Genomic DNA, 71,883 nt, shown 5'->3' on the forward strand with positions numbered 1-71,883 from the left:
TTTGAGTGGGACATAAACAAGACTCGGGATGAAATAGAAGCTTCACGTTTCTTCATCCAGACAGTGAATGTGACGTCAGCCGTTGATGAGAAGAATCTTCTCAATCAGTTAAGAGAGGCAGCCGAGCAGTGCAGCATTCCACTGAAGGTGTATCACCCAGCGTTCATCTACTACGACCAGTACCTGGTGATAGTGCAGAACACTGTTCAGAACGTTGCCGTGGCTGCTGGGGCGATGCTCATTGTCTCCCTTCTGCTCATTCCTAACCCGTTGTGCTGCTTGTGGGTGACTTTTGCTATAGCCTCTGTTATAGCTGGCGTTGCTGGTTTCATGGCATTCTGGAACGTCAATCTCGATTCCATATCCATGATCAACCTGGTTATTTGCATAGGGTTTTCCGTAGATTTTTCTGCTCATATTTCCTATGCCTTTGTTGCGAGTGGAGAGTCATCAGCCAATAAAAGGGCAATTGAAGCTCTGTCCCTGCTAGGTTACCCAGTACTTCAAGGTGCAGTTTCTACGATACTAGGAGTAGTTGTCCTGGCTGCAGCAAACACCTACATCTTTAGGACATTCTTCAAGATCATGTTCCTTGTTATTTTGTTTGGGGCTCTTCATGGTCTTGTTTTTATTCCAGTGTTTTTAACATTTTTTGGAAACTTTGGTGGCTCACCCCACAATACCACATCTAAAAAGTTAGAGCACAGGTTTAGAAATGATAAAGACTGTCCATGAATAAGTTAAACATAACTTTAAACATAACATATTATATATTTACTATATGTAGATTCAAATGCAGTGCCTGTCAGGGAATATAAGACATGAAGAACAGAAAAATAAATACATTAGGTCAACAAAGGTTTCAGAAAAGCCAGACAAGAAAAGTAACAACAAACCACACAGAATGGATTTGCATTTTTTACCTTTGAGTATGTTTGACCAACACCTTAATGCTGTTAATTGTCTTTGTTGTGTGACTTGTTTACTGAATGTATTAAAATTATTACGAACACTGACCACTTCATCAGGTTAATGGACTATGTTACGTGTTTGTCAGGATATGTTCACAGAGGGGAAGAGTAACTCCCACTGGGCTGTATTTCCTCCCTGTTTGCCTTGCTGCTGTAACTCATCCCAGCACTAAGCTGGAAGGCAATTTTTGCCCAAGAGGCTCAAATCTTTACAGCAAGATTACAAAAGGTCAGAACTGTCTCAGACTGCAATAACTCATAAGCCCTTGGGTGGCAAAATCTGCTTAGGTTCCTAATGCATCATGAGAAACCCTTGAGGAAGACAAGCTGACTCCTATTTTCTCTTCAAAGCCTTTTCTTGGTGTCCCATTTTCTAGCTAAGCTTGAACGTCTGGTACCTTTTAAGAAGTTTGTGTGTAGCTTCTGTTGGCTGCAGTTTGCAAAGGAATGTGCTGTAGGTTATTGAACTTGTGTGGACCTCCTGAGTAACCACCCTGGGAGATGCTGTGCCATGGTATGACAGGGCAAGAATTCACTAGAGAGAATCACACCCTGATTTGGGACAAAGTGAAAAAGCAACTCCAGTTTAAGCAGGTCAGTCTGAAAACTGTAAACCCATAAATTCCATTTTGTTCATCAGTGGTGGCCCATCCTGTTATGTGTCAATAGAGCAGAGGAGGTTTCCCTGAACAGGAGCTAAGAATATAGGAGGTGATCTTCTAACATGTGGGGACAAGGCAGTAGGTGAAAATCAATTCATAATTTGTTGCCAAGATCATGAACGACCCATTGGAAATAAAATAATTGATGGTAACCAGTGTTTGTAATTCTGGAAAAATTGGTGTAGAACTTATCAAATCATTCAGTCCAAATCTGCTGCTGTGGAGGGTTTCTTCTGAGAGATTGAGCAAGTGTGACAAAGCCAGGGACTGCCTCTGTTCCCTGTGGATATCTGGCCAGTTTCATGAGACCCAGTAGACAGGGCAGGATCCTTCTCTTTCACAGAGTCATAGAATAGTTAGTTGGAAAGGACGCTTTAAAGGTCATCTGGTCCAATCCCCTTCCAATGAGCAGGGACATCTTCAACATGATCAGGTTGCTCAGAGTCCAATCCAACCTGATCATGAATGTTTCCAGCTCTCTGGGGAAACCTGCTCTAGTGTTTTACCACCCTCATTGTAAAAACATTCCTTGCATTAAGTCAACTGTCTTTTAGTTTAGAATCATTACTGCTTGTCTTATATCAAAGGCTCTGCTAAAATATTTGTCCTGACACTATTCCAGGTCCCCTTCTCTCCAGAGCCGTCTCTTCTTTAGGCTGAACAACCCCATCTCTCTCCATCTGTCTTCATAGGAGAGGTATTCCAGCCCTCTAATCATCTTTGTGGCCTCTTCTAGGCTTACTCCAGCAGGTCCATGTTCTTCCTATGCTGGGGACCCCAGAACTGGGTGCAGTATTCCAGGCAGAGTAGAGGGGCAGAATCACCTCCATTGACCTGGTGGTTGTGATTCTTTTGATGCAAACCTGGATACAGTTGGCTTTCTGGGCTTCAAGCACATATTGCTGGGTCATGTCCAGCCTCTCATCCACCAGTGTACCCTGAAGTTGTTCTCAGCAGGCCTGCTCTCATTCTCTTCATCTCCCAGCCTGTACTGATACCAGGGGTTGCCCCAGCCTGTGTGCAGGACTTTGCACTTGGCCTTGTTGAACTTCATGAGATTCCCATTTCTTGCGGTTGTCCAGGTCCCTCTGAATGTCATACTGACCTTCAGGCATGTCACCTGCACCACTCAGCTCAGTGTCATCTGCAGACTTGCTCAATGCCTTTGTCTATGTCATTGAGGAAGACATTAAATAGCACCGCTCCTTGTATGGACCCCTGAGCGATACCACTTGTCACCGATATCCATTGGGACACTGAGCCACTGACCACTGCCCCTCAGGTGCAACGAATTAACCAGTTCCTCATCCACCTAGCAGTCTACCCATCAAATCCATTGCTCTCTAATTTAGGAAAAAGGATGTTGTGGGGGACCATGTCAAAGGCTTTAGAGAAGCACAGGGACGTCCATAACCCTTCCCATATGCACTGACATCGTCACTCCATCATAGAAGGTCACTAGTTGGTCAGGCAGGACTTGTCCACGGTGAAGCCATGCTGGCTGTCTCAAACCACCTCCCTGTCCTCCACATACCTTAGCATAGCTTAAGATGATCTGTTCCATAATCTCCCCAGACACAGAAGTCAGTAGCTCCCAGGGTCTTCCTCTCTACCCTTTTTGAAGATGGGTTCAGTGTTTCCCTTTTTCCAGTCACCTGGGACTTCACTTGACTGCCACAACTTTTTAAATAGCATAGTGGCTTGGCAACTACATCAACCAGTTTCCTCAGAGCTCTGGGATGCATCTCATCAGGTCCCATGGATACATGTATGCTCAGGTTCCTCAAGTGGTTATGAATCTCTTTTCTTACAGTGGAAGGGACTTTGCTCCCACAGTCCACATCTTACTGTCCACCCACTCAAGAGGTGTGGGAAGAGAGGTTGCATTTCAAGACAGGCAAAAAGGTGGTTGAGTGTAGGTACAAAAATGCTGCTAGCGAGGATTTTCTTGTTATTTTCTAAGCGCGTGAGAGACTTTTCTCTCTCACAGAAGAGGTAGCAGGGAATGTAAACAACCAAGCCACCTGCAACCTTGAAAAGTCTTGTTTATGGTATAGTAGAAAAATATTTTGACAATGGATGTTTTAGGATTTTAGCCAATCACCCCCAAAGGGTGGCTGGTCCTTTGTCCAATTAGACTATGAAGAAAAAAGTCTATAATAGTTTGTAAAATAATTAAATAAATCAATCTTGCTGCACAATTCCAGCCTGCTGGAACGTCTCTCCTCCTCCTCCCTATGGCTGCAGGACACGGTGATATACTGTAGGAACCAGGCCTGCGGTAATATTTGGTGCTGCCCAACGTGATCTGCACTCTCTGATGTGTTCTGCACGCTGCGAGCCAAGCCGAATTCCTCTAGAGGTACGCTGTTCCCTTCCCCCCCGGGACCAGGAGGTCCGACAGGACTGAGAAATGGTGAACAGCGGCTCACAAACCAACACTGCGGTGCTGGTCTGGAGAGGTGTGTTTAGCATATTGCACACCTCCATTCCTGAAAACTCAGTTCGGGAATTATTAGACTGGGCTACTTTAAAAGGGATTTCCATGGACAGAGATAGTGCCCTAAACTTTGCCTTATGGCAGGAACTCAGCTGTGCTGTCCGACACTAGCTCCCGACTGGGAACCCAGCAGCGTTAGAATTATACAAAACCTGGTGCTCGTTATTTATCCTGCTGACAGACCTTGACCGTGATAGCAGGGCTGGATCGCCTATCTCGGTGATGAGTGACAGAGGAATGTCCAAGGGGAGCCCCGTTGACCAGGCTTCCGGGGCAAATGATGGTGGATTCGGAAAAACCCCCCCGGCTCCACAGGCAGAGCCTGCACCGGCTCACCCTGCACAATCGCAGGACTCCGCAGCCCCCAGGGACCCCGCGCCGGCAGAGGCGTGGGGGTCGGGGCAGCAGGAGGGCGCACAGCCTGCCTTGCCGCTCAGCTCGGCAGCGGCCACGGCTTATCCAGGGCCGCAAATTAGTGGTTTAGCAACTTGGACGCCCAGAGCGGCTCCTAGCTCGGTTGTGTATGCACCTGGATCTGACTTAGCCGGCGTAGTGCCAGGCGTGCCTGCCCCGAGACTGCCTGGGTGTGGTCCGCTGCCCTCCTTGGCGCTGGACTGTTCTGCACAGTCGCAGAACCGAGCCATTGACCTTTTAATACAGCATCTGCCTTTGCTGACAGAGTTACCGAACCTGTCCCGAAGGATGGAGGACCTATTCAGCCTGCTACTGCAGCGAATGCCCAAGGCACCCTACCGTGCGGGGCGCACTGTGCCCGCGCCACCCACGCCCCCCCCCCCACCAGCGTCGCCCGCTCCGCCCGCGCCAGCTGCGGGAGACGCGGCTCTGAGCCAAGAAACGGCATGGCCGGCGGCAAAACCGGAAGCAGCGCTGCCATGGGAAAACCCAGAAGCGGCAGCGGCTGCGGAGCAGGGGCGGCGGCGCCGGGCATAGCCGCAGAGAACGGGCCAGTGGCGGCAGCGCTGGGCACGTCCGCAGAGTGTGGGCCAGAGACGGCGGCGCCGGGCGCGGCCGGGGAGCACAAAACAGCCGCAGAGACAGCGGCACCGGGCATGGCCAGGGAGAGCGAAACAGCAGCGGAAGCGGCGACCACGCTGAACACGGCTGCTGTGCAAGAGGCAAGCGCAGCGCTGAGCGCGGCTGCAGCCCCAGAGACAGTGGCAGCAGCTTCAGTACCGGCTCGGCCGGGACCAGCCGAGACAGCATTCCGTAAAGAAACTGCTGTTCAAACTGCAGAGCAGGCAACTGCAGTTTGTACTGTCTGTTCTGGCTCTAGCAAACTTAGCCAAAGTGCCCCTCCCCGTCCATTTCTGTTCACTCCCAGCGTCTCTGAGTTGCCTTTGCCTGATGATTCATCGTCAGGCAGTGAGGTAGATGAGGTTCTGGCCCCAGGTCGTCAGGCGGCTGTAGCCGCGCGGCGAAGAAAAAGGCTGCGCTGGTCTCACCCCTTGACCTTTCAGGACTGCACGGTAATGGTGCGTCCGACACACTACAGTCACTTCTTAGAGTCTGTTAAGATGTGAGCATTGGAGGAGGGTGACTGGAGGTTATTAGAAACCCTTGGAATGCCAAATAGAGCTGAGGATTCTGGGGGTAACCGGGGAGCTGTTACACTCCATCCGCAGGCTGTTGCAGAAGTTCAGGATGGTAGTGCTTCCCCTAAAGGGGAGATACAAGCTTTCCCAGTGTATAAGGCTCTCCCAGATTCAGGGGAGCATGACAAGCATGAGGTAGTTGCTTGGAAAGTTGCCCAGGACCTCCAATCCAAGGTGGCACAATATGGGCTAGGTTCTGCTGAGGTTATGCAGATAATAAGGGTGATAAATACAGATTTGCTTTCTCCATTTGATATCAGACACTGAGGTGAAATTCTATTTCAACCTGTACAATTTACAGTTTTTGAGAAAACCTGGAGAAAGCTGGCCGGCAAGGCTGCATTAGGGAATATGCAGCTCCCTGCTGCTGATCCTAGACAGACAGCAGGAATGGATGCTTTGATGGGGACTGGTCCCTTCTCTGATCCCAGTCTACAGGGTAACTTGTCCTCTAGCGTCCTGCAGCAAGCTCAACAGGTCAGCATGGGTGCCCTGTTGAAAACCATAGAGTTATCTGTGCCCAGAAAGCGATATACTGAAATAGTTCAAGGGAAATCAGAGTCATTCCTCTCCTTTGTAGAGAAAGTCGCTGCTTCTCTCGAGAAGCAGGTTGAGGATGACGGGTTAAGACAGTTGTTGTTAAGGCAGTTAGTGAGAGATAACGCAAATGAAGAGTGCAGAAAAATCATAGATGCCTTACCAGGGGATCCTGAGGTAACAGACATGGTTGAAGCCTGTGCTGAGGTGGGATCTGGGAACCAGAAAAGGTCCGCTTTGGCTGTGTTCCTGCAGCCTGTTCATGCATCTTCTGGTCGTGAACCAAAGCAACCCAAACAGGTGAAGAAATGGAAGCGGCCTAAGCCGAGACAAAAAGAGAACACACCGATCCCCCAGTGCAAGAGGTGTGGCAGGCCAGGGCATTGCTCATACTACTGTAGATCCCAGACTCATGCCGATGGTCGGCCGTTGCTGGTAAACTTCCGCCGGGGTGCAAGGAGGGGGAATTGCTCTCCGATGCCGTCGCTCCCCCAGAGAGTGGCACAGGTACAGGCACAGGCCTACCCAGCCACCCTAGAGACGGCACCCAGGGATCAGACGGCACCCACGGATCAGATGGGTTTGACGTCCACACTGCAGCCACAGTTGTCTTAGACTCTAGCGGTATTTATAAGGTTCCCTTGGATGCATATGGACACTTAGCCCAGGAATCCAGTGCGATGCTGGTGGGAAAACCTGGCGTTGCCCATCAAGGAATCTTAGTGCACTCAGGAGTTATTGATTCTGACTTTAAAGGTCAGATTTGCGCTATGGTCTCCACGCAAAAACCCCCTGTAACTATTCCTGAAAAGACCTGCCTTGCTAAATTAGTGCCTTTTAAGTCTTGTGTCCCCAGGGTAGAACAAACTCACGAAGATAACGGCAGTTGATCTACGGGACTTCCACAGGCCTTCTGGACTGCAGACATCTCTGACCAAAGGCCTCAGATGACATGTACCCTGGTCCTGCCGAATGCCCGTCCACCCTGGATTCAGCTTCGAGGTTTGATTGATACGGGTGCTGATGTAACTGTCATCTCCTTCTCTGCGTGGCCTCCCTCATGGCCTTTAGCCCCGGTGGGATCGGCCATCGCAGGATTAGGAGGAACCACACAGAGCTATTTAAGTGAACGGCCTGTGATGGTGAAGGACTCAGAGGGGCACACAGCTACAATTAGGCCTTATGTTGCTACCACTTCCCGTAACCTTTGGGGACGGGATGTGTTGGCAGCTTGGGGCGTACGGATCGGGACAAGTTTTTAGGAGGGGTCACTGTGTGTAAGGGCGCATAGTATCCTACACTGCTTTTGCGGTGGCTGACTAACACACCAATCTTTGAGCCGCAGTGGCCCCTACCAAAAGAGAAGTTAGACGCCTTTCATCAGCTGGTTCAGGAACAGTTACAACAGGGGCACCTTGAACCTTCTACTAGCCCCTGGAACACTTCTGTTTTCGTAATTAAGAAGAAATCAGGGAAATGGAGATTATTGCAGGACCTCCAGAAAGTTAATGCAGTAGTGGAAGGTATGGGGGCATTGCAGCCTGGCATGCCCTCTCCCACCATGATTCCTACGGGGTGGGACATCCTGATAATTGATTTAAAGGATTGTTTTTTCACAATTCCTTTGCATCCTGATGACAAACCAAAATTTGCCTTTACTGTGCCTGCCATTAACAATGCTGAACCTGCTAAGAGATACCAATGGAAGGTCCTCCCTCAAGGGATGAGGAACAGCCCAATTATCTGTCAGTGGTATGTCGCCCAAGCTTTAGCCGGAGTCTGCAAGCAGTTTCCTGATGCACGCTGCTACCATTATATGGATGATATCCTGGTGGCAGCGTCCACCCGGGACGAGCTGCTGAGAATACAGCCTCAGCTGCTCGCTGCTCTGCATGCCTATGGATTAGACGTGGCTCCGGAGAAAGTTCAACAGCATCCTCCTTGGAAATATTTAGGAGTGAAAATTTTGGACCAAACTATCCAACGCCAAGAGGTGCAATTCCCGGATTCAATTAAAACCTTGAATGATGCTCAGAAGCTGTTGGGTGTCATCAGTTGGTTACGACCTTATTTAGGTCTAACTGCAAAGCAACTTTCCCCACTTTTTAATACATTAAAAGGGGATCCTGGTCTGAATTCACCTCAGGAGTTGACTCTGGAGGCGCGACAAGTGCTGCAGGAGGTCCAACGGGCTGTTTCTGCTCGTCAGGTTTATCGAGTGGATCCCTCCATTGCTATCACTGTTTTCATTACTATTCCAGACATCCATCCTACAGGTATCATTGGCCAGTGGAATGCTCAATGGCCTGATCCTTTGCATATCCTAGAATGGGTCTTTTTGCCTCCCCAGCCGAAAAGGACTGTGACCACAGTGTTTGAATTGGTCACTTCTCTGATAATCAAATACCGTCAACGGTGTTTGCAACTGATGGCTGCAGATCCTGCAGTAATTGTCATTCCGATCTCAAAGGAATACTTTGAGTGAAGCCTCATCCATAGTGCTCCTTTGCAAAGCGCGCTGCAAAACTTTTCAGGGCAGATCACTTACCATCTGCCCAGCCATAAATTACTGCAGTTGGCAAAATCGACCGTGCTTTCCTTGTGGCCAAGAAATAGCCGAGTACCGGTGCAAGGACCCACCGTCTTTACGGATGGTTCACGGAAAACTGGGAAAGCCATTGTTACCTGGAAGGAGGGATCGGAATGGCAGGTGCTGAAGGAACACGAGTCAGGCTCTGCTCAGTTAGTTGAATTAAGGGCTGTTACCATGGCTTTTCAGTGATTCTCACAGGAACCTTTGAATTTGGTTACTGACTCTGCTTATGTAGCAGATATCACCCAACGCTTAGATTGTTCCCTTCTGAAGGAGGTGAACAATGCAGCTCTGTTTTCGCTGTTGCAAACCTTGTGGTCTGCAATTCAGGCTCAAGTGCATCCCTATTACATTCTGCACATTCGAAGCCACACCAATTTACCAGGGTTTCTAACAGAAGGCAATGCCAGGGCTGACATGCTGGCCAACCCTGCGTGGGTAGGGCCTCAGCCTGATAAAATTGCACAAGCCAAGGCATCGCACGATTTCTTCCATCAAAGTGCACATACCCTGTGAAGCAGTTTCATTTAATGCCAGCCGAGGTGCGTGACATTATCAGCGCTTGTGCTGACTGTCACGGACTCACTGTGCCTTTGCCAGCAGGGGTAAACCCCAGAGGGCTAAAAGCCTTGCAGATTTGGCAAACAGATGTAACTAACATCCCTGAATTTGGTCGGCTGAAATATGTGCACATGTCTATTGACACTTTCTCCTCGGCTATGTGGGCTACTGCTCACACTGGAGAGAAGGGCCGTGATGTCATTGCCCATTGGAAATTGGCTTTCTCAGTCCTGGGCATTCCAGCTTCTGTGAAAACCGATAATGGTCCTGCCTACGCCTTGGAGAAGACGCGGCAGTTTTTACACCTATGGGGTGTAGACCATACCTTTGGTATCCCACATTCTCCTACTGGCCAAGCCATTGTTGAACGCGCTCATGGTACCTTGAAGCATGTTTTGGACAAACAGAAAAGGGGAATGCATGGAGAACCCCCACAGAGCCGACTAGCAAAAGCTTTGTATACAATTAATCACCTTACAGTACCACAAAATTCAAATAATCCTGTTATTCTGAATCATTTTCTCTCATTGCAGTCTGCAGGCGAGAGACAACTGCCCCGGGCAAAAGTCTGGGTGCAGAATTTACTCACTAACCAGTGGGAAGGCCCTCATGAGCTTATCGTTTGGGGTCGTGGGTATGCTTGCGTTTCCACAGATACTGGGATACGGTGGCTACCTTCAAAATGCGTTCGCCCTGACCTACGGCACCAGAGGCAGAACAGGCAACCTCCAAATGATAACCAGAACGCCAACCATCCAAATGGTGACCAGAATGTAGATCATCAGCCTAATGACTCTTCTGATGATGACCAGGATGTCAACCATTAGGCAGATGGTCCTTCTACAAGCAGAGACTGGGATGGTCCTTCCACAAGCAGAGACTGAACTTTAAATTTCTTGTTATGGAGTCAGATAGTTAAAGCCTTAAGGACATATTTAGAATTAATAACTGATGTAGATTTCTATTTAGGATTAATAATAGAGTTGTTATCTTATAAAACAAAAAGGGGGAATTGTAGGTACAAAAATGCTGCTAGCGAGGATTTTCTTGTTATTTTCTAAGTCCGTGAGAGACTTTTCTCTCTCACAGAAGAGGTAGCAGGGAATGTAAACAACCAAGCCACCTGCAACCTTGAAAAGTCTTGTTTATGGTATAGTAGAAAAATATTTTGACAATGGATGTTTTAGGATTTTAGCCAATCACCCTCAAGGGGTGGCTGGTCCTTTGTCCAATTAGACAATGAAGAAAAAAGTCTATAAAAGAGTTTGTAAAATAATTAAATAAATCAATCTTGCTGCACAATTCCAGCCTGCTGGATCTTCTCTCCTCCTCCTCCCTATGGCTGCGGGACACGGTGGTATACCGTAGGAACCAGGCCTGCGGTAATAGTTGAGTACCTTAGCCTTCTCCTTATCCTTTGTGACCAGTTTGCCAGCCTTGGTTAACAAGGCAGGTACACTTTCTTTGACCTTCCTTCTCTGGCTAACATACCTGTAGAAGAGCTTCTTGTTATTCTTTGAGTCCCCTGCCAAGTTCATATGCCTTGACATTCCTAAATTCACGACCAGACTGCATGTCTATACTCTTCCCAGGATACGTGGCACTGCTTCCACTGTCTATGCACTTGCTTTTTGCCCTTTATTTTGACCAGCAGGTCCCAACTCAACTATGCCAGTCTCTTGCCTTCCTTGCCTGATTTCTTGCACCGAGGGATCACTAGCTTGTTGGGGAATAGAATTATTGGGATCAATAAAAGAACTGTGCAAGCAATTGGGCTGGAGGTTTTTGGGCTTGTGTGTGTGAGAGTCATTTTCTGTGGGAAAGTCCCTGTGTGAAAGTAAACTGTTTCGGCCTGAGAAAATACTGAGAGTAAAGAACTTGCAGGTGTGATATCCGGGAGTGATCCGGGAGGCAAGCACAAAATTCTTTTGATCATAACAAGACTATGGAAAACTGCCAATGTAGTCCAATTATGTAGAAATAGAAATGTGTCTTGATAAGCTTTAAGCCACTTAGGAGCTAACAAGCTGGTATACTGTATAAGTGCCTTTAGACTGCTAATAAAACGGAGTTCATTTATCAACCATATTGGTTTGGATTTCTGTTTCTCGCTCCCCCCACCGGGGATCTGGGCTCCAAGCCCGTGCAGCTTCCAATACTAGCTCTTGCATTTGTGACAGGCATCCTTAAGGATCTGCCAGACCTGTTCTGTTCCCTTGTCCCTGAGCACAGTTTCCCAGGGGGTCCTATTGACTAGCTTCTTGAAGAGCTGGAAGCTTGCTTTCCTAAAGTTCAAGTTTCTGACTTTACTCTTTGCCTGACCAACAACCCTCAGGACTGCCAATTCCACCAATGCATGATCACTGCAGCCCAGGTTGCTTTCAATCTTGATGTCCCCAGTTAGCTCATTTGTGTTGGTGACCATCAGATCTAGTAATGCATCCCTTTTGGTAGGGCTATCCATTACCTGGCTCAAGAAGTTATCCTCAATGCATTCTAGGAGTCTCCTGGGTTGCCTACAGCTCACCATGCTACTTTTCCATCAGATGTCAGGGTGGTTGAAGTCCCACAGCAGGAAGAGCCTGTGAGCACAATGCTTCCTGTAGCTGGAGCAGGAAGGTTTTTTCCACAGACTCCCCTTGAGCAGGTGGCCTGTACTAGACACCAGCTACGAGGTTCCCTTTGTCACCTTCATCTCTTATTTACCCACAGACTTTCAACCTGCTCATGGTTGTTCTTCAGAGAGAGCTCTTCACACTCAATCCACCTCTCGATGTTGAGCACAACCGCTTCACCCCTTCTTCCTCTTCTGTCCCTTCTGAACAACCTGTAGTCATTGATAGCTGCGCTCTAGTCATGGGATTTGTCCCGCCAAGTTTCAGTAATGGCAACTAGGTCACTGCTTTATAACAGCAAGTGGCTTCCAGCTCCTCCTGGCTATTACCCATACTGCATGCAATAGTCTAAAGGCACTTCAGCTGGGATGTTGGCCATGTTGCCTTCTTAAAGGAACACCTCTTAATTCCTTTGAGATACTTTCCTGGTGGCATCTACTACTTCAGGAGCCCTTGGCTCATCTCCATAAGACTTCAAGTGTGGTCAGCACAAATCAGAGCCACTGGCAGAGGGTCCTGACGAGCACTCCGTCCCTCAGACCTTGGCTTGTCAAAGGGCAAGCCTGACATCATTGCCCTCCGCCACCAAGTCTGGTTCAAAGCTCCATCCGCGAACTCCCAACGGGGAACGCGGCGGGGATGGTTCCCGGCCCGGCGCCGCCCTCTGCTGGCCGCGCACTGGCACTGCCGCCGTGGTGCACCCGGGACGTTCCCGCAAAAGTGTATCCCTGAGGGCAGGGGCTGCGCCGGAAAGAGCATTCCTGGCCAGGGGATGGGCCTGAGGGGCTCCGGGGAGAGGGGAGGGAATGGAGGGGTTATGGGGACAACACACGAGTGAAAGAGAACACGGAGAGTAGAAGGAACACCGTGACTCCTGGCAATGCAGCTGAGACACCCGCTCACAAATCTTCCCGGGCAAGTGGGCTGGAAGTTGGAGATGGCCTTAGCTGTGTTTAACATGGCTCACAGTACAAGCTGCTCTACTCATCCATCTCTCTCCCTCTGTCTCACAGACCTGCCCTTCTTTTGCATTATGAACATTTCCTTCTGTGAAGTTTGTCCTTTCCAAAGGGGAGTCAGCCAAGTACATTTTAGATAACCAGCATATTAAATATTCAGATGCAAAGCAGGTGTTAAGAATTTGTCTTTCCTTGCATGAGAGTCCATACCCATGCAAGAATTAAAATCTTGCTGTGCCACAGGGAATATGTGAATTCTGGGACTTCCAGAGTAATTTTCCTTAGGGTTTCTGGATAGTTTTACTGAGGGTAGCTCAGCAGAAAATAGCTCACCAGCTGGTATCCAGAAGAACAGCAGAAGCCTATGGAATTTCTCAGAGTGAGGGAATTGTCACAGGTAGAAGGGAAGATGTGCATGGTTAAACTCATCACATTATGCTCCTTTTGCATTCAGTGAAGAGAGAAAAGTTTTCATTTAAGGCCCTCTGCCTAATTGGACTTTATGTGTGCGTAGTTGCTGTAGAAGTTGTTACCTCTCCCATAAACTGAAGGGAATCTGGAAACCTGGTTCAGATGCAGATACCTGTGTTCTTGGTCAAAAAAGCCCATCAGGCCCAGGCAAAGTTTACTCATGGGTAAGGCTAATGAGAGGGGTGTGGAGGCTTTCTCAAATTGGCCTGTAGAAGCCCCGAAGTTCTTGGGCTTCTTTATTACTTGTGACCAAGTAGTGAATTAAGCTGCATGACTAAATATGTTGTATTTGAGGAGTTTGTCTTTGCCTTCTGCAGCACTCTGATCAGCTCCCAGGAGAAAGGAGAAACACCTGAGGAGAGCTGGGGGACAGGGTGAGATTGAGGGCACTCATGGGGCCAGGATTGAAGACTTTGAGAATTCGAAGACTTTGAGGGTTCAAAGACTTTCAGCCACTGCAGTACTGCAGGGACCTACTGTGGTCAGTGGAAACAAGGCACTGCACCCAGCCCTGGAGACGAGGCAGGATGGGCAGAGTCTTCTGAGCTCAGAATTTGTTTAGCCTGTCCTGATAGATATTGTCCACCGACACTGTGAACAGGATATAGCTTTTCAGGAGAGCAGACATGATTTTTAGGCCTGTCTGAAGTTTTCCTCCAACTCAAACTATTCTATACATTTCCTGAAAAGTCCTTAAAAGTTTCCCTCCACTTTGGACATAGGAGATGTAAAAAGATACATAAATTTTTAAATTCAATCCACTCTGTGATTAGTAAACACTTCCAAAACAAGCATAAGCATTTCCCCTCTAAAGAACAAATACTTTACAATTCAGCTAGTGTACCATTCTTGCTCTGTTTCATTTCTCTTTGGAATCCCAGGGATGTTAACAGTGAGTCTCTAGGACAATGTTATTTGTGGATAATTTGGTGAGTAGATGTGGAAGTACCTCTCTTAGATATCATTTGCGGAGAAGGTTTAACACTAAATTTAACTTGCACCATAGGATTTAATACTACTAGCACACCCTGTAGGAAAAGATTAATCTAAAATTCTGATTTCTGCTTGATCAAAGGCACTTATAACTTCTGCAAGGTTATTCTAAAATGCTGATTCCTGATTGATCAAAGGCATTTATAACTTCTTCTGTGTAATACAAACTACACTCTTCACTGTAGATTTACCTAGAATGATTTGGCCTCACCTGAAGAGACTAACTGAAGAGAATCTGTGTTCAAAGCAGTAGACAAGACTGTCATCTCCTAATGAATTTCAGGTGGTATATAAAGTCACAGGTAGTGAGTGACAGCATGCAATATAGCAAACTATATTCTGTGTTTGACTTCAATGCAGAGTTTTTGCTGTTATGTTCACAACGTAAGAAAATGCCTTCTTACAAGTACGAAAATTATATAATAAGATTTAAAATTGAATACAATGCTCTGGTTTTAATCATAATACATTTTAAAGTACTCTGGAACTTCTAGAATTGGATCCCTATTGCATAAGTATCATTAAACTTTTCCATCTGTGGGCTCTGCTTTCAAAAGTGTGAGGTAGGTCTCACTGGAAGAAAACATAGGCACATGTTAGGACTAGGAAAATTTAAGCTAGGGGAGTGAGGGAGGGACAAAAACAATAAAATAAGACAAAGATACACTTTAGGTTTTGCTTTTTAAACTCTTCTACTATTCTTGTTTATTTCAGCTTTCATAAGATGGTTAATAGTGAAAAAATCCAGTTGCTTTACTATATGCTTTGCAACTGGTACATTTTTAATAGTTTTGAAAACATTGGGAAAAAATTAAGTTTCATTTTTTGAGAAGAAACCTTGAAATTCACAACATCTAAAGGACTTTCAAAAAGATGTGGGTATTTATACACATTGGATAATCAAATTACTTGATAATTTGTTGGAAGCCGCGCGGGACGAGGAGCCCGGATTCCCGGCAGGGGGAGCGAGAAAGAGAATCCAAAACCAATATGGTTGATAAATGAACTCCGTTTTATTAGCAGTCTAAAGGCACTTATACAGTATACCAGCTTGTTAGCTTCTAAGTGGCTTAAAGCTTATCAAGACACATTTCTATTTCTACATAATTGGACCTACATTGGCAAGTTTCCACAGTCTTGTTATGATCAAAAGAATTTTGTGCTCACCTCCCTTGTTTCACTCCCAGACAGCACAGCTGCAAGTTCTTTACTCTCAGTTTTTTCTCAGGCTGTTGGTTTTCCTTCACACAGGGACTTTCCCATGGAAAGTCTCTCTCACACACACAAGCCTAAAAACTTCCAGCCCTATTGCTTGCACAGTTCTTTTATTGATCCCAGTTCTTTTATTGATCCCAATAATTCTATTCCCCAACAATAACTGAGTTAATATTAAAAAAAGAAAAATACATAAAAATACAATAATGCCAAAATAATCTTATGTTTCTTTACATGTATATTCATCATGTAGAGGTGCAAACAGTAATAAGCCAAACAACTGACTGAAATTAACACAACTAGCAGAATAATGACAGAGGAACCTGGTATGGGTTTTCTGGATCAGTGCAGAAGAGGACATTCAGCATCACCAGAAGTTCTGCAATGACACATTCTGAGATGCTAGAAAGGGTCTGAGTAATGTCAATGTTACACAATTCCTGACCAGGAAGATTCCTATAGCCAGCTCTCATTTTCTGCACTTTCAACCGCAGCATTCTTCTTTTCAACTGTTCCATTTGCATTGCTTGTTTCTTCCAAAACTACCACTAAACTTGACAGGGTTGTGTGAGGATCAAGCAGTTTCACAAGAGGTATGTCCACCTTTCTCTCTTGAAAGACACGGTTCTGAATTGTCATAGCTAACATAGAGTCTATGCCCAAAGATGAAAGCGGTGTATTCATGGTTAGTTCATCTGCGTTCACTCCTGTGAGGTCGCTCACCAGTGAGGTGATGTAGTCCTCAGATTTGAGAAAGGCAGTCTCTGGGACTTCAGTTTCCTCTGAGGTTCCAATCTTGTTCCTGAAATCTTCTGACATAAGTGATACAAAGCGACTTTTGAGTGAAATAATTCGAGTGAAAACATGATGATACAAAGCTTGAAAGTTCAATTTGACGACAGCTTGCTGCGGGTTGTTTATAAGTAAGGTCTTCCTGAGATACTCATGAATTTCATGCACTTGCAGAATGTCTATGCCCTTGGATCCCAGGATGCTCTGAATGTGGCTTTGATTGAGCAGAATGCCAAGGTTCAAAGCACCCCAGTTAATGGCCTGGCCTGAAAGCCCACAGTTCCTCCGGTAGAGGCAGAAGAGATCCAGGAAAGAGTTTGCAGCTGCGTAGTTTGTCTGCGTGGCATTGCCCAGAAAGGAAGTAACAGAGGAGTAGCACACAAAGTAGTCCAGCTCCTGGCCTCTGGTAGCCCAGTGAAGATTTAGGGTCCCTGCTACCTTTGGGCTCAGCACTTTGTGAAAGTCAGCCAGCCTCAGGACTTCAAGGTGGCCATCGTGCAAAGCAACAGCACTTTGGAATACACCTTTGATCGGACTCCCCACAAAGGTGTTGGCAATGGACTGGAAAGCCTTCTCAACATCACCGGTCAAAGTCACGTCACAATGCACAGACACTACTCTGCTCCCTTTGTACTGCTGCTGCAAAGCCCTCACCTCTTCTTGCTTCTCGCTGCTGGGAATTCTCCTGGAGAGTATTGCAATACACCCTCCTCCATTCTCGGCTATGAATTTCACCGTTTCAAAGCCAAGTCCAGTGAGCCCCCCGACTACTACATAAACAGCGTTCTGCTTAAACAGCTGCCTCTGGGGCTCGTACAACGGGATATCTGAAAGCACACTGATGTCCTTCTGCCTTCTCAGGACAGCAAGGGGAACAGAAGTGCAGGTAAAATAGGACATCACAGAGTTTAGCCCTCCAAAGTTCTCCGTCTGCTGAAAAACAGAACCCGAGAGATGTCTAAACTGCTTCATATCCATGGAACTGACCCAGGCATGTACAGTCTTGTGCAATTCCTTTAGAGGTGCTTTCCGGAAAAGGCTGGAAACGACAAGGACATGAAAGCTGATGTTTTCATGATCAATTTCACTGACATTCTGGATACATTCGGACTGTTGATTGCCACACACGATCACCACATCTTTAAGAAAGTACATGTGGGCCAGATCCTCCAAAGACAGTCTGTTCACTGGAGGAAGAAGAACAAGGGCATTGCACGGGTTGATATACTGGAATACATTAGGAGCGGGCTTTGCAAGGACTGTCCTCCAACCCATTTCTTCTGCTGCTGCAGAAAGAACGTGGCACAAAACCGATGATGGCTCTGTAGTTATAATACCCAAAGTTCTGCCATGTTTCCCCTTGGGTAACCTCTGAGTGAAAATTTCCCATGCAATGATGAAGTATGACACACAAGGAACACTCTGGAGGAAGGGGAATTTCTTTGCCTTGAAACAAACTGTTGCTGGAATCTGAACTCTGGATGACGCAGCAGTGGGATAACATGAAACCACATGATCTCCCACTTTCACTTTCCTCACATCAATGCCTGTTGCAGTGACTGTGCCACTGAAATCAAGAGCTAAAAGTCTGTGTCTGTCTCCCGCTTGTGAGTTCCAATACAGTGTATTACCAAAATTGCAGCTAGAAACACTAATGGGAAAATAATCTTCTGAGTGGAGACAAATTTTATCCACTTGAATTTCAACACTCTCTTTGTCCAGCTGAGTAGCAGCACCGGTGGATAATTCCCCAGACAAGTCTTTTGCTGCGTACGCATCAGAAGTGTACAAAGTGAATGTTTGTGATTTCTGGAGAGATCTTACGGGTTGGATGTAATCTGCATCTACAAAAGGTGTGCGTCTGATTTCGGACACATAAATCCTTCCCTGGCTGATGCAAACTTCTGGATAGTCCCCACCTTTGTATTTGACAAGAACATCTGCTAACACTGAGATGTCCAGGGAAGTGGAAGAGCCGAGGTCAATCAACTGAAATGTGATTTCTGGAACTTCAACAATACAAGTTCTGGTCATGCCATATAACGCAAACCCACAGTTAACGTGGTCCACATATCTCTCCGTTGTTCTGTAGGTGATCACTCTGATGGAACAGCGGGATGTCTTCTCTCTTAGTGCCACCACTACCTGGCGATAGGCTTCACAGCACTTTGCCAACTGATCTACCGCTTCCCTTGGGGAGTCTTCATTTACCTTTTGAATTCCCCACAGGAAGAGGATTTCATCATAAGCCTCAACCTCTGCTCTCATTTTATTCTGTCTCTGGCCTTCCACGAGGCACTCCCAGTCTTCATACATAACATATCTCGAAGCAGGATGCAAGTACTTTTTGAGCTGCTCAGCTATCCCAAATTTGTCTGCAAACACAACGACTCTGGGCTTAAACCCCAGATGTCCAATTGTCTGTGAAAGAGAGACTTCTTTCCACTTGTTTTCAAACAGGAATTCATTGTCTCTGGAAGACGCTTCCTTCACAAAAGTGATGGCAACACGCTTGAGCTCAGCCAAAACAGAGCCATGTTTGTCCACAAAGCATCCACAGACCTCAAGGCAGTTTCCAGTGGACTTGCTCATTCTCATATATATCATCATTTCTTCCTCCAGTGGGTGGAGCACCACCAGGCTGCCTATCCCTGAGGGAAAGCCTGCTCTGGACGGGAATGTCCTTGAGGTCAAGACAGCGGTCATCTGCAGAAAACAGTCGAGCAGCACTGGGTGGATACAGTAGCTGTACATGTCTCTGACAGTCTCCTCATTCACCTTAATGCTGGTTATAGCTTCCTTTAGCTCCTGGCAATAATGCACATCACTGAGCTGCCTGAATATGGAGCCATACTGAAAGCCAGCCTGAGACAGTGCTTCATAAACCTCCTCTCTGCTAATCACTGACCTGCATCTTCGATAGATGGCTGGGAAGCAGATGCTGCTTTCTTCCACCACAGTTTCAGGCTGCTTTGCCACTTGGCCAGCAGCATAAACCGCGCTGGAGGAAGAGAGAACCTCAAAGGTTGTCATGGCTTTTTGCGGACTCAGCTTGATACTCAGCACTTGGGAACTCTGTGTGAGAACACACGGTGCAGAAAAACTGATACTCAGCTGGCAAGTGCTCAGAGGCACTTTAGGCCTTGAGTTGCTCATCACAGAGGCCAGACCAAGCTCCACATAGAGAGCACCAGGGACTAAGGCCACCCCATTGTTCTTGTGCTCATATAAGTATGGCGTTGTGTCCTGGGACACCAGGCAGCCAAACTCCACATTGTCACTGTTTATGCCATAAATCAAAGGATGACTGGCGCTGACACCTCTTTGGTTTGCTTGCTGATGGATATCCAGACAGGCCATGAGTTTTTGGCGATCAAACTGATATCGTGGAATGGCCGCTGGAACACTTTGATACCCGTTATAAAAGTGCTGCCAGTTGGGATTACACCCCAGTTCAAACAGATTTCCTACCAGAGTGAAGAGCGTCTGATATTCTACATCCGTTTGCAAAGAGGACATCACCTTTGTGCCTTTTCCTAGAGTTTCCTTTATGCTTCGCTGCAATGCTCGGTGAGGACTTATTTCCACAAACACCACGTTTTCCCTGCCTCTGGCTGCACTTTGGATGGCTTGTGTGAAAGCAACAGGCTCACGTGTATGCCGCGCCCAGAATCTGCCCTGAATAAAGTCGTTTTCAGATGCAGCCACGCCAGTCAGCGTTGAAATCACTTCAATCTCCCCCTTCTGCTTTTCTAAAGGCTCTATTTTTTCTTCCAGCTCCCCGAGTATCATATCCATGCTGGGGCTGTGGTATGCAACTGGAACATTTAAAACATGAAGAAAGATGTTTCTCTGTCTGAAAGCTTCAGCTAAGTCTCTCTGGACAGCTTCCACAGTGTCTACACTCCCAGACAAGGTGCAGGAAACGGGGCTGTTGAAAGCAGCAATGCACACCTTTCCCAAATAGGGATGCAGGCGTTCAGCAATCTCTTCAACAGGGATGTTTCCAACCACCAACATTCTGCCACTGGCAGTCTTTGCCTGCAGCCTGCTCCGGTGATAAATGACTTTGACTGCATCTGCCAGGGAAAGGTACCCTGCAATATGTGCAGCAGCAACTTCCCCCACTGAGTGGCCAACAGCAGCAATGGGCGTAATACCCCAGTGCTTCAGGAGGGAAGCTACAGCAACCTGCAGGGCAAACAGCAAGGGCTGGGAAAGCTCTGGATTCAGCAAGTCCTTTGAGCTACGATTTCTCCCTGGCAGGAGACTGATGGCAGCGTGCTGCTGAAAAAGGTCTTCTATCTCCTTACACTTGTCTCTGAACACTGGCTCTGAGCTCAGCAGTGCCTCACTGAACTCCTGCAGAGTGACACCATTGCCACAGAACACAAACACCAGCTGTGGTTCCACCTTGGACATGGCAGGTTCAGTGCTCGCCGCCAACTTAAGCTCTTGCTGCAAGTGTTGGAGGGAATTTGTGACAAACGCTTTTCGGTACCTGTAGCTGGCATGGCTTCTTCTGCAGGCAGATGTATAGGCCAGGCTTGGGAGAGTTACAGAGCTCCTTGTGCTCAGCTGCTCAGCTGTATCTGCCATTGCCATCTGGAGGGACCTACGGGACGCTGCTGACAGCAGAACTAATTCCAGGGGCTTCTTAAAGGCAGGAAGAGCCTCTGGCTGCTTCACCTGCCTGACCACAACATGAGCATTGGTTCCTCCAAATCCAAAGCAGTTGATGCCAGCTACTCTTCCGTACTCACTGGATTCTTCCCAGGGCTCTACAGCTGTGGCCACGGCAAGGTTTAATTTCTCTGTATCAATGCTGCTCATCTCCTTTGAGTAATGCAAGGATGGAACAATCTTTCCATGATGCATCATCAGGAGCACTTTGATCAACCCGGCTGCTCCAGCAGCCGATTCCGTGTGCCCAATATTTCCTTTCACGGAACCGATTTTCAGAATGGAAACTCGGGAAGACCTGTTCTTGCTAATGACACTACCCAGGCTTTCAGCTTCAGTCGGATCTCCAGCAGCAGTTCCGGTGCCATGGGCTTCAATGTACTGCACAACTGAGGGATCAACACGACTTTCATAAATGCTGCGCAGTAACTTCTCTTGCTCTATTTGAGACGGTCTCGTGATCGGAGTCATGGACCTGCCGTTCTGATTGACCGCACTGATGTTTATCACACCCCAGATTTTGCTGTAGTCTTCCTTTGCCTGTTCCATGAAAAGTTAAATTTCTTTAATAAACTCGTGCTTTCTCTGTAGAGGAGACAACAAAACACCACAACAAAGCCAAGAGCACACAGAATATGATGCTAACTTTTAAATGTGGGATCCTTTTCCTATGCTAGGGGAAGTGCATGAATGCTTAAGAAATGCTTCATTAATCTTAAGCTTGAATTGGAAAAACTTCTCTGGAAAAGTCATTATTAGAGCTGAAGACACAACATCCAGGCAAGCAACCAGTCTTATTTCAGGCTGCTTCACAAGCAGCCTTACCTTTTTCAGTGGTTTGAGGAAAACAACCCCACAGCCTTCTCCCCTTCCATAGCCATCTGCCTTCTTAGAGAAGGGTTTGCTTATGCCCTCCGGAGAGATCATTTTTGCTTTACTGAGAGATACAAAGGTGCGGGGATCGATGATGCAGTTCACCCCACCACAGATTGCTGCCTCACAGTCTCCTGGAGTCAAACAGAAACATATGCATGTTGAGATGGCCCAGGTGATAGACAGAAACAGGAGCAATCCTGATTCCATTGTCCAGCATCTCTTCAGTCCCATTACCTGATTTAATGGCTCGCAAGGCGTAGTGCAGAGCAAAAAGAAAAGATGAACACGCAGTGTCAACAGTCAGGGACGGTCCAGTCAGATTAAATGTGAAAGAGACCCTGTTGGCAGCAATGCTCATTGCTGTTCCAGTACCATCATAATGATTTATTTCATTCACTGCTCTGCTGGTTATGATTTCATAGTCTCGATTCATGAGACCTGGAAAACATCAGATTTGTGTCAAGTTAACCCAAGCCAACAACAGGCACGTACAGCTCGAAACCTGACGGCGTGTTTCGGTTTTCGGCGTTAAGACAAAACCACGTGGCATCAGTGCTCCTATGGTGAAGCTTTGCTCCAACACAAGTCAAAGGCAAAACTCACAGCAATTTCCCCTGGACTCAACTTACACAAACATACCTAACACTTGGAATTCCTACCTGCCCTGGAAACAACAGGCCTTTCCTGATGGCTTAGCTCACTGTGAGATGCAGCTACGGTCTCTGTAGCCTGCCGAGACCCCTGTAACTCAGTTTGCAACTGCGTGGTTTAGTTCAGCTATGAGAATATTTATCAACAACTTACACATAGCATAGCTCGGATATAAATGTACAAGACATTAGCTTCAGTTCCTCAGATGTACCAAGTTAAAGGTCACAGCACAAACTACATCCAATACTTTGTATTTAGCATCAATTTTCACACTGTGAGCCAGTAAGAAATAGAAAAGAAGTAGGGGGCCTCTGAGAGCAGTTGTGTCCTTTTTCTGGGAACACTATGCTTGGAATACCGTGGATCCCCAAGTCCACATGTGGAAAATGCAGTACCTGTATTCAGAGAGCAAGGAATAGTGCCCTCAGTGGAAGAAGAGCACCTCTCAGACTAAAAGGCAATCTAAAGCATTTCCCCTATAGGTACATCAGCCAAACTACTCCAGAAAACTCCTCCTTAAAGAGACACAGATTACACCAGCAATAATGTGCTGTTCCTCTAGTATTGTCTTTTAAATGTCTTTCAACAGCCCTCGGTATCATCTCCTCAGTAACTTTTCTGGTACTGACAAAAGCAGTTGGACAAGTGCACCCCTGTACCATTCTAATGTCCACAGGAGGATTTCTGCTGCTTTGAAAGGATATTAACCCCCACAACACCTTAACCAAGATTAGACTGGAAAACAGAATGCTGGGCAAAAAGGGTAGGCCTGTGTAGAAGCCCAGAAGATAAGGGGCTAATGTGTACATGTCAAACACTGGCTGCCAGATACCCATGGAGCCAACCAAGGATTGTCAGTAATAACCAAGAATTGTTGAAAGAACAAGAGGAGAAGGGCACCATGGGGAAGTAGGGCAGCACTTTTCTGGGATAAACATTCCTTGTTCTGCTCCAGAGACACAACCACAGAATCAAATAGGTTGGAAAAGACCACTAAGGTCATTGAGTCCACCATATGGTCAAACCCCACCCTGTCAACTGGACCATGGCACTAAATGCCACATCCAGTCTTTCCTCTAACACCTCCAGGGACACTGACTCCACCACCTCCCTGGGCAGCCGATTCCCATGTCCAGTCACCCTTTCTGTGAAGAATTTCTCCCTAATGTCCAACCTGAACCAATCTGGTACAGCCTGAGGCCATGTCCTCTCATCCTGTGGCTAGTTGCCTGGGAGGAGAGGTTGATCCCCACATCACTACACCCTCCTTTCAGGCAGTTGTAGAGAGAGATAAAATCACCCCTGAGACTCCTCTTCTCAGGCTAAACACCTCCAGCTCCCTCAGCTGCTCCTCATTGGACTTATGCTCCAGGCCCTTCCCAGCTCTGCTGCACTTCTCTGGACTTACGCCAGCACCTCAATGTCCTTCCTGAATTGAGGGGCCCAAAGGGGACACAGGACTTGAGTTGTGGCCTCACCAGTGCCACATACAGGGGAAGAATCACTGCCCTGCTCCTGTGGTCACACTATTGCTGATATAGGCCAGGATGCCACTGGCCTTCTTGGCCACCTGGGATCACACTGGCTCATGTTCAGCTGCTGTCCACCAGCACCCCCAGGCCCTTTTCTGCTGGGCCACTTTCAGACCACTCTGTCCCCATCAAGGAACGAAAGACAGCATCATCACAGAAGCGAGAATGAAGCGTTGACCCAAGGTCAATCTGGGCAGGGGAAGGGTCAAGAGCACTCAAGACCCAAGACCTTCAAAGCCTCTGATGCATTTCCAGAAAAGTCTGAAAGAAGGGACTGGACATGACAACTAATTTGCATAGAAAGAGAGAAACATGCCTTCAGGGCAGGGAAACCTATCTATAGAAAGGTATCCCCATCTAGGCCAGGGGGTGCCCCCAGGACACTGGACATGTCATTGGCCAGACTGATGCTGGAATCAGGAGTGGTTATGTCTTTTTCACTCCTTTTCTCTTTCTCTCTCCCTTTCTTTATCTCTTCCTTTCCTGTTTTTCTACCACCCTACCTCTTTAGCCACAACCCGCTGCTGTGTGCTGATATAGCAGGTCAGTGACCAACATTCCAATTTCCATGCCAAGTGTGTAATTTATTAATAAAACTTTTCCTGCAGACCTCATCATTTACAAATCTTGGGTGTTCCCTTCCCCTTAAGGGTGAAACGTCACAGCCTGGCTTGGGAGTATCTTTCCCAAGAACGGCTGGGTTGGGGAGGCAGTTTTAACTCTTTCCTGCTTCACTTCAGTGTCTGAACACAGGAAGAAGAGCACCAAAAAGAGACACAGGAATTCTACCATGAACTCCCAGAGTCACCTGGTAATTCTTACCAAAAGTAACCAGTAGTGCCATAGCACAGTAGCCTCAGATCTCCAGCCTAGATCCAGCCTAAATCCAGCCTAGATAACATGGAAAGGTTATGAAGGAGTGCTCCAATCTTTGTGAGGTTCAAACACACTTCCTTTGCTGTGAAAGTTTCATCTTACCAATAAAAACACCTGTTCTGGTGCCACTGACACATTCTACAGGAACTCCTGCATCCTCCAGGGCTTTGTATGTGCACTCTATCAGTAACTTCTGCTGTGGGTCCATGCGTTCAGCTTCCATATTCTTAATCCCAAAGAGGTGGTTGTCAAATGAATTAAATCTGAAATGCACAGACCAGAATATGATATGACATATGTATAGAAGATGCTTTTACTTCTAAACTCCCAGTAAGCACTTTTTGCAATGAAAAGCAGAGCAGTAAGTGGTGTTTAGGCCACAGGTCCCATTTATGAAATTCAAAGGAAAATGTTTATAAACCAAAGATGTTTCATGTCCCACCACAAAATATGTCATTTTATCAATGATTCTGCATTTCAGAGGTAAGAGCCTGCTCCTACCCATTTTTAGTCTTACAGTTACTGCACTAGTACCAACTGGATTCCTCAGATCATGAAATGTGCAGAATGAGACTCCCTCTGCTGTAATGTGGTCATGGCCAACAAGTTATAAACAAATATTGTTTCCTACATCATTTTAAGCCAATACAGACCAATGCTTCACAATTTAAAACCAAAAGATAGAGGATCAGCTCAGGTGTTTTCAAGGCATACCCACGCCTCTCCAACAATATATTCAAAATACTTTCAGTGGGTGTATGTGTGTGTTTGTCTTTAAAAGCACCTTCAAAATTGGCCCATGCTTACAAAAGACCAAGTCCAAGTTCAATCTTGTGTCCCAAGATCAGGTTTGTATGGCCTTCTATCATCTCTTGATTTCAGAGCAGGATTCAAGAGCTAACATGGGACTAAGCACTAAATTAATTCTGGGTCCTGTGATTCAACCTTGCCAAGTATCAAGCTCAGGAGACAATAACATTTCTTCTGTGCATGTCAACTTCTCCTTTGAATGAAGCTCTACAGCTTGAGGATTTAAGGTGAATGTGGAATTCAAATAACAGACACTTATGCTGACCTTAATCTGTAATCTGCTATTCTTCACACTGGTCACAGCCCCTGAACAGCTGTACCCATATCTAAGTACCACAAAAACCAGAGGTGCGGCAGGGTAACACACTCACTCATCGAGAAGAGCAGCTCGTGTTGTACATATTTTTCCTGGCTTGTTATCATCTGGATCATACCATTCCTTGGCATTAAATCTCTCGGGGGGGATTTCTACCGTGCAGTTTTTGCCTTCCTCCAGGACTTTCCAGAAATTGTCAATTCCATCTCCTGTTGTACAGAGTTTTTAAAACAGATTAAATTATGCACTCCCCCTCCCCGTGCAGGCTCAGAAATGCACAATCAGCTGCAAGGACCTCCCACGTGTCAATCCAGGCTGCTCAAGAAGACTTGCCACAGAAAGAAGTGATCAGTCTTTGGTGAGAGGAAAATGAAAAAGCATGACTGATCTCCTCACTGCTTGTCTAAAAGCAAAGGAACCCCACAAAATCCTTAACCACCTTCTCTCCCCATTTCCCTACCACATCACTGCATCTACTCTACATACTGTAATAAAGCAAGAAGCTTTCTTGTAGGAAAACCCAAGCAGTTTATGGTACAGGCAAAGCTGATGGTAATGTCCAGCCCCTGGTCTGTCCTGTCCCTAGGCATGCAGAGTCCTGTAACAATGCACAATCACCCAGCCAGTGAACACGCAGAAAGTTCAAATCACCCCAGACCCAGCCAGCTCGTTTGTATCAGTTTCGTGTGCAGCTCAATGCCCTGCCCACAGCCAGCACTGCACCTTCTTCTGTCTGTCTGTCTGTCTGTCTGTCAGCAGACAGATTCAAACCAATTCGTTTCCACCACAGCGCCACCTTTCAAAAAGATCCCACAAGCAGCAAAGCAACAGATTCTGCTAGGGATAAAACATGGTGTTTTCCTTCATTTCAACATTAATAAAAGACTCTGCTTTTCAATGTCCACTCAGAGCCTGCTTTGCTTTTACCCCCGACTCACCTCCGGGAAAGTTGCATCCTATTCCAACAATAGCAACTTCCTCTGCAGTCTCAATCTCCATCTCCTGGGCTGCACAAGACAGGAGTCAGTGTCAGTCCAGTCAAACAATTATGCATTTACCTTTACATAAATACTCAGTTAAAAGGTGAACTTCCCACACACTTGTTCAAAACTTGATTAATCTTGAATCATCTACTGTTGGTTGTGATGACAAACAACACTTCCCACAAGTGACTAGAGCTGGACTATATTTTTCCTCTTGTCTCTACTTTTAGAGGAAAATCCCCATTTAGTTCCCCAAACTCTCTCATGCACAGACACTTCCTTTTTACTGTTTAACCTCTGCTAACAAAAGGTGAATCTTTTCAACAAATTAGATGGCAAAGACAAGAATTCCCTTTGGGATCAAATTAAATACCCCAGTATAGAACTGACAGATGATTTCTTTTTCCTTGATTCTGGGAAAGGAACTTGTCAGATGAGAATCAGTTCAATTGAACTAATTAGAATTCGCTAGGATGCCCACCTCTAAGCCCTGCAGTCCTAGACTTCATTCAACCCACAAAGAGGAGAAGATTCCTCTAGAAAAGTTTTGTGGGGGATTCTTGGCAGTGAGGACAGATTCTCATCTGTGCCAGCTGTAGACAACTTTGGAGGAAAATATCTTCTGATAGAAGTCCAGTTACAACCACCCCTGCCCCATCAGGTTTGGGAAAAAAAAAATTTCCTCAGAGGAAAATGAAAGAAAAAACTATTTATTTAACAGACACAGAGCACAATGGGAAAAGAATAATGCTAAATAATAAAACCTCTTGCTGTGGAGAGAAACCTGGAAAAATTTTAGAGTCCTTTCTGTGGGTATGGTCTCTCTCTCTCCCTGGAGCTGGAGTTTGGCATGGGAGGCCCCCCTCGGGCAGATGTAAAGTCTCCAGGTGAAGTTCTGATGTTCTGGTGTTCTAAACAGTTCCAGAAGAGAAGAAGAAGAAGCCAAAGTCCCAGGGAAACAAAGGAGTTTAACTCTCCGTCTCTCTCTGGAGAAACAGCTGAAAAACTCGGAAAAAAAAAAAAAGGGTGCTTCCTCTGCTCTTGCCACTGTAGGAGCACACAGAGGAGTAGCCTCTGGGTCCTTGAACACAAACTGCTTTTAAAAGTTCACTCGGTTTTTTTCTCTCCCCCCTCTCGATCTCAGTTTAAAGGCACAGGATTAATTTCTGGCACAGGGAAGACAACAGGAAATACAGTATCATACAGTCACCAGGACATCATCTCAGGGACACCACAGCAAGTCCCAAAGAGCCTTTCTCAATCACTGACTGACAGTAGTGAAGCAGAGACAAGGCTCTTTTGCAGCCCCACACCATTCAGAGTTATCATTTCTTGGAGGTTTGCTTTAAAACTGTGGTATATGCATTCTCCACAGAGTTGGTCTGCCTGCCTGTTGAGGTTCTGTTCCACACCAATTAACAGTCTTCCCTGTTCAGGTAAAATGAGTTTGTTTGTCTGTTGCTCTTCAGTGTATTGAGTTTGTTTTAAACTCCGCCCATTCACAATAATGCATGAGACAACAAAGGGATTTGGAATACTTCCTGGCAATCTGCCTCTCCCTAAAATCTTGCTTCTATAATCCTGTAACCTTAGAACGACCCAGAAGAATCTGGACAGACGCATTTTTGCTTTACTGGCAGAATAGTCCTTTAGAAGACATCACTCTTCTAAAGAGACTTTATGGAAGTGGCAGAAAGGCACGTGAACTGTGAGGGGGGAGTCTGCTGCAGATCCAAATAAATCTGCACACATAAATTGAAGCCTCTTTACCTTGAACTGCTCACCCACTCTAGACGGTGACTGTGTAAGGATCTCCTTAAATGGGAGATGAGTGTCTAAGTCCCTGTAACAGTTACTGGAGGTCTGGTCAATAAGGGCAATGGAGCACTGTGGTGGTGCAGCCCCCTCCCTTCTTCAGGACACACTGTGATCTGAGACATGATCATTAGGCCTTGGCCTTGATGAACAGCACCTGGGCTCAGCTCCTGTTGAGCTTATCAGAAACACTGTCTGCTCCCAGGAACTGCTGCTGTCTAGTGAGCTCCAGGATTTTCCATGAACAGTCTTGGAAACTATTTTCCTTGCCTGAATAGCATAATATCCCTGTTCTCACACTTTCAAAGAAACTGTGCTGACCCAAAGTGTGGCCAGGTTGCAACACTGTTCTGAATAAAGCCCACTCACTTGCAGCCCTATAAACAGCAGTCCAAAATAAGTCCTTCTGGGCTGCAGTGGGCTGCGACCAGTGACCTCCCTCCGAGTGGGGCCTCTCAGAGTCAGAGAACTCTCAAGTTTGCTGTACTTGGAGAATCACTGAACAACAACAAATCCTGGGCCAAAACCCCCACTCCTCGAGGCTCAACCCTTCACCTACTGAGAAGACACAAAAGCATCCAAAGTGAGTATTTCACTAAATCCAAGGGGAATTTCTCACAGGTGCCTTGCACTGACGTTTATGTCTGTGTGCATACACACGTACACATATGCTATAGCAAATCTGGGAGAAATGCTGCTCTCTTTGATGTTTAAGTACCTTAGATATCTAAGTAAGTTAGGCCTGTAAGTAAGTTTAAGTTATAAGCCACATTTAATGCTGTTAATCACTAATCCCTTGCTAAATTTTTAAGGTTAAGTTGTTAGTTTAAGATATAAGTTAAGTACTGTTGAGTGTCGTTAAGCTTTAGGTTGTATTCCTTTCTGTCCTTGCCCTTTCTATCCTTTGTCACATGCAACTAAACACACACACACATGCAAACATGCACAGATAGTTCTGAGTTCAATTCTGTTTTGACTGACTGGATTTTGTTCCTTTTTTTTCCTCGCTGTCTTAATTGTCCTGTAAGTAGAAGAATGAACCTTGCCAATGAACCTTGTTTGTGCTGTTGCTTAATATTAAATCTGGTTTTCACTGATACTCTTGCCAGGAATTTTTTAAGTGATCTTAAACACTCATTCATATCAAGCGCTGAAGAGAGCTGGCTGTTGGACCAATGCCACTGCAGTACTGCAGGGACCTCCTGCGGTCGGTGGAAACAAGGCACTGCACCCAGCCCTGGCGACGGGGCAGATGGGCAGAGGGCTTCCTCCTGCACTTGGCCCTGCCCAGCTGCACAGCACAGGGGTGTCAGCCTTGGGAAGTGCTCACAGGAGGCACCATCGCTGAGAAATGGCTCTGGGACTGGGAGCTCCCCACTGAAAAGAACTGAGAAGCTTGATGCAAGCAAAACCCACTTCCTTGTCCCACCCTTTCACAGAAATGCCACAAATACAAAGAAAGATACAGCCCACAGCTCATTGCACTGACAAAGAGAAGTGATACTTCCACTGCTTTCAGCTTTTCTGCACATTATGTGAACACTGTAAAAACTGCAGGGGGAAGTTAAATTTTCCAGAGAAAGATGCAGGTGATGCTGCAATTAGTGGCAGTGGTCAAAATTTTCATGTTTCTGCTCTGTGCCATAAAAATAATTTTATTGGTTTTATTTTAATGCTTGGAGCTTGTTGTTGTTTTGTCTGGGATAAATTAATTTTCTTCACAATAGCTGGTATGGGGCTGTGTATTGGATTTGTGCTGGAAACTGTTGATAACTGAGGGATGTTTTAGCTATGGCTGAGCAGTGCTTACACAGTGTCAAGGCCTTTTCTGCTTCTCACCCCACCGGGGGGGGCTGGGGGTGCACGATGAGTTGGGAGGGGACACAGCCAGGACAGGCAGCTGTAATCAACGCGTGGAATATCCCAGACCATATGGTGTCATGCTCAGTATACAAAGCTGAGGGAAGAAGAAGGAAAGGAGGGAAGCGTGATGGTCTTTGTCTTTCCAAGTCACCATTACACATGTGATAGAGCCCTGCTGTCCTGGGGATGGCTGAACACTTGCCTGCAATGGGAAGTAGTGAATTCATTCCTTATTTTGCTATGCTTGTGCATGTAGCTTTTGCCTTTACCTATTAAACTGTCTTTATCTCAACCCACAGGTTTTCTGACTTTTACCCTTCCAATTCTCCCCCTCATCCCCTGGGGAGTGAGTGAGTGGCTGTGTGTGGCTTAGTTGCCAACTGGGGTTAAACCAGGACAGATGTCCTGCACCTGTCCTTTCTCTTTATTTGACAAATGTCATAATGGAATTTAAGTTCAGAGAAATGCCAGGTTTATTCAGCTTCTGTATTTTTGCCCATGTGTCCTCTGACTAGTCCAGAACTAGCAATGAAAGGGCCTTTGGCAGTTCCAGGTTCAGAACTTCCTAGCAGCACAAATATCCAGACAGGCCATTAATTTCTTGTGATCAAATGGGTACTGTGGAACAGGCACTGGGATACTTGGAGAAATTATTCAGGTAAAGAGCAAATGATGCACAGAGGGGCTGCCAGTCTGGATTACACCCCAGACCAAATGGGCTTGTAATATCCAGTGTTAGTGTGCCAAGTGTCTACATATCACTTAACCTCTCTTTGAGGACGTTTCTACAAACACTTGGGGTTTTATCCTGTTCCTGTGCTATTGCTTGCCTAAAAGCAAGGCAGCATCAAGTTATTCATGCATTGCTCAGTGGCCTCCTCTGAAGAAGCAGCAATCCCAGGAAGTGTTGGATCCACTTTATTGGTTTAAATTCAGTACTATTTTTTCCTTGGTTTCTAGTAGGGTATTCAAGCTGTGAAGCACAACTGAGACATCTAAAAGATAAGGACAAACATTTCTTCTTTTGTATTCTTGTTCTGGTTTCAGCTGAGATAGTTAATTTTCTTCTTACTAGCTAGTACAGTGCTGTGTTTTGGATGTAGTATGAGAACAAAGTTGATAACAAACTGATGGTTTCTTTGTTGCTTCTAGTTCTTACTCTAAATCAAGGACTTTTCAATTTTCCATGCTCTGCCAACGAGAAGGTGCACAAGAAGCTGGGAGGGAGGATGGCCAGAAGAGCTCATCTGAGATAGTCAAAGGGTTGTTCCATACCCTAGAACATCATGTTCCATATATACACTGGGGGGATTGGCCTGGAGCCACCAATTGCTGCTTGGGGGTGGGATGGGTCAGCAGGTGGTAAGGAACTGTATTAAATGTGACTTGTTTTTCTTGGGTTTTATCCCTTTCTCTCTCTCCCCTTTTCATTACTATTACTATTAATTTTTTTTATTATTATTGCTATTACTATATTTTACTTTATTTCAATCACTAAACTGCTTTTATCTCTACCCATGAGTTTTACCTTTTTCTGCCTTTTATCCCCATCCCACTAGGGGAAGGAGGGGGAGGGATTTAGCAAGTGGCTACCTGGTAGTTTGTGGCCAGCTGGAATTAAACCATGACAGTGCTAAAACCAAATGTTTCTGAAAAGCACCAGCAAACTTGGCATTTCTGTGGGCAGGTACCTTGGCAAGCCCAGAGAGAGCAATTGATTTCTTGCTTTCAGCTGCTCAGGTGTGTTTTATATTTTGGGGAAAGAGAAATAGTTCCAGGCTTCCTCTACTGGGAGGAGCAGTCAGTATTTTCATAATTTCATAATTTCATTTGAGGCTTTGTTTCCCATAAACCTATCCCCCCTCAGCCCCATATTTTCCCAAACTCACCAGCTTCTTATTTGCATAAAGACACCGAAAACAGGAACTTTCACTTCTTCGTAACTCTGTTGTGCATGCATTCAAGGACCACAGATATTGAACAGTCTCTTCACTGATGTGATGCAAACATTCTTTGAAGAAAATTTAATTAACCCCAGTTGATTTTTAACCAAGTCAGTCTTCACAGTAAGCACTTTTGAAGACTGCCCAACTGATCAATGATCAACTTGGTAAATAGACCAAATGGAGTCTTGTTTTAAACTGAGCTGGGTTTGCAGCCACACTATGGACTGTCTGTTCTGATTTAACACACTGGTATTTGTAGCATATAATCTATAAAATGCAGCCATAATATTTGTTCAGAAATGTCAAGAAGCATTATCAAAGCTGTTCCCACCGTGTTAACTCTAGTGTTCAGTAGCTCCAGTATTTCCACGTATTTTAGTTCCTTCTATGTACCTGAGAGGATATATGTCTCAAGTTGTAGCAAACAGCACTCTCTTGCCATTAAACTACTGACTTTATGACCCCCAAAATATTTGAATCTGTATCTTCTGTCCCCATGTCACAAATTCCAAATGTCTTTCTGCTGACTGAGAAAAATACATGACTTCTACAGTATCTTCTTCCCACCAGAGAGCCCTGGGAATTGCTGCATATTTATTTCTAGTCTAAACACCAGGTAATGAGGAGCTCACCATTACCTCACAAATTCCCTTCTGAAAAACATAACCTGGTGTCAGAAGACCTGGGCTATTTTATTCACTGTTGTGCTGCTGCAAAAAGATACCTTGTTGCTAATCACAGCCCATCTCTTTTGTTTTTAAAACTTGGGAGCTGTCCCTGAGTTTCCATTCACACTATTAGCTGCAAGTAAAAATCTTTTCGCTTCAGCAGGTAGGTCTAACCAGTTTATTAAAGAGCTTATGTTTGCTGTAATGCAACTTCAGGCAGCAAACTTTAAACAGATTTTTGTCTAAATAACATTTAAGACAAGTCAAGTCCTTATTCATTGAAACTATTTGGAACAAGATTTTTTAGCAAAAGAATATTTTACATACACATAAGTCCTATCTTGAAAACTTCTCTTTTTCTCAAACAGGTCTCCCTGAAAGCAAAGCTAGCACAGCAACTGTGGTGCTGCTTAGAGGGTGGTTTCTTGATTTGGAAAAAATATTGCAGCATCAGCAAGTAAGTTATTTGTGGATTTAAGCAGTTTCCAAAGAAGCGGATACATTCTGCTGAGTTTGCTCAGTGCGATCCTGGCCATGAACTGGATTCCACATTTCCCCCATAGCCACATCTACCCACAGCAACCACCATAGGAGGTGAGGTTACAGGTAACATTGTCCTGTGCCCATCTGCACTTGTAACAAACTTGTTATTATATCTAATAACAGCTGAGAGGTGAAGAACTGTTAATCCAGAAATAGTGAAAATAGATGAGGAAACATGCAAATTGTCCAGGTAATTACATGGGAGATACAATCCAGTCATCACCACTGTTTCCTATGGCACTTCCAGAATGTAAAGTCCAGAAGTTTTTCAAGACAGAACAAGGGTTAAATTCCTGGAAGCCTAAGGAACAGCTGTCTGTAAGCTCACTGGGGCAGGCTTCCACAACTCATGAAAACCAATGTTATTTACTTCATGGAGAACAGTATTAGAGTCTCCATGCTAAAAATCTGTTTTGAAGTTTCAGATTGCAGTAACATACCTATTCAAAAGGAAGACAGCTCACACCATGCACATTTTCTGCTGTGTACACAATATTTTGATAGTAAATATTTCCAATAGTATTTCCATTATATTAATTTTGTCTGTTCCCAGAAATCATCGGTTCCATCACCTAGTGGCTGCCTTACTTAAAAAGCAGAATAATCAACTTTTTTCTCTTCAGTTCACCTATGGAAGTAAAGGTACATTATGTCAATATGAAACATTGCATTCTCTGAATTTCTTAATGGTTTGGCAATAAATTGTATCAATGACGAGAAACTGCATTTCTACACAGAAGCCTGTTCTTCCTCTTCCCAGTATTGAAAAGAAACCAATCACCTGAAGGAAATCTTCCTTTAGTCTTATATAAAGTTGTAAGTGTATCTTTCTGAGTCAGTACTGTGGCTCCAGTGGTTCCATTGGCTGTCCTCCATGTCACAAGCATGTACAAGGCTACTCCTCTGCTGGGGGCTGATACACCTAGACTTGACTTGAGTAATACCATAATGAATTTTGCCTGACATTTCCCATACTCATCCCTGTTGGAGAATGGATTTATTGGGATCAATAAAGGAGCTGTGCAAGCTATTAAGCTGAAGGATTTTTGGGCCTGAGTGCGAGACACTTTCTGTGGGAAAGTCTCTGTGAAAAGCAAAACAGTTCCATCCTGAGAAATTTCAGGGAGTACCTGTACTTGCAGGTACTTGCAGGTGTGATATCTAGGAGTATAAGGGAGGCAAGGGCAAGATTCCTTTGAACATAACAAGATTGTGGAAGACTGCCAATGTAGCCTGATTGTGTAGAAATAGAAAAATATCCTGATAAGTAAGCCCCTTAGAAGCTAACAAGCTGGTATACTATTTAAGTGCCTCGAGACTGCTAATAAATCGGAGTTTAGTTTTCAACCATATTGGCTGCTGTCTGTTCTTCTCCCCCCGCCGGGGATCCGAGCTCCCCGTCCCGCCGCGGCTTCCGACCTCTGGCTTCTTACACAGTCCCATGTCCAGTTGCACAGACTTCTGCCAAACATAGGCCAGAAGGCTACAGATTTTCCATCCATGCTTATGCAGGTTGAATTTCTGTGAATATTCAACAAAATCAGTTTGGCTGCCTCCAAGAGAGCACTATATGAGCCAACTGCCCTGGGTCCTCCTGCTGCCAGTAGTAAAGCAGGTATTTTAGAGAGGGCAGTCATTAGGCCTCATTCAAATCTATTGAATGTTTTTTTTCTTGGAAAATATTTCTCTTTTTTTGTGTATGTGTGCATAGAGTGTGTGTGACTAAGTTTGCATTGAAGATGTTGCTCTTCTAAATCCATCCATGAAAATAGTAGAACAAGTTGGCTTCTTTCTTGCAGGGTCACATGCTCTTGTCCAATAGTCAAAACTAACTCTGCAGCTGAAATGAGCAGCCTGTCTGCTCTATGAGGTGTGGCAGCCATTCTCAAAGTACTGTTCTCACCCTCGACTAATCTAGAACAATTTGGTCTGACCTGCAGAGACTAACTGAAGAGGGTTTGTGCTTGAGTAGATAAGACTGTCATCTCCTAATGAATTTTGGGTAGCATATACAGTCACAGATAGTGACAGCATGCATGGAAATTGTATTCTGTGTTTGACTGATGCATGGGATTTGCTTCTAAGTTTACAATAGAAAATACTTTCTTAAAAGTATAAAAACTATGTCTTATAGTTAGATGTCAAACTGAATATGATGGTCTGATTTTTAACCAAAATACTTCAAAAAATACTCTGGAATTTTTGGAATTGTCGTACTAATACATAAACATCATTAAATTTGTCTCTCTGGGCACTACTTTCAAAAGTGGAGGGTAGGTCTTCCCTTAGAGCATGAAGGGTGGTCAAAAGGGATGGAAAGGGGGAAGAGGGAGATCAGTCACAGGCTTCTAAATTGATCACTTTTTTTTTCACAAGGCTCTATTTAATGTGGTGGTGTTGCACATTACCCAAGATTTGAACTGATGGAGATGATCAAATCCATCTGCCAGTGGATTTCACAGAATCACAGCAGCTTGATAGAGATCTCAGAAGCCATCTGGACTAACTCCCTGCTCAACCAGAACACCTAGAACCTGTCGCCAGGACCATGTCCAAAGGCCTTTTGAATATCTTCGAGGATGGAGACTCCATAACCTCCCCAGGAAACTTGTGCCAGTGCTTGGTCATCCTTACAATAAAAAAGTGTTTTCTGGTGTTCAGAGGGAACTTCTCATATTTCAATCTGTGCCTGTTGCCTCCAGTTTTGTCACGGAGCACCACCGAAGCCCGGCTCTGCACCCTTCTGCACCCTCCCCTCATGTATTTATATACATTAATAAGATACCCCTGAGCTGCCTTCTCTCCTGAACAATCCCAGCTGCCTCAGCTTTCCTCATATGTGAGGTGCTCCAGTCCCTTAATCATCCAAACAGCCTCACGTGTCTGAATAATTTCGCTGTAGCTTTCCGAGGATCCTGTAAAATGTATGTCTTGTTTTGTTATTATTGTCACCATTTCTTATAACTACCTCTGAGGTCACAAGTGCAAACACTAAGTAGTAGAGTCAGGGTTACATTCCACCAGCACCATAGGAACAGCCTGTTGAGTAAGACGTGTCTTAATCTGTTGACTACATTAAGTAAAACATTTACACAGATCCATTTAGGATACAGCATTTTTACTTTACAGTGATAATCAATGTTTGGTGCAGTTATAAGGTATGACTGAGAGAAGCCATTATCAGTAACATTCCTACTGTCAACTGAATGCCTACTTCTCTGGAGCGTTATCTGAAGAAGAAAACACATGTTGTCCTCATAAGATGTTGGAGTTTGGCTGCCTGGGCCCAGGGCCAAGGCAGTTCAGCTGGGACCATGGAGAGAGGATCCCAGAGGCACAGTGGGGAGGCCATGGCCACAGCCAGTCCTGGTCTTGGGCCCTGGCAGAGCTTTGGCCACTGCTGTGTCATGATCCTGCCACAGGCGGGTTGTGGCCCCTGATCCAGGTGCAGAACACGCCTCTGGGCCAACATGGATGTTATCAGGTGTTTTATGATCCAGGAAAAAACAGAAACAGATACTGGTTTACTTGGAGGATAATGGATTTATTAATTCAGTCTGCAAGGTCCTGCTACACAACAGGAGGATGTTTTGATGAAGTGCCTAAGCAAAAAGTCCATCCACAAGCACATTTTCCAAAGAAACATTAGGGCTTTGTGCCATTAATTCTGTATTTATGTTGCTTCTGTTTAGAACGTATCTGACTAATTGCATTTATGGTTGCACTCAGAGAAGGAGAGCCAGGTGTTTTAGCAGTTTGTCCAAATGTTATATCACTTCAGGCTCTGACTGGAAAAATTAATAGTTTTTCAAGTATTGTCCCAGAGTCACATGTATCTGATTACTGAATACGCATCCTGCTAATGGGATCCTTCCTCTGATAACAGTATTGAGAGTTTGGAGAGTGAGGGCACAGAATCATTAAAAATACCCCTATGTAGTTAACTATCTGAGATTAATTGCAAAAGCCAAAGAACATTGTCACTAAAAGCCTTCTATCTAAATACAGATACAGATTTTTTTTCACAAGTAGTTTATCTAAGTACAATTCAGATTTGAGAAGAACATCATTTTTCAGGAGGAAATGGCAGTACAGATATCTGCAATCATGTTTGACAGCAGCTGATGAAGAAAAAAATCACCTTTTAAACCTATTTAAACTAAACTGGCTGAACACCAGATCTCAGAGGGTGAAAATCAGTGGCACAGGGTGTAGCTGGAGGTCTGTCCCTAGTGGGGTCCCCCAGGGTTCAAGACCAGGCCCAGTATTGTTTAACTTACTCATCAGTGACTTGGATGAAGGGGCAGAGGCCTCCTCAGCAAGTTCACTGTCAACACAAAGCTGGGAGGAGTGACTGATACCCCAGAGAGCTGTACAGCCATTCAGAGGGATCTTGACAGGCTGGAGAGATGGACAGAGAGGAACTATCTGAAGTTCAACAAGGGTAAGTGCAGGGTCCTGCACCTGGGGAGGAATAACCCCCTGCACCAGCACAGGCTCAGGGCTGACCTGCTGGAAAGCAGCTCTGCGGAGAAGGACCTGGGGGTCCTGGAGGACAACAAACTGTCCATGAGCCCAGAAGCATGCCCTGGGGTCCAAGAAGGTCAATGGGATCCTGGGCTGCATTAGAAAGAGCATTGCCAACAGGTTGAGGGAGGTGATCCTGCCCCTCTACTCAGCCCTGGTGAGGCGCATCTGGAGTGCTGTGTCTGGAGTGCTCCTCAGTACAAGAGATACATGGAGCTAATGGAGTGGGTCCAGCCAAGGGTGATAAAGATGATTAAGGGACTGGAGCATCTCTTTTATGAGGAAAGGCTGAGGGAGCTGGGCCTGTTCAGCCTTGACAAGAGACAACTGCGAGAAGACCTCAACAATGTCTGTAATAACTGAAGGGAGGGTGTCGGAGGATGGATCCAGGCTCTGCTTGGTGGTACCAAGCAACAGGACAAGAGGCAACAGGCAGAAACTGATGCACAGGAAGTTCCACTTTTTACATGAGGAAAAGATTCTTTACTGCTTGCATGACCAAGCACTGGAACAGGTTGCCCAGAGAGGTTGTGGAGTCTCCCTTGCTGGAGATATTCAAGAACCCTTTGGACACAATCCTGTGCCATGTGCTCTAGGATAACCTGGCTTGAGCAAGGAGTTTGGACCAGACAACCCACTGCGGCCCCTTCCAACCTGACCCACTGTGCAATTCTGTGAATTCAGAGGCATATGCAAGGACTGCAAAGGCCTGTTTATCTGTTCCATTTGTGATGTTTGGTAGTACAGAACAGGACTCAGGACTTTTTCACTGCCCTTACAGTACTGCAGGTTGTTTCTATGTTTTTGCAGTCCATTTTTTTGCTTGTGGATATCTTTGCCTTCTCCTCCAGCTGATTGTTGCCTTCAGAACATCAAATATACCTCTGAGCTATTGTGTCACCTGTGTGGATTTTCCAGGCTATTTTTCTGGTAATATTTTCTATGTATTTATCAGACACAAATGAAAGAGTAGTCAGTGCTCTGCCATTGCTGCCTTACCCTGCATTACAAACTGCTAATTCTAATTGACCTGGCTACAGCTGAAAATCCCTTTGCCAGAGCATCTTTAGAGATTAGGTTTTGCACTGTACTTTTGGAGGCTGGCAATGATCTTGTTTTTGTTCAAATATTCTGACCTTTGGGACATTTATGGCAGATTCACAGAAGCAGTCAAAAGCAAAACATGTAGAAGAGATAAGAGAGAGATTTCACAGTACTGACAGAGCAGTTATTGCTTTGGTGAAAGAAAGCCAAAGAGCAGCACTGGCTGCAGCCAGCCGAAGTAGGTGCTTCAGTCTCTCAGAATCAGACCTGTCTGTATAAAGGCTGAAATCAATAGGTTCAGTCACAACTGTGCAACATGGACAGCTGTAAGAGATTGTCATACACTTAACATATGTCTAACATACCTTTATCTACTCCTGCTGTGCTAAGCAGCCCTGTTAGATTACTGCTTTGACCTTGACATCAGTGCTGCACAGTTCTTGTGTTTTCGCACAGGGAGCAGGACAGACAAAAAGTACAACAAATGTGTGTTTCTCTGCTTTGTGATTTGCCTGGCTGTTGGCCAGGTTCTGCCACACCAGAAGCACTCTGGATTTGAAATCCTCCCTGTGTCTTTCTACACATGTATATGTATACAACTACAGTTAACTGCTCCTCACTTCATTACTGTACTTCCCTCCAAATGTTTGAGCAAGGTCACAAGGATCTCTGCCCATACAGAACCATAAACTCAGAATGACTCAGGGAGTAAGGGACATGAACAAAGAAGTGGTTAGGAACAACCATCATGGATTTTCCACAGAGATATGGTGGCTGACTATGACAGCTGGTGAGGGGTCAGTAGCTCTGACCGAGGAAGCTGTGACCGGTCTGGAGAGATGGTCCCAAAAGAGATCGTCTTCCTGAGGCCTGGTGTCTTCCCTCAGCTGCTGCCTAGGAGGGCCAGTGCAGAAGCTGTCAGCTCTTTAGTGATTGTCAGCTTGTGATTTCAGCTCAGCTCTGCAGGGCAGCCTCCAGGCCAGAGCAGGGAGAGATGAGAGGCCCGTGTGGCTGTTCTGCACGAGGCAGCTTTATTGGTCCGTACTCCGGAAAAGGGGAGCCAGGGACGAGCAACTCTCTTTGCCCTCGCAGGGGCAGGGGGCTGGCTTTATAGGGATACAGGGGGTGGGTGCCAGAGGGTAAAGGCCAGTGGGCTACAAAGGATCTGCATAGGGTCTCCCAGAGGATTCTGAGTTTGTCTTCTTCTCGCCGTAACTGAAGAGTAGCTGCCTTCCCAGGGTGGGGTCCTGCTGGGAGACTGAGCAATCTTTCTCATCTCAGCAGACGTCCCTCCAGGGCAGTGGCTGGGCATACCCTACAGCTGACTAGCCTGATTACCTTGAAGAATGAAAACACTAAGGAGAGAGAGTTTTTATGCACCTTGATTCCATAAAGACTTTCAGCAGTGTCCCAATGCATCCTTGTAGCCAAATTGATGCTAGATAGATTGAAAAAGTCGACTATAAGATGGGTGGAATATTCACTGGACTGCCGGGCCTAAAGGGTGATATCAGCTGTGCCAAGTCCATCTGGCAGTGAGCCAGTAGCAGCACCCTGCAGGCTCTTTATTAACAGCCTAGCCAACATCAAGTTGGGTGAGAGCATTTGGCTCATTGAAAGGGAGGGCCACTATTCAGAGGGACAAACAGCTTTACAGAATCTTCATTATTTCCAACCATGGTGAATGCAAGGCCTTGCACCTGGGATGGTTTAGCCCCCCTGCACCTATTCTACACATGAGACAGGCAAAGCACTCAGCATTACTCCAGGGACTGACTGGCTGCAGAGCAGCCTCGATGAAAAGGACTGGGTAGTCCCGATGGGCAGTGAACTAAACACGAGTTCACTGTGCATGCTGACAGCAGCAAAAGCCAACAGCCAGCTGGGCAGGGAACTCTTTGCATCACACTGGTGTAATGTGCACCACTACTCCACCACACTTGACTCATTACACCACATCTAGAACCCTGGTCCAGTTCTGGGCCTTCCACTATGAGAAGGATATAGATAAGCCTGAGTACATTTGGCATAAGGCCACCAAGATCTTTGGGGCTGCAGCACCAGAGCTAAGAGAGAACAAGGGAACTTTTCAGCCTGGAGATCAGATGGTTTCAGGGAGACCTCATAGACCATGGTTACTCCACTCATTGTAAATACCACTAGAACTGCAAGGGACAACTCATCATAATAACGGAGAAATAGTACAACACCCTATTCTCATATTAAGAGACTAAACAAAGTTTCCTTCAGTGTCTTTGGGGACAAGTCTGTATTTTCTCACTGGAACAAAAGCAGGGCAGGTATTAGAGTCACAAAAATTTAAAGTAGGAGAGCAGATAAGGGACAAAAAAAATCAAATAAGATAAAGATACACTTCAGGTTTGTCTTTTAAAAAACTTTTTTGCTATTCTTGTTTATTTGGGCTTTCATAAAAATTGGTTAATTAATAATAAAAAACATTTACTTTACTGTATGCCTCACAATTGGAAACAATTGATAAATTGTTAATACTTTTGAAGACATAAGCAAAACACTAGGTTTTTGAAATTCACATCAGACTCTCAAAAAGATGCCTGTATTTCAAAATATTTAGTAATATTTAAAAAATAATGATATTTTAAGAATAGAATATGACAAAAATATGATAAGCTCATGCAGCTTTATCTATATAATTACCGTTGAAAGGTGCAAATATACAATTTTCATCAAAACTTGAATAGAGTTTAAAAATGCAATGTACAGTGAAAACGTGTAGGTATTTACCTACATATTTCCAGTAAAAACTATTGAAAATTAAGGTAAAAGACATTGAAAGTAAAAAGTCAAACAATTGACTGAAATTAACACAGCTAGCAGAATAATGGCAGAAGAACCTGGTGTGGGTTTTCTGGGTCAATGCAGAAGAGGACATTCAGCATCACCAGATGTCCTACCCCATCCACAACGACACATTCTGAGATGCTACAAAGGGTGTGAGTATTGTCAAGGTTATACAGTTCCTGAATAAGAAGACACCTCTAGCAAGGTGTCATTTTCTGCACTTTCAACCGCAGCATTCTTCTTTTCAACTATTCCATTTGCATTGCTTGTTTCTTCCAAAACTACCACTAAACTTGACAGGGTTGTGTGAGGATCAAGCAGTTTCACAAGAGGTATGTCCACCTTTCTCTCTTGAAAGACACGGTTCTGAATTGTCATAGCTAACATAGAGTCTATGCCCAAAGATGAAAGCGGCGTATTCATGGTTAGTTCATCTGCGTTCACTCCTGTGAGGTCGCTCACCAGTGAGGTGATGTAGTCCTCAGATTTGAGAAAGGCAGTCTCTGGGACTTCAGTTTCCTCTGAGGTTCCAATCTTGTTCCTGAAATCTTCTGACATAAGTGATACAAAGCGACTTTTGAGTGAAATAATTCGAGTGAAAACATGATGATACAAAGCTTGAAAGTTCAATTTGACGACAGCTTGCTGCGGGTTGTTTATAAGTAAGGTCTTCCTGAGATACTCATGAATTTCATGCACTTGCAGAATGTCTATGCCCTTGGATCCCAGGATGCTCTGAATGTGGCTTTGATTGAGCAGAATGCCAAGGTTCAAAGCACCCCAGTTAATGGCCTGGCCTGAAAGCCCACAGTTCCTCCGGTAGAGGCAGAAGAGATCCAGGAAAGAGTTTGCAGCTGCGTAGTTTGTCTGCGTGGCATTGCCCAGAAAGGAAGTAACAGAGGAGTAGCACACAAAGTAGTCCAGCTCCTGGCCTCTGGTAGCCCAGTGAAGATTTAGGGTCCCTGCTACCTTTGGGCTCAGCACTTTGTGAAAGTCAGCCAGCCTCAGGACTTCAAGGTGGCCATCGTGCAAAGCAACAGCACTTTGGAATACACCTTTGATCGGACTCCCCACAAAGGTGTTGGCAATGGACTGGAAAGCCTTCTCAACATCACCGGTCAAAGTCACGTCACAATGCACAGACACTACTCTGCTCCCTTTGTACTGCTGCTGCAAAGCCCTCACCTCTTCTTGCTTCTCGCTGCTGGGAATTCTCCTGGAGAGTATTGCAATACACCCTCCTCCATTCTCGGCTATGAATTTCACCGTTTCAAAGCCAAGTCCAGTGAGCCCCCCGACTACTACATAAACAGCGTTCTGCTTAAACAGCTGCCTCTGGGGCTCGTACAACGGGATATCTGAAAGCACACTGATGTCCTTCTGCCTTCTCAGGACAGCAAGGGGAACAGAAGTGCAGGTAAAATAGGACATCACAGAGTTTAGCCCTCCAAAGTTCTCCGTCTGCTGAAAAACAGAACCCGAGAGATGTCTAAACTGCTTCATATCCATGGAACTGACCCAGGCATGTACAGCCTTGTGCAATTCCTTTAGAGGTGCTTTCCGGAAAAGGCTGGAAACTACAAGGACATGAAAGCTGATGTTTTCATGATCAATTTCACTGACATTCTGGATACATTCGCACTGTTGATTGCCACACACGATCACCACATCTTTAAGAAAGTACATGTGGGCCAGATCCTCCAAAGACAGTCTGTTCACTGGAGGAAGAAGAACAAGGGCATTGCACAGGTTGATATACTGGAATACATTAGGAGCGGGCTTTGCAAGGACTGTCCTCCAACCCATTTCTTCTGCTGCTGCAGAAAGAACGTGGCACAAAACCGATGATGGCTCTGTAGTTATAATACCCAAAGTTCTGCCATGTTTCCCCTTGGGTAACCTCTGAGTGAAAATTTCCCATGCAATGATGAAGTATGACACACAAGGAACACTCTGGAGGAAGGGGAATTTCTTTGCATTGAAACAAACTGTTGCTGGAATCTGAACTCTGGATGATGCAGCAGTGGGATAACATGAAACCACATGATCTCCCACTTTCACTTTCCTCACATCAATGCCTGTTGCAGTGACTGTGCCACTGAAATCAAGAGCTAAAAGTCTGTGTCTGTCTCCCGCTTGTGAGTTCCAATACAATGTATTACCAAAGTTGCAGCTAGAAACACTAATGGGAAAATAATCTTCTGAGTGGAGACAAATTTTATCCACTTGAATTTCAACACTCTCTTTGTCCAGCTGAGTAGCAGCACCGGTGGATAATTCCCCAGACAAGTCTTTTGCTGCGTACGCATCAGAAGTGTACAAAGTGAATGTTTGTGATTTCTGGAGAGATCTTACGGGTTGGATGTAATCTGCATCTACAAAAGGTGTGCGTCTGATTTCGGACACATAAATCCTTCCCTGGCTGATGCAAACTTCTGGATAGTCCCCACCTTTGTATTTGACAAGAACATCTGCTAACACTGAGATGTCCAGGGAAGTGGAAGAGCCGAGGTCAATCAACTGAAATGTGATTTCTGGAACTTCAACAATACAAGTTCTGGTCATGCCATATAACGCAAACCCACAGTTAACGTGGTCCACATATCTCTCCGTTGTTCTGTAGGTGATCACTCTGATGGAACAGCGGGATGTCTTCTCTCTTAGTGCCACCACTACCTGGCGATAGGCTTCACAGCACTTTGCCAACTGATCTACCGCTTCCCTTGGGAAGTCTTCATTTACCTTTTGAATTCCCCACAGGAAGAGGATTTCATCATAAGCCTCAACCTCTGCTCTCATTTTATTCTGTCTCTGGCCTTCCACGAGGCACTCCCAGTCTTCATACATAACATATCTCGAAGCAGGATGCAAGTACTTTTTGAGCTGCTCAGCTATCCCAAATTTGTCTGCAAACACAACGACTCTGGGCTTAAACCCCAGATGTCCAATTGTCTGTGAAAGAGAGACTTCTTTCCACTTGTTTTCAAACAGGAATTCATTGTCTCTGGAAGACGCTTCCTTCACAAAAGTGATGGCAACACGCTTGAGCTCAGCCAAAACAGAGCCATGTTTGTCCACAAAGCATCCACAGACCTCAAGGCAGTTTCCAGTGGACTTGCTCATTCTCATATATATCATCATTTCTTCCTCCAGTGGGCGGAGCACCACCAGGCTGCCTATCCCTGAGGGAAAGCCTGCTCTGGACGGGAATGTCCTTGAGGTCAAGACAGCGGTCATCTGCAGAAAACAGTCGAGCAGCACTGGGTGGATACAGTAGCTGTACATGTCTCTGACAGTCTCCTCATTCACCTTAATGCTGGTTATAGCTTCCTTTAGCTCCTGGCAATAATGCACATCACTGAGCTGCCTGAATATGGAGCCATACTGAAAGCCAACCTGAGACAGTGCTTCATAAACCTCCTCTCTGCTAATCACTGACCTGCATCTTCGATAGATGGCTGGGAAGCAGATGCTGCTTTCTTCCACCACAGTTTCAGGCTGCTTTGCCACTTGGCCAGCAGCATAAACCGCGCTGGAGGAAGAGAGAACCTCAAAGGTTGTCATGGCTTTTTGCGGACTCAGCTTGATACTCAGCACTTGGGAACTCTGTGTGAGAACACACGGCGCAGAAAAACTGATACTCAGCTGGCAAGTGCTCAGAGGCACTTTAGGCCTTGAGTTGCTCATCACAGAGGCCAGACCAAGCTCCACATAGAAAGCACCAGGGACTAAGGCCACCCCATTGTTCTTGTGCTCATATAAGTATGGCGTTGTGTCCTGGGACACCAGGCAGCCAAACTCCACATTGTCACTGTTTATGCCATAAATCAAAGGATGACTGGCGCTGACACCTCTTTGGTTTGCTTGCTGATGGATATCCAGACAGGCCATGAGTTTTTGGCGATCAAACTGATATCGTGGAATGGCCGCCGGAACACTTTGATACCCGTTATAAAAGTGCTGCCAGTTGGGATTACACCCCAGTTCAAACAGATTTCCTACCAGAGTGAAGAGCGTCTGATATTCTACATCCGTTTGCAAAGAGGACATCACCTTTGTGCCTTTTCCTAGAGTTTCCTTTATGCTTCGCTGCAATGCTCGGTGAGGACTTATTTCCACAAACACCACGTTTTCCCTGCCTCTGGCTGCACTTTGGATGGCTTGTGTGAAAGCAACAGGCTCACGTGTATGCCGCGCCCAGAATCTGCCCTGAATAAAGTCGTTTTCAGATGCAGCCACACCAGTCAGCGTTGAAATCACTTCAATCTCCCCCTTCTGCTTTTCTAAAGGCTCTATTTTTTCTTCCAGCTCCCCGAGTATCATATCCATGCTGGGGCTGTGGTATGCAACTGGAACATTTAAAACATGAAGAAAGATGTTTCTCTGTCTGAAAGCTTCAGCTAAGTCTCTCTGGACAGCTTCCACAGTGTCTACACTCCCAGACAAGGTGCAGGAAACGGGGCTGTTGAAAGCAGCAATGCACACCTTTCCCAAATAGGGATGCAGGCGTTCAGCAATCTCTTCAACAGGGATGTTTCCAACCACCAACATTCTGCCACTGGCAGTCTTTGCCTGCAGCCTGCTCCGGTGATAAATGACTTTGACTGCATCTGCCAGGGAAAGGTACCCTGCAATATGTGCAGCAGCAACTTCCCCCACTGAGTGGCCAACAGCAGCAATGGGCTTAATACCCCAGTGCTTCAGGAGGGAAGCTACAGCAACCTGCAGGGCAAACAGCAAGGGCTGGGAAAGCTCTGGATTCAGCAAGTCCTTTGAGCTACGATTTCTCCCTGGCAGGAGGCTGATGGCAGCGTGCTGCTGAAAAAGGTCTTCTATCTCCTTACACTTGTCTCTGAACACTGGCTCTGAGCTCAGCAGTGCCTCACTGAACTCCTGCAGCGTGACACCATTGCCACAGAACACAAACACCAGCTGTGGTTCCACCTTGGACATGGCAGGTTCAGTGCTCGCCGCCAACTTAAGCTCTTGCTGCAAGTGTTGGAGGGAATTTGTGACAAACGCTTTTCGGTGCCTGTAGCTGGCATGGCTTCTTCTGCAGGCAGATGTATAGGCCAGGCTTGGGAGAGTTACAGAGCTCCTTGTGCTCAGCTGCTCAGCTGTATCTGCCATTGCCATCTGGAGGGACCTACGGGACGCTGCTGACAGCAGAACTAATTCCAGGGGCTTCTTAAAGGCAGGAAGAGCCTCTGGCTGCTTCACCTGCCTGACTACAACATGAGCATTGGTTCCTCCAAATCCAAAGCAGTTGATGCCAGCTACTCTTCCGTACTCACTGGATTCTTCCCAGGGCTCTACAGCTGTGGCCACGGCAAGGTTTAATTTCTCGGTATCGATGTTGCTCATCTCCTTTGAGTAATGCAAGGATGGAACAATCTTTCCATGATGCATCATCAGGAGCACTTTGATCAACCCGGCTGCTCCAGCAGCCGATTCCGTGTGCCCAATATTTCCTTTCACGGAACCGATTTTCAGAATGGAAACTCGGGAAGACCTGTTCTTGCTAATGACACTACCCAGGCTTTCAGCTTCAGTCGGATCTCCAGCAGCAGTTCCGGTGCCATGGGCTTCAATGTACTGCACAACTGAGGGATCAACACGACTTTCATAAATGCTGCGCAGTAACTTCTCTTGCTCTATTTGAGACGGTCTCGTGATCGGAGTCATGGACCTGCCGTTCTGATTGACCGCACTGATGTTTATCACACCCCAGATTTTGCTGTAGTCTTCCTTTGCCTGTTCCATGAAAAGTTAAATTTCTTTAATAAACTCATGCTTTCTCTGTAGAGGAGACAACAAAACACCACAACAAAGCCAAGAGCACACAGAATATGATGCTAACTTTTAAATGTGGGATCCTTTTCCTATGCTAGGGGAAGTGCATGAATGCTTAAGAAATGCTTCATTAATCTTAAGCTTGAATTGGAAAAACTTCTCTGGAAAAGTCATTATTAGAGCTGAAGACACAACATCCAGGCAAGCAACCAGTCTTATTTCAGGCTGCTTCACAAGCAGCCTTACCTTTTTCAGTGGTTTGAGGAAAACAACCCCACAGCCTTCTCCCCTTCCATAGCCATCTGCCTTCTTAGAGAAGGGTTTGCTTATGCCCTCCGGAGAGATCATTTTTGCTTTACTGAGAGATACAAAGGTGCGGGGATCGATGATGCAGTTCACCCCACCACAGATTGCTGCCTCACAGTCTCCTGGAGTCAAACAGAAACATATGCATGTTGAGATGGTCCAGGTGATAGACAGAAACAGGAGCAATCCTGATTCCATTGTCCAGCATCTCTTCAGTCCCATTACCTGATTTAATGGCTCGCAAGGCATAGTGCAGAGCAAAAAGAAAAGATGAACACGCAGTGTCAACAGTCAGGGACGGTCCAGTCAGATTAAATGTGAAAGAGACCCTGTTGGCAGCAATGCTCATTGCTGTTCCAGTACCATCATAATGATTTATTTCACTCACTGCTCTGCTGGTTATGATTTCATAGTCTCGATTCATGAGACCTGGAAAACATCAGATTTGTGTCAAGTTAACCCAAGCCAACAACAGGCACGTACAGCTCGAAACCTGACGGCGTGTTTCGGTTTTCGGCGTTAAGACAAAACCACGTGGCATCAGTGCTCCTATGGTGAAGCTTTGCTCCAACACAAGTCAAAGGCAAAACTCACAGCAATTTCCCCTGGACTCAACTTACACAAACATACCTAACACTTGGAATTCCTACCTGCCCTGGAAACAACAGGCCTTTCCTGATGGCTTAGCTCACTGTGTGATGCAGCTAAGGTCTCTGTAGCCTGCCGAGACCCCTGTATCTCAGTTTGCAACTGCGTGGTTTAGTTCAGCTATGAGAATATTTATCAACAACTTACACATAGCATAGCTCGGATATAAATGTACAAGACATTAGCTTCAGTTCCTCAGATGTACCAAGTTAAAGGTCACAGCACAAACTACATCCAATACTTTGTATTTAGCATCAATTTTCACACTGTGAGCCAGTAAGAAATAGAAAAGAAGTAGGGGGCCTCTGAGAGCAGTTGTGTCCTTTTTCTGGGAACACTATGCTTGGAATACCGTGGATCCCCAAGTCCACATGTGGAAAATGCAGTACCTGTATTCAGAGAGCAAGGAATAGTGCCCTCAGTGGAAGAAGAGCACCTCTCAGACTAAAAGGTAATCTAAAGCATTTCCCCTATAGGTACATCAGCCAAACTACCCCAGAAAACTCCTCCTTAAAGAGACACAGATTACACCAGCAATAATGTGCTGTTCCTCTAGTATTGTCTTTTAAATGTCTTTCAACAGCCCTCGGTATCATCTCCTCAGTAACTTTTCTGGTACTGACAAAAGCAGTTGGACAAGTGCACCCCTGTACCATTCTAATGTCCACAGGAGGATTTCTGCTGCTTTGAAAGGATATTAACCCCCACAACACCTTAACCAAGATTAGACTGGAAAACAGAATGCTGGACAAAAAGGGTAGGCCTGTGTAGAAGCCCAGAAGATAAGGGGCTAATGTGTACATGTCAAACACTGGCTGCCAGATACCCATGGAGCCAACCAAGGATTGGATGGACCAACACTGGAACCAGAGCTGGTGATCCCTTTTTCTCTCTTTCTCTCTCCCTTTCTTTAATTCTTTCTTTCTTTCCTTCCACCCTACCTCTTTAGCCACAACCAGCTGCCATGTGCTGATGTAGCAGGTCAGTGACCAACATTCCAATTTCCATGCCAAGTGCTTAATTTACTATTAACACTTTGTGATTTTCTGCAGACACAAGCAATTACACATCTTGGGTGTTCCCTTCCCCTTAAGGGTGAAACGTCACAGCCTGGCTTGGGAGTATCTTTCCCAAGAAGGGCTGAGTTGGGGAGGCAGTTTTAACTCTTTCCTGCTTCACTTCAGTGTCTGAACACAGGAAGAAGAGCACCAAAAAGAGACACAGGAATTCTACCATGAACTCCCAGAGTCGCCTGGTAATTCTTACCAAAAGTAACCAGTAGTGCCATAGCACAGTAGCCTCAGATCTCCAGCCTAGATCCAGCCTAGATCCAGCCTAGATCCAGCCTAGATAACATGGAAAGGTTATGAAGGAGTGCTCCAATCTTTGTGAGGTTCAAACACACTTCCTTTGCTGTGAAAGTTTCATCTTACCAATAAAAACACCTGTTCTGGTGCCACTGACAGATTCTACAGGAACTCCTGCATCCTCCAGGGCTTTGTATGTGCACTCTATCAGTAACTTCTGCTGTGGGTCCATGCGTTCAGCTTCCATATTCTTAATCCCAAAGAGGTGGTTGTCAAATGAATTAAATCTGAAATGCACAGACCAGAATATGATATGACATATGTATAGAAGATGCTTTTACTTCTAAACTCACAGGAAGCATTTTTTGCAATGAAAAGCAGAGCAGTAAGTGGTGTTTAGGCCACAGGTCCCATTTATGAAATTCAAAGGAAAATGTTTATAAACCAAAGATGTTTCATGTCCCACCACAAAATATGTCATTTTATCAATGATTCTGCATTTCAGAGGTAAGAGCCCGCTCCTACCCATTTTTAGTCTTATAGTTATTGCACTAGTACCAACTGGATTCCTCAGATCATGAAATGTGCAGAATGAGACTCCCTCTGCTGTAATGTGGTCATGGCCAACAAGTTATAAACAAATATTGTTTCCTACATCATTTTAAGCCAATACAGACCAATGCTTCACAATTTAAAACCAAAAGATAGAGGACCAGGTGTTTTCAAGGCATACCCACACCTCTCCAACAATAAGTACTTTCAGTGGGTGTATGTGTGTGTTTGTCTTTAAAAGCACCTTCAAAATTGGCCCATGCTTACAAAAGACCAAGTCCAAGTTCAATCTTGTGTCCCAAGATCAGGTTTGTATGGCCTTCTATCATCTCTTGATTTCAGAGCAGGATCCAAGAGCTAACATGGGACTAAGCACTAAATTAATTCTGGGTCCTGTGATTCAACCTTGCCAAGTATCAAGCTCAGGAGACAATAACATTTCTTCTGTGCATGTCAACTTCTCCTTTGAATGAAGCTCTACAGCTTGAGGATTTAAGGTGAATGTGGAATTCAAATAACAGACACTTATGCTGACCTTAATCTGTAATCTGCTATTCTTCACACTGGTCACAGCCCCTGAACAGCTGTACCCATATCTAAGTACCACAAAAACCAGAGGTGCAGCAGGGTAACACACTCACTCATCGAGAAGAGCAGCTCGTGTTGTACATATTTTTCCTGGCTTGTTATCATCTGGATCATACCATTCCTTGGCATTAAATCTCTCGGGGGGGATTTCTACCGTGCAGTTTTTGCCTTCCTCCAGGACTTTCCAGAAATTGTCAATTCCATCTCCTGTTGTACAGAGTTTTTAAAACAGATTAAATTATGCACTCCCCCTCCCCGTGCAGGCTCAGAAATGCACAATCAGCTGCAAGGACCTCCCACGTGTCAATCCAGGCTGCTCAAGAAGACTTGCCACAGAAAGAAGTGATCAGTCTTTGGTGAGAGGAAAATGAAAAAGCATGACTGATCTCCTCACTGCTTGTCTAAAAGCAAAGGAACCCCACAAAATCCTTAACCACCTTCTCTCCCCATTTCCCTACCACATCACTGCATCTACTCTACATACTGTAATAAAGCAAGAAGCTTTCTTGTAGGAAAACCCAAGCAGTTTATGGTACAGGCAAAGCTGATGGTAATGTCCAGCCCCTGGTCTGTCCTGTCCCTAGGCATGCAGAGTCCTGTAACAATGCACAATCACCCAGCCAGTGAACACGCAGAAAGTTCAAATCACCCCAGACCCAGCCAGCTCGTTTGTATGAGTTTCATGTGCAGCTCAATGCCCTGCCCACAGCCAGCACTGCACCTTCTTCTGTCTGTCTGTCTGTCTGTCTGTCAGCAGACAGATTCAAACCAATTCGTTTCCACCACAGCGCCACCTTTCAAAAAGATCCCACAAGCAGCAAAGTAACAGATTCTGCTAGGGATAAAACATGGTGTTTTCCTTCATTTCAACATTAATAAAAGACTCTGCTTTTCAATGTCCACTCAGAGCCTGCTTTGCTTTTACCCCCGACTCACCTCCGGGAAAGTTGCATCCTATTCCAACAATAGCAACTTCCTCTGCAGTCTCAATCTCCATCTCCTGGGCTGCACAAGACAGGAGTCAGTGTCAGTCCAGTCAAACAATTATGCATTTACCTTTACATAAATACTCAGTTAAAAGGTGAACTTCCCACAAACTCGTTCAAAACTTGATTAATCTTGAATCATCTACTGTTGGTTGTGACAACAAACGACACTTCCCACAAGTGACCAGAGCTGGACTATATTCAGAGTTAACATTTCTTGGAGGTTTGATTTGAAAGGTGAAACCAGAAATAACTGCTCAGACTCACACTGAAAAATTTACTTCCAGGTTCCATAGCTAGGAGATAAAAAGTTAAAAGGCCACCTTGCAAAAATAAGGAGATGAGAATCTGGTTTTCTAGAAGCAAATTCCATTTTACCAATAAGGTAAATTCAAAATTGACACAAGAATTATTTCCTTTAAATTATTTCAGAATTGTCTATGATTTCTATGGTTCTATGATTTCTTATTTTAATGTAATTGCTAAACTAAAGCTTTAAAGCCCAACAAAATACTTTGTACAAAAGTACTTCTAAGCATTTTTCCTAATTTGGCACTTAAATAGCAATAGAAAATTAAGGACCTTTCAATCACAACATAAAACAAATCCTTGGCATCTCTAGAGCTATCCAGTGAGCTATATAACTCTTACCTTATATCATCCCAATGGGGTGGAGTGACAGGCTGTCTGTGGAAGTCATTTATATAGGATTCTGTGTGGATTCTTTTTTACATGGGCATGCTAAATTGTTAACGCCTTTCAAAGGAAAAAAGAAAATGAGTCATGTGATTAGTCAGCAACCCTGACTAAAGCTCAAAACTACTTCCCTGAAGTAATCAATTCTTGATGTCGTAAGTTTTCACACCAAAACAGCAGTAAAACCTCTGTCTTATCTAAATTTTTGCTGTTAGCAAAACAGTTAATTAACGATATCTTGTCATGAAATAGCCCATAAAAAATTTATGATCCTAAGAATATGATTTAAAGGACTCTATCTTAAAATAACAACTCAATTTGGTTTGCTCTTTATATAATAAATATTAAAGGCAATATTGAGCTTTCTTTCTAAAAACTGCCATCTTCTTAAAAGCCAAACAACAGTGAAATATCCAGAAGTAACCTCTGAAGGGATCAAGTCCCGTAGTCACTGCCAGATGCCTTTTTCACTCTCCCTCATCTGAATTCATCCCAACCACCTAAACTCATCTTTCTCCTCTTCTGACTTTGTAATGGAAACACAGGGTTACATTTACTTCTGGTTAAAGATTTCCTTGATTGTGAGACCAAACTCGTTCCACAAAGACAGCAAAAAAGCATTATGCTGAGACAGTTTATTCTGCCTTCAAATAGCTTCATAACCTGCTCTGAAAAGTTTTAAATTCTGCTCTCCATTTCATAGCTGAATACTTCAGTCACTCACTTTTCTGAATTCTGAGGTTGTTGGCAGTTATTTAAGGATTTTTTAACTTAATTAACCCACTTCCCTGATATCCTTATAAGGCTTATTAACAAGATGGCTAGTCTGAAGGTGACTTGAGAATCTCCACAGTTTACACATCTCTAAAGAGCACTCTTGTTAGTGCTGGTGCCATTAACATTCCCTGGCAGAACAGAATGTGGGTTCATCAAGTGAACTAGGAATGCACTGTGGGACCTCCGTTACAATTTCACAATCAGCACCTGAAACCAATGGTTGCTAAGCCATATTTTGAGGTATTGGTTAGGTATTGGCAGAATATTGAAATAAATCCTGCACATCTGTGACCATAAATTGCAAGTTAAACCAATCTGAACCCCAGTGATCCAAACACAATATGAACAATGTGCCAGACTAACTAAGAAAGTGCTGTTCATGTCACTGGTTCTGAACATATTTGTTTACAGTTTAGCAGTGTGTTGCCTGAGTGCTGATGACTTGCACTAGTCACATCATAGCTGGAATATATTAATAAACCCAAGTGATTGCTCAATCCTGAAACAGAAATAGGAACTAAGTATGGACATGTAGCAATAATGGATTGAGTCTGTTACTAAAGTAGGCAGTGTATTTATAACTGAATTACATGTTGGTTTGTCATCAAGTTTATTACACATTTTATCTAAATTTAAAAGTAAAAAGTTCAAAAGGTTAACAAAGACCTGTCATACGGGAGGCACTACATATGTTTTGTCTCCCACGCCTTTCCAGTGTTCACCTCTGAACCAAACCTTTGATTTCTTCTATCCAGACTTATATCTGATAATTCCAAAAAGACAGATAAAAATATATGTGTATTTCCCCAAACATTTACATCCTACTGAGACTCAAATATAGGAAAATAGCTATTTATTTGCCTAGTTATCATTATTTCAATCGAGTTTTTACTGTCTTCTGGTGGGGAAACATGCATGAGTGAAGTATCTATGGGACTGCATGTCTTTCAAAGACAACATGGACAAAAAGGTTTTGAATGCTTTTTAATTCCAAGTATATATTAAAATACTTGTGAGTTCCCTGTTTCCATCAAGACACAAGAAGGATTACTACACAAACCACTAGATGTTATTTTTTCACTGAAGCAGTGCTCTGACAAGAGAGGAGGTTGTGACACAAATATGTCATTCTGCATTATCATGAAAACCTAGTAATAAAAGGCACTGGCTCTTGGGCAAAACAATTTCCAATCAGTCAAATCTCAAAAATTTGCTTTGAACATAATTATAATTCATGGATATTCATGTGTCATTGAATAAGGGAGAAGTTTTTACATTTTTCATTCTACAGCTATGAAGTTTTCTAGTACACTTATTATTGCTGTTGTGGTTCTGTTATAGAAGTTTTAATAACACCAAGCACAGCAGGGTTCTGCTATGCCAGGAGCTGTACTAATCCATAGGGAGAAAAAGGACCCCACCACAAAGAGTAATATGTGTGACAACCCCTAGTTCTTTTTATTAGCTCTGCACTATGGGGCTACTCAGGAGGAACAGAAGTAAGAAGCAGCTTCTGGCCTCTAAATTATTTTTCTTTTTTTTTCCCCCACTTAAATAGTAATCTCATGTATGGTTGCAAAAAAAAAAGCTTTTTATATGACAGTTAATGATGCAAAGCTGTCTGCATGCATTTGCTGAAAGCCTGAAATAATATCCAGGCCCTGCCTCATTCAGACCAACTGTGCATAATGTGGTGCCATTGCTAATAGCTTGAGTATGGACAGAAGCAACTAGTTTCCTGATGATCAACAAATAGAAGAGAAGACATGACATCATGAAGATGTATGCAAAATTTTCCTAAAATTTGAAAGATAAGGAAAGGATGGAGCACAAGAGGATTTCTGTTAACTTCCTAAAGGTAGAATCTGGAAGCTGCATGCCTTGTAAACTCTGAACCTTGCTGGGACATAGATAGGGTTTGCCCCATTTAGCCTAAGCTACCTAAGTCTTATGCACATAGTCCATGCTAACCATCTAGCTTTCTTCTCCAAAGACAACAGAGAAAAACCTGCAGTGGGAAAATCAGATCAATTTAGGTAATTAGAGTTATATAAAACCACTTTCACTGGCAAATGCAGTACAACAATAATTTCTCTATACCTATTCAATATTCCTTTTCATGTATGCAGGGATGACATAAATTCTTTTTTCCATACACCTAATCTGAGATGTGAAATGAGATTATTATCTAACAGGACTCCCAGTTTCGTTTTCAGAATTGAAGCTTCTCAGAAAGAAATATCACATCCTGCCAAATCCCCTCTTTCTCTATTCCTGGTTCATGATATTGCATTCAGCTATCTCAAAAAGTTCCCCTGACAATTCCAGTATTGAGTAATTGCATCTGGTATGAAGGCTTAAATTTAGATGTTTAAGCTGTTATTTTTTTTAAAGATGGAACATAACTGTGCATAAATAGGTACACAAAAAAAAAAAAAAAGGTAGAACCAGCCTTGAGCTATGTGTAGCCTTTATAGTAAATATAAACAAGCATTTTCATAGTATCATAGAATACCAGGTTGGAAGGGATCTCAAGGATCACCTGGTGCAATCTTTTTAGAAGAAGCACCAGATGGCCCAGCACCGTCTCCAGCTGAATTTTAAAAATATCAAAGTTGGGGAATTCCACTTCCCCGGTGAGATTATTCCAATGACAGGTTGTCTTTGTTGTGAAAAATGTTCATCTTCTGTCCAACTAAAATCTCAACAGGAGTAACTTGTACTTGTTACCCCTTGTCTTTTCCATGTGTCTTGTTTTAAAAATTGACTCTCCATCTTCTTTGTAGTCACTCCTTAAATACTGGAACCATTACCTCCATCAGGTCTCCCCTGAGCTTTCTTTTCTCATGGCTGAGTAAGCCCAGTTCTCTCAGCCTTTCCTCACGTGGCAGGCTTCAAGCCCTTGAATCATCTTTGTGGCCCTTCTCTGGACCCTCTCCAGCTGCCCACCTATTTTTTGCACAGTGGGGACAAAAACTGAACTCATTACTCCAGTTGTAGTCTGGCAAGTGCTGAGTAGAGTGGGATAATGACATCTTTATTTCTGCTGGTGATGCCCTAGTTGATTCAGCCCAGGATCCTGTTGACTTCTTTGCCACAGCAGCAGGCTGTGCACTCATATTCAACTGCTTGTCCAACCACGCCAGGTTCCTTCCCACAGAGCTCTGAGTGAGCTGAAGTTTGCTTTTCTAAAATCTAAACCCTTTGTCTTAGTACAAACCCTCACCACACTCAACATGATCCCAAACTCCACAATGTTGTGATCACTGCAACCACGGCCATCACTAACATTGCAATATTACAATAAAATGTTACAAGATTACATTTACAATTACAAAGCAGTGCCTCTTTCCTCATTGGCAGATATATAACATTTGTATAAGATGCAGCCCTCTGTGCATTCCAGGAACATGATGGATGATGTCAGCCATTTTATTGTTCTTCCAACAAATGTCTGGGTTAATTGAAGTCACCTGTAAGTACCAGGTTCTGTTGACCCAAAGCTTATTTAAGTGACCGAAATATTACTGCATCAGCCTTGTCATTCTGGTTTGGAGGTTGGTAGAAGATGCCAACTATAAGATACCCAAAGAGAAGATTTTGATCCAGAGGCATTCAGTAGGACTTCCACAACTCCTGTAGTTGACTTCTACATATTTAGGTTCTCCTTATCATACAGCATGACTCATCTTCCTCTTCATCCCTGCCTGTCTTTAGAAAACAGCCTATTGCCATCCAGCGTAATTCTTCAGTCATGTGAGTTGTCCCACCATGGTTCAGTTATTCCTGTGATATCCTAACTTTCTGATTGATGCATGAAGTTCCAGTTCCTCCTGTTTGTTCCCCAGGCAGTGTGCATTGAGCAACATACACTTGAGGTGTGAGGTGGCTGCCTTCTGGTTCTATCTGGCCAGGCAAATAAGGAAAATCGTCACTACTCCGTTGGCCTGACTGATTGCACAGTTGGTTGCAATGGCATAAGTGTTGCCACTTTGGACCCCACACCCAGAGTCCTCCTGTTTAAAGCTCACCAAGTTGTCCAGCCCGCTACCCTTCCTCTTCTAGAGACGTGGGTCTGATCCCACCTGAATAAGCTACAGTGATCAATGGATGTGCAGTTCTCAGGCCAGCAGATGGGTGCCTCAATACCCCTTAACAGTGCATCACCCACTACAAGCACTTGTCATTTCCTTTTGTGGCATCCACTGCATGCTGCTAGTACAGTTTCTCCTTGCAGACCTTGTTTGTGGGTGTCTACAGCAGTTAAAGCTTCGTATCTGTTTTTGGTTGCAATGATGGAGGGTGGGGAATGAAGCAGAGTCAGGCTTTTGTGGGTCACGAGGGTCAAAGATGTCACATTCTCTGTGTTGTCTGCTACAAATGTTCTGAAATCACTTATCTCCATCTCAGCCTTGCTAGTACTGCAGAGTTTTTTAACTGTTTCCTGAAACTCAGCCAGCTGATGCAACATCCTGTGCACATCTTTTGCAGACATTTACCTTTTCTGCAGAAGGGTGTGGTCACTCATTGCAACCTACTGCCTCTACTGAAGTCTCCTTTCTTACCAGTCCCATCTTCATGGAAGCCTCAAACATCTCAGAGGCTTTCTCTGTAGAAACACTGGATTTATATCTGAGGCACATGCCCACCATTATGGCAGAGAGCTAGAGCACTTCCCTGGGCTGTGGGCCCACAGGCAGGGTGCACAGCCCTTCTCACATGCCCATCTGTGCAAACTGCTGCACTCTCTCAATCCCTGTTTACCCTCTCGATCCCCATCTGCCCATCCTGTTCGCATCACTCCCCAGAGCCATTTCAGTCTCCCACTGTTGCTCCTGGCAAGGCCTGAACTGCATAAGCCTGTCTCACGAAAGCTGCTGGCTGCAGGCAGCAGCTTCCTGCCCTGCCTTGGGTGTCCCCGGCACCAGGAACCCCCTGTACCCTTTGATGCACGCTCAGCCATAGGCCTTGCCATTGCCACCTCTGCATGCCTCGCTGACTTTCCTTAATGTTCAAGAGCAGATAATTTATACTTTTCTCCAGTATTAAATTATTGAACAATTAAGAATTTTAATGTAAAAATAAATTGCGTACATTTTAATCTAGCCTGCAACCAAAACAATTATAAGGCAGAAGCTCTCTATTTGACAGCTAATAAATTGCAGCCTGAGGCCTCAAATAACAGCTCAATCAACTCAAAATTGTTCCTTTAAGATAAGCTGGTTTTCTTCCTAGTCCCTATAAACCTGTTAGCAGCCCTCAACTTAAGAGCATGTATCAGCCTTTGCAGGTTGGCAGGCTATTACAAGATTACAGACAGCAAACAAGTTTTCACAGAAATTACATCTTCTGGCAATTCACTAGGGTCTTACGCAAGTGGTGAGACAACCATATAACTCTATTTAAATATACATAGGTATTACTGAAGGGAGCCTCTAACTGGCCAAATGTACAGGTTGCTTTGTCAGTCTTGTAGGCAGCAATAACATATTAAACTATTTTAATAAACCTCACATACATTCACACACAAGACATGCACACCTCCCAAACATACACCAGATCATGAAGTGCAAATGGCTAATGTTAGCCAACAGAGAGATAAGTAAAATCAAAGGAATTAAATATTCCTTGCTAAAGACAAAGGAATTAAATAATCCTTGCAGGATCTCAGATATACCAATTACACACATTCATACTTACAGTGAAAAAAAGCAGACAACATATAACTGGTCATGCAGATAAGCACTGCACTGTAAAGATACTTCTGGGACTAAGAAGTGGGCAGACTAAGAGACAGAGCTTCTTGCTAACAGAAGTATTCCTAAGACATAATATGTGTTGTAGGCTCCTAGCAAAGTAAACTCAGATCCACCTCAGACATTTGCAGTTCAGGGTACAGTTCCAGTATTTATAATTCTTAACAGCACTATCTCCAACAGAAGAAATAACAGGTGAACAACAGCCTGGAAGAAAGACTATTGGTGACTCTTCTGACCCCCTGTGTGCTTGCTTCCCTGCAGGCATGACTAATTGTCATGTCAACAAAAGTTGTGGGAAATGCAAGTTTTCGGAGAATCACAGAATAGTATGGGTTGGAAGGGACCTATGGAGATCATCTGATTCAAATCCCCTGTTGAAGCAGGAACTTAAAACTTGTCAACAGAGTTCTGTGAAAACTGGAAAGTTGAAGTTAGTCTCCAAAACACATTAGTAATGGAAGTAGAAAAAAATTACTAAATAAGTGATTCTATGGTGTAGATACCAGCATGCAATGACCCTTTTATATTCTGTACTCCATGCTGCACTCCAACAAAGATTATTTTTGTTCTCTGATTAAAAAAAATCTTACAAACTGTGTTTATCTACCATTGTCAACAGGAAGGCAATATGGTGTATATCCAAATAAAGATTTCAGGATTCCAGTGAATGTTTGGGACTTAACAGACAAATTTAGTTAAAAACAAAACCAAACCAACAAAAAGACCCCCAAACTTGCTCACCCATCCGACCAGGATGTGAACTGATAAGATACCTCTATCTTCAACTTAAAAGATCCCTGAGCTCTTGTTGTCCTGTTCATACCCAAAAGTTCTGTGTGATGAAAAAGTAAGCATCCTGTTCTAGCAAGCCTATGAGATTCCAGAGACACACTACACACTCCTGTGAGTTCAATCTGGTTTAACAGGCCCAGAGCACAACCAACGCATGTGGATTATTTTGAAACATAGCACCGATTACATTCATTTAATTTAGCTTTGTGGACACTGAAGGTGGTGACACATTTTCAGCCTTTAGCCAGAGCTAATAAATTGCTCACCATAATGAGGTTCTCAGTCATCTACACACCTAATCACTAGGGAATCACCAGAAAGACTTTTGGACCATCTACACTGAATTATTTTGCTAGTAGAGTTAGTAGCTGTTTCAGAAAAAACCCTATTCTTGATTCAGAAGTAGAATCAGTCATTTTCACCTCCCAAATGAGCACTCTCACTGCTATGCTGCAGAGCCAAGCTCCTTTGTGCTTGCCCTCTTGGCACCCTCTTTAACATCCTCATGCAGCCACTCAGCTAAAGGCACTCATACCCACGCTCAACCCTTCCTGGACAGTGGCTGTGGGCAATAAGTGGCTACTGAAGTTGGCACCTCTTTACCTGGTTGCTGTTCACTTCTTTTTAACTCCAGGTACACAAAATTACCCATCTGCAGCCTGTAAAACATGGGATGAACAATGCCACCCAGAGTGGTTATTTTCTCTTTTTCACTGGTAGGTAGGACTTCTTTCCACTCCTTAATCTCTGCATTATTTGTTGTTCGGCCTCTTGAGTCTCCAATTTCTTCATCCCACTGGGGGATTATAGCCCTTTAGCTATATACCTCTAGCTTCTGGATGCACTGCAAAGTCTGTAAGCCTATCAGCTAGGTGAGTGTCCACCATCAAAGTCTTAAAGTCCATCTACCCACCAAATGAATTTATCCTTTCTGGCTATAGTCTTCCTTATAAATCCACAGTTGATTTCTTCTAAAAGCTGTAGAGAAGTTTCAAAGTGCCAAGTGAGATGGCATTTCTTGACAACCTATGTCATAGAAAATAAGCCTAAAAAGATGCATGAACTAATCTTCATCTTCCACATATTTTCTCAAATGACAAAAAACCCCAAAAAACAACAAAAAAAACCCCTCCAAAATCAAGAAATGAACCAAAAAGTGCCTTTGAACTTTCAAAATCCCAGAGAAGATCCCATTCAGAGACAAGTATTATGCTCCAAATGAAAGCATAAAGAATATGATTATATGATGCACACTTGACCCAATTATCCTGTAGCAGATAGTTACCCTGCTTCTTCCTGAGGAGGGCACTCTGTGAGAGCAATCACAAAACAGAGGAAGGAAGACAGGTAAATACAGATGTTCAAGGAGTCTTCGGGAGAGGAACAGCAGTGTTGTGCTGTGCCAAAAATAATTGCTCCTTTGGTCTGCCTCTCTGCAAGAGGTTCTATTCCACATCAACTAACAATCCTCCCAATAAGGAAGAATGGGCTGGTTTCTTGGTCTTCTGTTTATTGATTTTTTTAACTCAAGCTATTCCCACTAAGCAAAAGATCTCAAAGTGATTTGAAATATAATAGTTTGGGTTGCAAGGAGCCTTAAAAGGTCATCTAGTCCAAGCCCCTGCAATGAGCAGGGATCTCTTCAACTAGATCAGGTTGCAGAGAGCCCTGTCCAACTAGATCTTGAATGTTTCCAGGGATGGAGCACCCAACACCCCTCTGGGCAACCTGTTCCTGTGTTTTACCACTCTCATTGTAAAAATTTCTTCCTTATATCTACTCTGAATCTACCCTCTTTTAGTTTAAAACCATGAGACTTTGTCCTGTTACTACAAACCCTATTAAAAATCTGTCCCAGTTTTGCTTATAAGCCTCCTTTAAGTATTGAAAGGACACAAGGTCTTCCTGGAGCCTTGTCTTCTCCAAGCTGAACAACCCCAACTCTCTCAGAGCTGTTTCATTGCTTTGATCTTTTTTGTGGCACTCCTCTGTACCCCCTCCGACAGGTTCATGTTTCTCCTGTGCTGAGGACTCCAGACTTGAATGCTGTATTCCAGGACAGTATCACAGATTAGATTAAGTGATGCACTTCACCTGTAAGAGAGAGGTAGCAATATGTTTATTGATACAAACAAGCAATTTAACAAAGTCTGACAGTGTAAATGTGACAGTGGTTTAACAAGATTTAATTCAAAGTACACTTGATTTTTTTCTGCATAAAGGACAGAGTCAGACAAAACTATCAGGGACACCCTCCTGTTGAGTCACGAGGTTCAGAAATACCCCTTGTTTTCTAAACTGCTTTCCGAGGGGCATTTAGATGCAACTGGATGCAGACTTAGTCTCAGACTAGGTCAATGGTTTATGCCTCAAGGATAATCTGTACACAATCAATCCTTTATATCACTCAGCTATGATTTCAAAGTTTAGCATGCTATTAACCACTTACCAAGAATCTGTTGCAGTAATAAGTCTCTCAGCCATGAGGAGTAGACCTGAGAGGCATTCCTGCTCAAGGGGAGATCCTGGCATGCAGTTCACTCCCATGCAGGACAGCTCAACGGGCCCAGGCTGTCCACTATTCATGGAATAAGAAGATTGACTTACATGCCAGATGTAGTTTGGGTTGTTGTACACTCAACTAGCCCTGAGCTCTTGAGCAAAACTAACTGCCCTTAGCTGTTGAGCAAGACTTAGGACCCTTAGCTATTGTGTTGTTATCTGTAAGTCAGACAGAGCCATCACAACCACCACCAGTGGCTATTACTTCAGCAGAAAAAGGCAGGGTAGGGACCACACTGTCACAGTGGTGTCTCGCAAGAGGAAAGCAGAGGGGCAGAATCACCTTTCTCAATTTACTGGCCACACATCTTTTGATGTAGCCCAGGATGAAGTTGTCTTTCAGGGCTGTGAGTACATATTGCTGGCTAAGTGCAGCCTCTTGCTCACCAGTGTATCCCCAAGTTGTCTCAGCAGGGCTACTCTCATTCCCTTCATCCCCCAGCCTATATTGGTACCAGAGATTGTCCCAACCCAGGTACAGAACCTTGCACTTGGCCTTGTGGACCCTCATAAGATTCCCATGGGACTACTTCTCAATCTTGTCCAGGTCCCTCTGGATGTTACCCTATCCTTCAGGACTGTCAACCACACCACTGAGCTTGGTGTCATCTACAAATTTGCTGAGGGTGTGCTCAACCCCACTATCTATGCCATTGATAAAGGTATTAAATAGTACTGATCCCAATTTGGAAGCCTGATGACGCCACTCATCACTGATCTCCTTTTGGATATTGAACCATTCAACACTAGTCTCTGGTTGTGGAAATTTGGCTCTTCCTAAAAACTTGTTTTGGTAACCCTGTAGCCTTAGAATGAGCCAGAAGAAACTGGACAGCAGAATTTTTGCTTTACTGACAGAAGAGTTCTTTAGAAGACATTATTCTTCTAAACAGACTTCATGGAATTGGCAGACAGGCACGTGAACTGCCGATTTACGTACTAATCTGGCACACATAAATTAAAGCCTCTTTACCTAGAACTGCCTGTTGCGATAAGGAGTGACGCAGATTCCCCAGGCAAGTGCCAAGGAAAGCCACTTTATTGCAAAAACCTGGCCTTTTTAAGCAGTTAGCCAGTTATCAGTTTACATAGTTTTAAGGCGTAACAAACATAATTCAACCACCCACCATACACCACGATGTGAGCACACGATGGTCACACAGCATGTTTTTCTATCCCTAATTCAGCTGTGTCTCTTTCCCACAGTCCTTTTCTACTTAGCCAAAGTAACAGGCCTGAGCCATGATTTTACAAAGGCAACAAGGCCTTCATTTTATAAGGTTTTACCTATGTGCAACAACTGCCCACCCACTCTAGATGATAACAGTATAAGGATCTACTTACATGGGAGATGAGTGTCAAAGTGCCTTTAACAATTTATGGAGATCTGGTGTGCTGGTTTTGGCTGGGATAGTTAACTTTCTTCACACTGGCTGATGTGGGGCTGTGCTATGGATTTGTGCTGAGCAGAGTTGATAATACAGAGATGTTTTTGTTATTGCTGAGCAGGGCTTACACAGAGGCAAGGCCTTTTCTGCTTTTTGTACCACCACTCCGGCAAGGAAGTTGGGGGTGCCTGGGAGGTTGGGAGCAGACACAACTGGGACAGGTGACCCAAACTGACCAATATATGGGATATTCCATACCATATGACATCATGCTCAGTATATAAAGCTGGGGAGTAAAAGGAGGAAGGGGTGGGGGAGACACAACAATTTGGAGTGATGGCCTTTGTCTTCCCAAGTAACGATTGCACATGATGCAGCCTTGCTCTCCTGGAGATGGCTGAACACACCTACCTGCCCATGAGAGGCAGTGAATTAATTCCCTGGTTTGCTCAGCTTGTTTGCACAGCTTTTGCTTTCTCTATTAAATTGTCTTTATCTTAGCCCATGATTTTTCTATCTTTTATTCTTCTAATTCTCTCTCCTGATCCTGCAGGTGAGGGAGTGAGCGAGCAGCTGTCTGGGGCTTGGCTGCTGGATGGGGTTAAACCACAATAGTCCTTTTTTCATGCCCAAGATGGGGCTTGAAGGGTTTGAGATAATGACAGATCTGATTGGGATGTGCTAGACTGAATTTATATCTGTTAGTGCTGTTTATCTGGTAATGAGTGGGCACCTATGCCTGCCATGGGGCTCGCTTTCCTGACTGCATGTTAGAGCCTAGTGCAATTTAGTGACTGCTTTTTGCTTTTTGCTTTTGCTGCTGGCTGTAGTGCTCTGCTACTTACCACCTTACAGAATTGTGCCTGGGAACACCTTGATAACAGCCATGGCAATGTGCTTGGGCTGGCAGGTGGCCAGGGTGCTCCTGCTGTTTCTCTTCTGCTGCACTGGACAGGCTGGAACATTGGTCTGAACCTGACCTGAAATTCAGAGGGAGTGAGCAGCTGTGTGGTGCTTGGTTGCTGGCTGGGGTTAAATCACTGCATCTGGTCAACAAAGGGAATGGAGCATTGAAGAGAGCCAGATGTTGGACCAGTGCAAGTGGTCACTGCACTCCCACTCCAAGTGGATACAGGGAACATGAGGAATGGCTGGGAAAGGAGGGATATAAACTCTTTCAGTTAGAGGATAAATTCCTATCCAAGAAAAGTAAAGGGAAAGGAAGACAGCCAGCATTACACTTGTAATCAGTTGGTAATCTGAAAGCATTGCTAACTGAACAGGAGTCATTTCCCTGGACCATATTCCAGTAGCTGATCAGTGAGGAAAAAAAAAAGGTGAAGAAAGTATAAGGCAAAGACCAAAGTGGGATCAGGATGCATTCTGGTTCATTTATGAGAAGTAATATTGAATGTGGCTGTCAATACTTAGGGATCAAAAAGGTTTTTTCTAAGGATATGAAATCTCCATGTGACATGCCAGCATTCAAGGAAACACAGTTCCAAGGTGACAGGAATGCAAGAAGCTGAAATTCTCTACAGGATTCTGCTATGTTGTATGTAAAGCAGGTCCTGACATCTTCGCAAATATTCTGACTCACAAAATAGAGTTTAAAACCACACGTTGATAAAAATATACAGGCACAGATAGAGCCAGACAAGCAGACTTCTATGTTTGCACCAGCAACAGAAGAAGGTATTACCCTGACATGCACACCTGTAATAAATCGATATATACAGGAGAGACTGGATTGACCTGACATGGAGATAACTTCTCTAACATCCTGTTGGCACAGACACACTGTGGAGCAGAAGGGCAATAGTTACATTAGTTGTGTGTTTGGCAGAAAATTTCCCTTACAGGGAAGTATAACATTTCCTTCCAGTAAATAAAATAGGGAGGGATTTGAAAGGTCATCCCCTCCATGCATAACAGAATAAATGCTCACATTAGCCCATGCAATATCTTTGTTGTGTCTCTGAGCTCTAATAAGTCAGAGTTCAGTTCATGTTCAGATCAGTATTCTCTGATATATAAATATTCAATATAATAAGGTAGTGTTTAAAATACAAGCTAACAAAAAAATTTCAAGCAGACATTGGCTGATCAAAGCAGGAGTAAAAGAGAGCACTTTAGTTTTACTCTGTGGTTTTCTCCATAAAGAATGTGCTTACAGTTCCTGAAGATCTCCGAGACCCAAGTGACCATTTTATGAGGAAACTTATAAACATGTATGCAATAAAAAAGGAGTCTATAAAGATAACATACTCCCTAGTAACAACAACTGATCAAAGAGGCAAACCTTTTGCAGTTCTCGTGGAAGCAAGTTGGGAAATCATTCACGTACCTTAAGGAAAGTGAAATGTTATGGACCCTTCATAAGGATGTACAAGCACAAAAGTTGATTAGGTTCTTCGGCAGAGCCATGTTACATTATATCATTGCCTTCCAGGGTTTTATGCAGTCTTAATGGAAAACCTCATGATTATGAAATCACTGTGGAGACAGGAATTTTTCTTTAAGTCAGCTTGGAAAGAAATATTCTCAGAGTAAAGGTTATAAAATCTGGCAGCTCACCTTGCCTCTCTGGTATCCTACACCGATAAGCTGAAATTCTGTTCATCATGATAACATTCAATTGAAACAGATAGTTTCTAACCACAGTATCACCCAGACAGTTAAAACACTTAGGCACCTTCATTCTTCCCAAAAACAAAAATGAAAAATCAAATGAGCACAGACACCAGTCTCATCATGCAGCAGAGGAGCCACTCATCCTGCCAGCACCCAGCACATGGCAATTTCACAGCATCACTGGGCGCTCCCAAAGCAAAGGAAAAGCAGCTTCTCAACACAAATAAACATCTGGGTCCTGGTGCCAGAATAACTTCTGGGTTCTTTTTGGAATCTTATATTCTAGACAGACAAGCCACTCTAGAGGAAACCAGGAATTCACCTCCCATCCTACTGCCCCCATCACCTGGCCACCCCCAGCATTCCTTTGTGGGCATTTTCCTGAAGGCCAAGGGAAATGTGATCCTCTCTTGCACACTGGCTGGTGAAGGCACAGAGGGCACACGTCTCCCACTGGCAGCCACTGGCTTGACCATTAAACTGCTCCCTTTGGACACAGAGCTTTGAGGCGCTGCATTTTCCACATGCATGGAAAGAATAGCATAGCATAGCATAGCATAGCATAGCATAGCATAGCATAGCATAGCATAGCATAGCATTGCACTTCTCTGTCAGGTGCTCTGGGGGACACTGTAAAGATCAGGTCCATCAAATTTCCTTCATAAATGGCACCAGCATAATTATGCTGCATTACAGTGGAAGAAATGGGATAGAAGACTTCTTGATGTCATTTTGTCTTACTCCAGTGTCCAGTGTGTCTCACACAATTGGCAAAGCACTTTCTAAGGGCAGCCCGGATGCACTTGGAAATGCCCCTCTGTCCTGGCATTCCAAAGTGAAGGTCAGAAATAAGCCATCTATGCTCTGACTGAGAACTTGGAACTACAAACATCCATTCCTGATGTAAGAACACAGCTCTGCATTTTGAAATTAAAGTACACTTTGATTTCTGAGACTTGGTTGTGTCACACGTCACCACAGTCTACCACTGAGCTCAAAGACTTCATGAAAATAGACAAACAAGACAAATTAATTCCTTAGCTTCTTCAGAGCTGCACTGGTTGTCATGGGTTAGCAAGCATATTCCCGGAATTGATGTTCTTGCTAAGGGGTGCTTACAGCTTCCTCTGACCTGACAGAACCTATCAGCTGGCCAGTTTGAATATGGACAATTATTTAAGCCACTTAAAATTGTGACCGCCTCTGTGATCCACACTTAAGAATAGACACCCCCTTCCCCCCCCCCCCAGCTCTCTCTCGTTTCCGGCGCTGGCACAGGTGACTGCGGGCCCCGTGTAGGGGCCAGCGGGCCAAGCCCAGGCCCTGCTCAGGCCAGGCTGGGCCACGGCCACCCTGGAGCTGATGGGCCCTGTTCCACCCACAGAACTCCCCCCCCAGCCCTGCTATGGACAGATGGGCCGGGCCACGGCCATCCTGGAGCCGTGGGCCCTGTTCCACCCGTGGAACCCCCACACAGCCCTGCTATGTGCAGAAGGGTGGCTCCCCCTCTCCATTGCAGCCAAGATTCAGCTGAAGCTGCCCTGCTGTCCGACAAAGGATCATGTGAGCAACAGTGATAAGCACCATTCCAGCTGCAAGGCCTGGGTGAGATTAACCCTTTTAGTGCTATGAAGAGCTGAAAACCTGAGGGAAGAGAGAGAGGAGATGCTTAAAGCTGAAATTCTGTTGTAGAGCTATGATATATCAGAGTACCCGTTGTAATTTCATGAAGACATGGGGGGTGGAGCGTTCAACTTGTACTTGTGAGCAAAAGCACCTGCGCTGAGATAGGCAGATGCTGCCGCAGCTGTAATTTCATGAGAAGTTTGAACAGGGAGAGATGGAAGCGATGAGGACTTTTGCTCCAAATGGAAAAGGAGAAAACCTCAGTTCCTAGAGATGCTCCCAGACATAGTCCTAGAGATGAAGATGAGGAGGACCCCTTGCTCTCAGGGAAGGAGAAGGGCTTCTGTTCTTAGAGATTAAATGCTCCCAGAGATGGGTGAAGAGAACTTTTGTTTCTGAATGGCTCAACCTTAAAATTGTACCCCAGTAATTCAAGAGTGAACCCTCGAAAGCAGTTGTGGGGAAAGCTGCAAGTCGTGGGAAGGGACTCACATGCGAGCAGAGAACCAACCCGCGCAGCTCTCTCGTTGTGATAATGTTTTCATAGCATGGGCAAGAGAGACTCCTCTTCCTAAACGGACTGAACAAGGCTATTACAGAAGGGGTAAACAGACTGAACATCTCAAGGGTTGTCTTTTTACATTGTCAGTGGGAGAGGGGAGAAAGGTGGGGGGAGGAGAAGTGTTCTGAAGGTGTGGTATGATTTTTTTTCTTCTTTTAGGTCTGTTAATAAACTTCTTTATATTCTTTCAAGTTTGGTGCCTGCTTTGTGTTTCTCCTAATTCTTATCTCATAGAAGGTAAACAGTAATGAGTAGTTTGGACCAAACCACTACACTAAATTGGTGTTTCTGCCCAGTTACAAACCAAACCCACTAGCTACACTGGTGTTCACAGCTGATTTTACAACTTTTCTGGACTACCTCTATAGTAAGAATCAAACCAAGACCTTTTTACAGTGAGGATTCTCAGGTACTGGAACAGGTTGCCCAGATAGACTGGGGAGTATCCACCAGTGAAGATGTTCAAAACTGGACCGGACAATATCCTGAGCAACCTGTTCTAGTTGACCCTTCAGCAGGGCAGGGTGGACTAAATCTCTAAACAGCTCTCCAACCAGAACTATTCTGTGAAATTTATTTTGTTTTAAAATTAGTTGCAACATTTTGATTTCCTATTTTTTCATGAAAGCAGACAGCTGAGAAATTAAAAGTAGCTAAAGAACAATATTAACATAAAATAAAGCAAAGAAAAATTGTCATTTCTCCTTTGTAAACTAAACATTCCAAACAATAGAACATACAAGCTGGAATTCCTGACAAGGTTTTCAAGAAATTGGGAAAACTTATATGAAATGCTATCTCACGGCATTTTACTTCAAATAATATGATTGAAAAAGATCTTTGCAGTTGTATAAGGAAATTACTTTAGGCTAAAGGGATTTATTGAAAGGACAGAAATCACAAAGATATTTTCTTCCTATGAAACACAGAGCAGATAGAGATTTTCATTAATGTATGCTTGGAAATAATTACTCATGGAGCTGAGAAACTAAAAAGTGCAAAGTTTGTTGACATCCCTTCCTCCTTATTTCATAAGAATTTACACGTCAGTTTTATTTTAAGTCTATATTCACCATCCAGACAAATGAGCATGAGTTAGCAGTGTATGAACATGAGTCAACAACACAACCTTGTGGTGGTGACAGCCAACCACATTGTGGGCTGCATTAGCAAGAGCATAGCCAGCACTTCAAGGAAAGTGATTATCTTCCTCCATTCAGCACAATAACTCATCATCACTACGGTGCTCTGGGCAAAGCTCCCTAGTACAAGAGAGATACCAGCTCACTGGAGTGAGACCAGTGAAGGGGAAGCATGATGGCTGGGTCCTGGAGCACCCAATGTACCAGGGCATGGGACCTAGATCTAGTCTGGAGATGACCACAGGTGGGGAGCATCTTCTTGCTGTCTTCAGACATGTGATGGGAAGGTACAGGGAAGACACAGCCAGGCTGCTCTCAGACATATATTGGGAAAGAACAAGGACCAACTGTCACAAATTGTATGAGAGAAATTCCAGTTAGATATTGTCACAGGCACAACCTGTTTACTCCTTCAGGGAATTTCCATGAATTTATTTGCCAATTAACAATCTATTAATTACAGATTAATAGACTCAAGGGAGACCAAAAAAACTGAGCAACCCTCAGGAAAAAAACCTGCTTTCCTTCATACATGTCTTCCCCCCAACCCCCAGACCTTTTGCTCCTCAGTCCCCTCACCCAGGCCATGCTCAGCTCCTTTGCTGAGGCAGTGGCCAGTGCAAGAGACTGGGACCAGCACACATGCAGCTGGCTCCTTCACTGGCAGCAGCTTCTCCAGGCTGCACCTTTCAGCTCCTGCTCTATCAAAACCTTGGACCCAAACCCTGCCCACATATCCTCTTCTCTCTTGCCTCCTCCTGATCCAGTGTGGACTTCTTCCCTCCATCTCCTCCTGCCCTGGCCTTGTTTCTCCTTCTGCTTAGTGTTTGCTACCCTCACTTTAAGGCACTTTCCCAGAGGTGCCACAGACTCCCCTGAGGATGGGCCCAGCCATGCCTTAAGTTGGGTGTGTTGGATCCTGCTGGCATCAACTGTGACCAGCTTAGGACAGGCCTGGTCTCTCCTCACAGAGGCCACCTCTGCAGCCCCTCTACCAAAATCTTCACATTTATGAGGGGACAAATCATGATGAAGTAGTCAAACACTGAAGCAGGTTGCCCAGAGGCTCTGGAATATGCACCCTTGGAGGAAACTCCAAACTCAGCTGGGCAAAACCCTGAGTGACCTGGCCTAGCACCCACGGCAGCCCTTCTCTGGGCAGGGTGCATGTGAGACGAGTGCCAAAGGATCCTTCCAACCCAAGTTATTCCATGATTCTACAAAACTGTTGGAATCACTTCCAGGCTCAGTAAATGTTTGGAAGACACAAGAATACAGAGACCAAGAAGAAAATGTTTGTCTGCATTACTGAGGACAGCTTTACCTTTCA

The 71,883-nt window shown here is 44.6% G+C and overlaps 3 protein-coding genes across 3 annotated transcripts in view; 1 reads left to right on the forward strand and 2 right to left on the reverse strand.

The window, feature by feature from the left end:
• Nucleotides 1-1,016, forward strand: part of LOC138106266 (patched domain-containing protein 3-like) — a 6,224-nt gene extending 5,208 nt beyond the window's left edge. The window contains exon 4 of the mRNA XM_069006573.1: nucleotides 1-1,016. This exon is cut by the window's left edge and continues 860 nt beyond it. Within this exon, the coding sequence (XP_068862674.1) occupies nucleotides 1-735 (735 nt within the window). The 3' untranslated portion in view covers nucleotides 736-1,016.
• Nucleotides 1,017-15,995: 14,979 nt separating this feature from the next.
• On the reverse strand, nucleotides 15,996-32,838 carry LOC138105626 (mycocerosic acid synthase-like). Its single transcript, XM_069005740.1, has 7 exons — nucleotides 32,777-32,838; nucleotides 27,165-27,233; nucleotides 26,282-26,435; nucleotides 25,203-25,363; nucleotides 22,276-22,479; nucleotides 21,991-22,172; nucleotides 15,996-21,705 (listed from the first exon to the last, which is right to left on the reverse strand). The coding sequence occupies exons 2-7, from the start codon at nucleotides 27,223-27,225 to the stop codon at nucleotides 16,147-16,149; spliced, it is 6,321 nt and encodes a 2,106-aa protein (XP_068861841.1). The 5' UTR covers nucleotides 27,226-27,233; nucleotides 32,777-32,838; the 3' UTR covers nucleotides 15,996-16,146.
• A 9,765-nt stretch (nucleotides 32,839-42,603) lies between these two features.
• Nucleotides 42,604-52,681, reverse strand: LOC138106078 (mycocerosic acid synthase-like). The gene is given in 7 exon segments (XM_069006088.1): nucleotides 42,604-48,189; nucleotides 48,475-48,656; nucleotides 48,760-48,963; nucleotides 50,616-50,776; nucleotides 51,683-51,836; nucleotides 52,566-52,650; nucleotides 52,652-52,681. Coding segments are annotated over 7 exon segments (6,402 nt in total).
• Nucleotides 52,682-71,883: the final 19,202 nt, after the last annotated feature.

This window comes from Aphelocoma coerulescens, chromosome 2 (assembly GCF_041296385.1).
Source record: "Aphelocoma coerulescens isolate FSJ_1873_10779 chromosome 2, UR_Acoe_1.0, whole genome shotgun sequence".
Lineage (NCBI taxonomy): Eukaryota > Metazoa > Chordata > Aves > Passeriformes > Corvidae > Aphelocoma > Aphelocoma coerulescens.

Excerpts from the sequence above, each read along its gene's own strand:
- LOC138105626 (XM_069005740.1), bottom strand. The coding sequence starts at position 27,225 with ATGGAGATTGAGACTGCAGAGGAAGTTGCTATTGTTGGAATAGGATGC. Across the intron at positions 26,436-27,164 it reads AGGATGCAACTTTCCCGGAG|GAGATGGAATTGACAATTTC; the intron begins GTGAGTCGGGGG and ends TCTGTACAACAG. Across the intron at positions 22,173-22,275 it reads CTTGCGAGCCATTAAATCAG|GAGACTGTGAGGCAGCAATC; the intron begins GTAATGGGACTG and ends GTTTGACTCCAG.